Genomic DNA, 72089 nt, shown 5'->3' with positions numbered 1-72089 from the left:
GATGATAGCAACGGCTGTCAGACTTTCAGGGTAAACAGGGATTGAATACCAAGAACCGTAGAATTTGCACAGACTGGATATAATACAAAAGAACCACGTCATTTACCGATGACAAACTGCATGACAGCTTCAGAAAAGCAAAACCATTTACCGATGGTTGAAGAACTGGAAACTCGATATTTACCGATATCGACTTCAGCACGACCATTTACCGATGGCGGCTGGGGAAAACAAACTTCGGAAAAACAAAACCATTTACCGATGGTTAGAACTTGATATTTACCGATATCAACTTCAGCACGACCATTTACCGATGGCTGCTGGGAACAAAATTTGATGTAGAAAGGAAGCAAGACCATTTACCGATGGTGGCTTCAAAGAAACTTGACATTTACCGATATCAACTTAGCAAGACCATTTACCAATGGCTGCTGCAACTGGGAACTCGATATTTACCGATATCGAAGAGAACGGGGCCATTTACCGATGGCGTCTCCACGTGGGGAGGAACAAAATCTTTGTGGTGATACCAGACAAGACGTTTACCGACGACTTCTGGGGATCTTGATTTTATCAACAAGGAAACAAATCAATGACCAGACATTTACAGATGACTGGGATGAGACTCGACGTTTACCGACATCGAAAGATGATGTTTACCGACATCCAAAGAAATGACCAGACATTTACCGATGACTGGAAATGAGAAATTAATTGGGGAGATATAAACAAATATTCGCAACTGGAAACCAGATAGGACATTTACAGATGACTCTACTGGGGATTGCTAGCTGGGAATTATCAGACATTTACCGATGACTGAGGAAAAGACTCGATGTTTACCGACATCGAAAGATGATGTTTACCGACATCAAAAATGACCAGACATTTACCGATGACTGGAGTGAGACTCGATGTTTACAGACATCGAAAGATGATGTTTACTGACATCAAAAATGACCAGACATTTACCGATGACTGGAGTGAGACTCGATGTTTACAGACACCGAAACAATGGTGTTTACCGACACCAAGAATGATGACCAGACATTTACTGATGACTGGAGAGAATACTCGATGTTTACAGACACCGAAACAATGGTGTTTACCGACACCAAGAATGATGACCAGACATTTACTGATGACTGGAGAAAATACTCGATGTTTACAGACACCGAAACAATGGTGTTTACCGACACCAACAAAGATGGCCAGACATTTACTGATGACTGGAGAGAATACTCGATGTTTACAGACACCGAAACAATGGTGTTTACCGACGCCAAAAGATGATGTTTACTGACATCAAAGAAATACACGTGGGTGCTGACATGACACTTACTGGTATCACAAGGACGACATCTTAGATATGTCAAGGCAAGGTTGATCACTTGCTGGGTATCTCGCTGGGGAGAAACAAACTTTCAGTCACCATCGGGTGAGGAAATAAACCTCTGTCACCATCGGGTGAGGAAATAAACCTCTGTGGGGATAATCAATTCTGAATGCTGTCGAAGCAACTGTAGCAGACTTGGTGCTGACGTTGAACAAAAATGATCCGCCTCTGTCGGGGATACAGTCTGATGAGGTTAACAAATGAATGCATATGTTTGAATTTTTCCATGGCGTAATGCTCCATTTATGAATGGAAATGCTACGCAATTTTGAGGATGCAATGATTACTACATGCAAAATGCAAATGAACCCTGGCTAGGGAGCCGAAATGATCAGATACTCTGACTCTGTGGGGAGACTCCTCTTGGGGAAATATTCTGCGGGAACTCTGCTTGAGGAATGGCGAAACGACTTCACACTCATGTTGAAGAATAGCACTGCTGCTGGGAAAAGGTAAACTCCGTTGGGGATATCCTTCAGTCCACAGGTAGGATAAATGCTGGAGATAACTTTAATGAACCTGCCTCACTCGGGGAGGAAATCGGCAAATACAGGCCTGCTGGGGATAGGCAATCCTTAGATCTGTTGGGAATAGAAGGCACTATCCACAGACGTCTCCGCAGGGGAACATAGCTCTGATAGCTTCCAAACTTGCTTGGGGAAAATATCTGCTGAGGAAACGTCCTCACAGATGCCAACCTGAAAAACAGCACAACAAAATGCCCCCAGGGGATACATGGACAAGATACGCTCAAGTGTCCTCAACATTCAAAATGATTTTCAAATGTTTTGTCTTTTTGCACGTTATTGTGTAGCCTCCATATTCTTATATGCAATGCTTATCAAAAATTCGGACATTTTGCAAACAAAACAGTAAAAATAAAAACAAAAGAGCCATTTATCTGAATAATGACTTTTATTGATTGAAAATGCGCCTGAAGAGGCAAATACATTGGGAAGCAATTCCTAGAAAGAGGTAATTGCGCACAAAAGGAAAAATCTATCCTAATGGCAACGTGAACACGGCATCCACTATTTCCCAATTCTGTTATAACTCACAGATCATCAGTTTTCCTCCCAACTCCTTGCTTTCTGAAAAGAATGACTGGACGGATCACATCTTTCGAGATGGCAGACGACAAAGCTTGATGAAGTACAGACAACTCAGACTGTAGTCTTCGCTTTAATCCCTAACTTTTGCCTGGATCGCCCTTTCGGGTTTTCAATCCACCGGGATACCCATTTTTGCCTAAGTCGCCCTTGCGGGTTTTCGACTTACCGGGTGTACACATTCTTTTTATTTTTATCCCTAACTTTTGCCCGAACCTTTTCTTTCTGTTTTTTGGTTCGACGGGATGCCCATTTTTTGCCTGGACTCTCTTTTTTTTTTGTCCAGCGGGTCAATTTATGCGAAGTATTTTTTGACTACATCTGAGTTGACAGGAGACGGAAAATCTTCACCATCCATAGTTGTAAGCATCAAGGCTCCACCGGAGAAGACCTTCTTCACAACATACGGACCTTCATAATTAGGAGTCCACTTGCCCCTGTTATCTGTACCGGGAGGGAGGATCCTCTTCAACACTAAATCACCGATCTGATAGCTTCGAGGACGCACCTTCTGATCAAAGGCTCGCTTCATTCTTTTCTGATACAACTGTCCATGACATACAGCTGCTAGCCGTCTCTCCTCGATAAGGCTCATCTCGTTAAACCTTGTTCGAATCCACTCGGCTTCGTCCAACTTGACATCCAATAAAACTCTCAGAGAAGGAATCTCCACTTCAACAGGTAGGACCGCTTCCATACCATACACAAGGGAGTAAGGGGTTGCCCCGGTCGACGTACGTACTGAGGTACGGTACCCATGCAAAGCGAAAGGCAGCATCTCATGCCAATCCTTGTACGTAACGACCATCTTCTGCACAATCTTCTTGATATTCTTGTTTGCCGCTTCTACAGCACCATTCATCTTCGGTCTGTAGGGAGAAGAATTGTGATGTTCAATCTTGAAATCTTTACAAAGCTCTTTCATCATCTTGTTGTTGAGATTCGAACCATTGTCAGTGATGATTCTCTCAGGAACTCCATAACGGCATATGATTTCTTTCTTGATGAACCGGGTAACCACTTGTTTGGTAACGTTAGCATAGGAAGCTGCTTCCACCCATTTGGTGAAATAGTCAATCGCTACCAAAATGAAGCGATGTCCGTTCGAAGCAGTAGGCTCAATCTTCCCAATCATATCAATGCCCCACATGGCAAACGGCCAAGGCGAATTCATGATATTCAGAGGGTTTGGTGGTACATGCACCTTATCAGCATAGATTTGACACTTATGGCACTTCCGAGCATACTTGAAACAATCGGATTCCATAGTCATCCAGTAATAACCCGCTCTCAACAATTTCTTAGCCATTGCATGTCCGCCGGCATGAGTACCGAAGGAACCTTCATGAACTTCCTGCATTAACATGTCTGCTTCGGGTCTGTCCACGCATCTGAGCAAGACCATGTCAAAGTTTCTTTTATACAACACATCATCCTGATTCAAATAAAAGCTTCCAGCTAGCCTCCTCAGAGTTTTCTTGTCATTCTTCGACGCACCTTCAGGATACTCCTGAGTCTTGAGGAAATTCTTGATGTCGTAATACCATGGCTTCTCATCAATCACAACAGACTCGGCTGCAAACACATATGCAGGTCTCTCAAGTCGATTCACCGCAACATGTGGCACATGATTCCACCAATGAACTTTGATCATAGACGACAAAGTAGCCAAGGCATCAGCCATTTGATTCTCATCCCGGGGGACATGATATAACTTCACTTTCTTGAAGAACGTCAGTATTCTTCTGGTGTAATCTCTATACGGAATCAGATGTGGCTGATTCGTATTCCAATCTCCATTGACTTGATTGACCACTAGAGCGGAATCTCCATAAATGTCAAGTGTTTTGATCCTCAGATCAATGGCTTCTTCTATCCCCATGATACAAGCCTCATACTCAGCTTCGTTGTTGGTGACGTCAAACGTCAATCTGGCAGAAAAAGGTATATGAGCACCTTTAGGATTGATCAACACTGCCCCAACACCGTTACCATTCATATTCACAGCCCCATCAAACATCAGTGTCCATTTGTCATCCGGGTCCGGTCCTTCCTCGACGAGAGGCTCTTCGCAATCTTTCATCTTGAGATACATGATGTCTTCATCAGGGAATTCAAACATCATAGGCTGATAATCTTCAATCGGTTGTTCAGCGAGATAGTCTGACAGGATACTACCCTTGATGGCCTTCTGTGACGTGTACTGAATGTCATACTCTGTTAAGATCATCTGCCAACGGGCAACACGTCCGGTGAGAGCTGGCTTCTCAAAGATGTACTTCACTGGATCCATCTTAGAAATCAATAAGGTAGTATGGTTCAACATATACTGCCTCAGTCGGCGAGCAGCCCAGGCCAAAGCACAGCAAGTTTTCTCGAGCAGTGAATATCTTGTTTCACAGTCGGTAAACTTTTTGCTAAGGTAGTATATGGCATGCTCTTTTCGACCAGACTCGTCATGCTGTCCCAGTACACACCCCATTGAGTTCTCAGTCACTGACAGGTACATTATCAGAGGTCTCCCTGGAACTGGAGGTATAAGGATTGGAGGTTTCTGTAAATACTCTTTAATCTTGTCAAAAGCTTTCTGACAATCATCATTCCACTTGATCGCTTGATTCTTTCTAAGCAGTTTGAAGATTGGTTCACATGTGGCAGTTAGATGAGATATGAACCTTGCAATGTAGTTTAACCTCCCTAAAAACCCACGGACTTGCTTCTCCGTTTTTGGTTCAGGCATCTCTTGAATAGCTTTGACTTTTGCTGGATCAACCTCAATCCCTTTCTCACTGACAATGAAGCCTAAAAGCTTCCCTGATCTCACCCCAAACGTACACTTGTTCGGATTCAACCTCAGCTTGAACTTTCTCAACCGGTCAAACAGCTTCTGCAAATTAACCAGGTGCTCCTCTTCTGTCTGCGACTTCGCAATCATATCATCTACGTACACTTCGATTTCTTTGTGCATCATGTCGTGAAAGAGAGTCGTCATTGCCCTCTGATAGGTAGCACCAGCATTCTTCAGCCCAAATGGCATCACCTTATAGCAGAACGTGCCCCAAGGTGTAATGAATGTCGTCTTTTCCATGTCCTCTGGCGCCATCTTGATCTGATTATATCCAGAGAAACCATCCATGAAAGAGAATACCGAGGATTGAGCCGTATTATCAACCAATACATCAATGTGAGGTAATGGGAAATCATCTTTCGGACTCGCTCTATTCAAATCCCGGTAGTCGACACACATTCTGACTTTACCATCCTTCTTCGGCACAGGAACGATGTTGGCCACCCACGGTGGATAACTGGTGACAGCCAGAAAACCCGCATCCCACTGCTTCTGAACCTCTTCCTTGATCTTAGTTGCCATGTCAGGACTCGTTCTACGAAGCTTCTGCTTGACCGAAGGACATCCTTCCCTAAGAGGTAATCGATGCATCACAATATCTGTATCTAGCCCAGGCATATCTTGATACGACCAGGCGAACACCTCCACATATTCTCTCAGCATCTCAATCAGCCTCCTCTTGACAGAGTCCTCTAAAGCAGCCCCAATCTTGATCTCTCTTTTGGCGTCCTCAGTACCCAAATTAATAGTTTCCAGCTCCTCCTGATGAGGTTGGATGACCCTTTCCTCTTGCTTCAGCAATCTGACCAATTCTGCAGGGAGTTCACAGTCTTCCTCACTCTCCTCTTCAGCTTGGTAGATGGGATTATCGAAATCATACTGAGCCATAACAGAACTGTTCATAGTGAATGCCATAAGATCGCTTCTGCATGTTTGATGCTTTGTTTTAGAAAAAAGAGTTCAATAAAGTCACAAAAACAAAAAACATTGCCATTTTTATTGTTTTTTGAAAAAGAAAAATGAAAACAAAAAATAGAAAGACAGGGATCACAAAGTTTGATTTCAAAAAATGTCCTTCATTAATGATAATCATTAAAACATGATGAGGCCCTACAAAATGAATCACTACGCCTTGGGCAGAACGTAGGATTTTCATGCAAAAAATGACAAAACAACAGAAAATTACTCTGTCAGAAGAGTAACTTGAACCACTTCTTCAGCCGTCCAGTTGTCGATAGACCCCCCTGGTGCACACGGGCGAACCCAGTTGTCCAAATCACAATCGCTGTCACAGTCTTCACTACCGGTTGCAGAGACGTCACCATGATTCATCAGCCCAGCGCTGGTAAAGGTACTCGGACCCGCTTGACCATTCTGCTCTGCTCGGAGAGGCTCATAACCAACACCAAATTTGTCTTCTTTAACAGGCAAGTCCACCATCTTGCCCCAGCCTTCAGCTTTGCCAGAATCAACAACCTCCTTAGCCTGCTTGTAAGAAGTAATTGAAGCACCTGGCTTCCTCTGCTCAGCGTACGCCACTTTCTCAAGAGCCACAGTCTCAAACGCCTGGCATAAGGTTTCGTGGATCTCGCCATCCACCTCAACATACTTGAACGAGGATAGATGACTTACCAGAATCTCTTCTTCACCGCACACAGTCACAATCTGACCGTTCCAGACATACTTGAGCTTTTGATGGAGAGTCGACGAGACTGCCCCTGCTGCATGAATCCATGGACGCCCCAATAAACAACTATAGGCGGGCTGGATGTCCATAACATAGAAGATGATATCAAAAACCTCAGGACCTATCTTCACAGGCAAGGTAACTTCCCCACACACAGAACGTTTGGAACCGTCGAAAGCACGAACGATCAGGTCACTGGGAGTAAGCACAGACCCTTCCGCATCAATCTTCTTCAGAATCTGCTTAGGCAACACATTCAGCGACGACCCGGTGTCTACCAATACGTGAGACAACACTGCCCCCTTGCACTCCATGGTGATGTGCAAGGCTTTGTTATGGTTTCGCCCTTCAGGTGGTAAGTCCAGGTTGGTGAAACCTACACCATGTCTGGTGCTCACATTGGCCATCACACCTTCCAATTGATTGACAGAAATCTCCTGAGGCACGTAAGCCAGATTCAACATCTTCAGCAAGGCATTACGGTGCGCCTCAGAGCACATCAGCAATGAAAGTATAGAAATCTTGGACGGAGTTTGATTCAACTGATCCACAATCTTGTAGTCACTCTTCTTGATTATCTTCATAAACTCCTCCACGTCTTTCTCAAACGACCCCTCAGGCGCTTCCTTCTGGACAGGCTCTTCCTCAACCACAGCTTGCTTACCCTTTGCTTTGGCGAGAGCTTCAGCATTATTGTCCCTCAAAGGCTGCGGTGCAAACAGACGACCGCTTCTGGTAAAACCTCCTGGACCCCCTACATTATCCACAGCCGGACCAACAGTTGCAGGAACTCTATTCGGTAAACCAATTGTCACTGGAGTTTGATTCACTGGTCTCGTCTGACTTTCAGCCCTTCTGTAATTACGGTGAGCATTATCATACTTCCACGGCACGACTTTACTATTCTCAACAACCCTTCTTCCAGATGCAGCGGTAGTAGTTGGAACACTGATGGTTACAGGCACGGGAATGGTAACTGGGGTACCATTCGTTGCAGGCGCACTGACGACCCTTGGTCCACGTTCTTCAGACGGTTTAAAGTAAATGGTGATAGTTGATATTGTCCCACGATCTTTTACAGCCCTACTGAATTGCAAACAACCCCCATCCATCATACCCTGGATACCGGCCCTTAACTGGTCGCAACCGTTCTCAGATTCTGCACAGCCCAAGCAATCTTCATCACAGCCCGGGTAGACACCCCCATTCAGCAGACGACCCTTCACGACTAGCAGAGAAGTCTGAACATCATCAATATTAACAACCAGATCTTCAGCTTCTTTCCCTTCAATATTGTTCACTCTATGCCCACCATGCTGAGGCATAGGGTTGTTTACGACATTAGGCACTGGAGCGAAGTTGATTGCCTTGGCATCGATTAAATCTTGAACCTTGTGCTGGAGAGCTCGACACTTCTCAGTATGATGCCCTGGTGCCCCAGAATGAAAGTCACATCTAACATTAGCATCATAGCCGGGCGGCAGCACTGTCGGAGTAGCCATCGTACGCAACTCTACAAACCCTAACCGGAGTAGCTCGGGTAATAACTCTGCGTAAGACATGGGCAGAGGATCAAATCTTCTATCAGCCTGTAATTTCTGCCTAGGCTGGAAAGGACGTTGCTGTTGTTGTTGTTGGTGCGGTTGTTGAACTCTTTGTTGTTGTTGTTGACGAGGTTGAGGTGTCGGAATGGTCACTGCAGCAGCTTGACGGTATTCAATTCTGTTCTGATCTCTGCGGTGTTGAACAACATTAGTTTCACCCTCTCTTCGACGAGGTGCCCCAACAAACGGCTTCCTAGAAGAAGAGGAACCAGCATCTTGAATCTTCCCAGTTTTGATCAAACTCTCAGTCCTCTCTCCACAAATGACAACATCAGAAAAACTACCGAATGGGCAGCTCCCCATCCGGTCCATAAACACACCCTGAAGAGTACCGATAAACATGTCTGTCAACTCCCTCTCCAGCATAGGGGGTTGAACTCTAGCAGCCAGTTCACGCCACCTTTGAGCATACTCCTTGAAGCTCTCTCCAGATTTCTGACATAGACTCTGCAGCTGAGTCCGGCTAGGTGCCATGTCCATGTTATGTTTGTACTGCCTCAAGAAGGCCTCACCCAGATCTCTCCAGCATCGGATCGAATCTCTCTTCAATTCCATGTACCAGTCCAAAGAAGCCCCAGATAGACTATCTTGGAAAAAATACATCCACATCTTTTCATCATCGGTATATGCAGAGATCTTTCGATAATAAGCCTGCACATGGGTGCGAGGGCAAGAAGTACCGTTGTATTTGTCAAAGGACGGTGCTTTGAACTTGTGAGGGATTCTCAAACCTTCAACCAATCCCATATTAGTAACATCAAAACCAAGAGAATTTTGACTTTCCATAGCACAGATCTTCTCAGCAAGAGCCTCAACTTTGCGGTCTCTCTCATTAACCCTTCCCAGAATGTCTTCGTCTTCACTGAGCAGAGAGAACATATCCTCTTGTCTGTCAACAATCGGAACAGGATTACGGGCCGGAGCACGGACTACTCTGGCATTAGCGACATCTGGAACAATAGGTTGACCGTTGATTCGAATACCCCCCAACTCATCACCTACAGCATAGTTGTTGACGGGTACAGCAGCAGCGACATTGTTATCATTGACTGGGCCTCCCTCTGGCGGAGCATGATTGATCGGTGGATTTGCAGCCTCTTGTCTCTGAACCATAGCTCGAAGTTCTTCTTGACCTTGCGCGACCCCTTGCATCATATTCATAAATTGGGCCATGCTAGCCTTCATCTCAGCCAACTCAGCTTGAAATTGATCCATACTTCTCTGTTGATTCAGTCTTGTTGAGTAGCGGTGCGGACGTTGATCAGCTATCCTGCCTAAAACAGGAACCAGAGTGAGAAGCCACGACCAAGAACACCTGTTATGCAAAATGATATGAGTATGATGCTAATGATGCGTATGATGCACATGATATGCTCATTTCTCAGGCATTCAAAGAGCCTGACCCATCCTGAAAAGATGGCAACCTGCAGCAACAAAAGAACAAATAGATACAAGGGAATGCTGACATCCTTATACATACATAAGGGTGAAAAGGCATACAACCAATGTCAACAGAATATCTGAATAAACAACGTACAAAGAAAAAGAATCCCATCCAACAAGCCTGGAGGTGATTCTTAACAAAAAGATCCAAGAGATGGCTTATACGCAAATGAATCCCATCCAACAAACCTGGAGGTGATTCTCAACAAAATACAATCAGAGATACAAACTAAGACAGACGGTCTTCCGGAATGAGGGTCTTCAGGTAATGGCACTGGTCGATCAACAGTGAGCATTCTGAACAATCTGGTAAAGGAGTGATCTTCTCTTTCAATTGTCTTCTCAGCTCCAAGACTTCTCCTCCAAGGTAGTCCTCTGATTTTTGTCTCAACTCCATCTCCTTCTTCAACTGAGCGTCTTTGTCTCTGAGTTGCTTCTCCAAGTCTCTGATCTTCTTCTGATAACTGGCCTCAACCCTCTGCAGCCTCAAGCGCTCCCGATGTTCTGCGTCTAACATACTCTCCATCTCCTCGTAGGATCTCTTCTTGCTTCTCAGTCTGCTAGCATCTTCTCCTTGCACTTCCCTGAGTTGATGGGCCATGTGCAACCTATCAGCTTTGGCTTTGTACAACTCCATATGGGTGTCTTGCTCCTTCTCCCTCAACCGACGACTCTCCATCAGGGCTTGCTTGTAGTGCTCCGCAGGCACACTCTCAGCAAGGATCAAAGGTGGTTGCTCCTGCAACGGCTCCATCCTATCGTAGGGTAACAACAAAGTTTCCACTCTCTCCTTGACCCAATCAGTGTAATCGGGCATCGCAACGGCAAACTTCTTCCCTAAGACAGATCCATCCTTCACACCAATAGACTTCCAAGCTCTCCCTATCTGCTCCAATCTAGTCGGGTCACTCTGCTTCTCAAAAAACACACTTTCAACTACCTCAGCCTCAAGTGGTCTTCCTTTCATCACAAACCCCAACTGGCGAAGAGAAAGAACCGGGTTGTAATTGATGCAACCCTTAGTCCCTACGAGTGGCACATTACGGAATCCTCCACAGCTCATAATGACGTTACGCACATCCATCCGGTAAGATTGCCACCTGATATCATAGGAGGTAAGAGACATAACCCTCTGAGTCCACTTATGCGTGCTCTGAGCATCCACAAATGGTCCATTGGCTGGCAGAAGAGACGTGAACCATTTGAACAGAAGAGGAAGGCAGCACCTGATGGCTCCTCCCTTACCATGCCTGCTGTGAATGGCATAGTAAGTATCTGCTAGAAGAGTAGGGATTGGATTCCCTCTGATGAAAATGCTGATAGCAGTGAAGTCAATGAAATTTGGCATACTGGGAAATAGGATGATCCCATAGATCATGGCAGCTAGCTGAGCGTGAAACACTTCCCAATTCCCCTTATCTGCTTCAACTCTGGCAATTCTCAACAGAAACTTCAACGGTAGACCTACAACCTCCCCACAGGGCTTCCAATTCTCACCAACTTCCTCAACACTCAACCGGAGAGCTCTGGCAATCAATCTGAAGTCGACCTCCTTTGGGACGTTCAAGAAGGGAGTCTGATGCTGAATAGGGATACCTAACAGGATAGAATACTCCTCGAGAGTAGGTGCTAACTGGTAATCTTGGAAAGTGAAGCATCTGAGCTCTGGATCGTAGAACTGAAGAAGCGTCTGCAGAGGCACTGGATCCACTACCGTCTTCAATACTGTCAAAATATCCCCATACTGGTTCACGAACCCCCCTAGACGATCATTGGTCACAAGACTGCCCAACTCAATCAGAGACGTCAAAGGTTCACGGTGAAAGCTGTAGGAACAAGTCTTCCGCTTCAACTCTGGGACTGTTGCCATCTCTATCAGTGAACAAGCTCTGGAATGTACCTGAGAAATGATATGCATGCAGGGATTAGTTTTTTTCTTTTCTTTTTTTTTTCTTTTTTTTTTTTTTTTTTTTTTTTTGTATCTTTTTTATTGCGTTTCTTTTGAAAAATAAATATGCTATGATGCAAATGATGCAGACACGACTGGCTGGTTGTGCAAACTCTGATACTAGGTCGAAGCTTCAGTCAAAATCGGAACATAAATCCCACTTAAAGTCAACCGAAAACTGTTGTCTGAACTAGAGTCACCAACAGAACCAAGTCACCAACAGAACCGAGTCACCAACGGTACCTGTAATGAATAACCCTTCCCCACTCACGGGTGTAGTCTAGGCCAGGGTAAAGCTGAGAGAAACGCAGCATAAATAACCTTTCGCAGAATACTGTCATATACACACCCGAAGTATGTAACGACAGCATCCCACCAGGGTCTGAACTGCTCGTGATATCAATGTTCCGCTAAGTGGCGCCATACCACTCGCTTCCCATGAATCACTCTATTCCTAGGTATCCTAGATTGCACTCATGGTCTGGGTATTGGACCTTTTACCTCAACTGACTCTTCCCCCCCACACAGAGAGAAACGAACAACCAGCCAGGTGAACAGATGAATAAATGCAAACATTAATGCAAACATAAATGCAAACAATAGACAATGAATGCAAACAATAAATAATGAATGCAATAAATAAACACAGCACAAAGCAACCAAAACCCTAACCTAGAGAGCGCTAGGAGAGACTCGCTCAGGGAAGATGGACCAGCATAGGTCAACTTCTCTATAGTCCCCAGCAGAGTCGCCAGCTGTCGCATCGCGCGAAAAACCGGCGGGAAAAGAAAGAACAACAGAGCCGCCACCGTGCGTTATTTATCCCAAAAGAGGGAAAGGAAACGCTCAGAGTAAACCTGGGAAAAGACATGGTCTCACGACCAAAGAGTATGGGTTCGGGAGTCGGTTATGCGAAGGGAAGGTATTAGCACCCCTACGCATCCGTAGTACTCTACGGGATCCACGCACAAAAGGAAGGATAAATTGGTTGCTAAACACTGCTCAAGTACTCACACACACTGGCTGAAAGAGACAAAAGAAAACTGACTGAAACCGACTCGGCAGGACATCGTATCCTGGGCCTACTTAGTCTATCAGGCATAGACATCAGAGTCGAAGTAGTTCGGACTGGGGAAACGACACATGCTCGCTAGGATATCGCATCCTATGCATACGTATCTTCTCGGACGAGAGAAGAATCAGAGCATTCGTAGCTCGGCTGACACGCACACAAACAAACACAAAGGCAAACGTGGAGCCCGACTGCCAATCACTGGACTTATGTCAGCATCCGAACCTAAACACACGCACACTGGAACCCAAATGTCACTCGATGGACTTACATCAGCTTCCAAGCACACAACAACGCAACAAGTTGATAGGGAGTCAGGGACTCGAGCCTATAACTGTCAAACACACACAAACAAGACAGACAGCAAATGCTAAGGAGTCAGGGACTCGAGCCTAGCAAAGGTCAGACAACACACACAAAAAGAAAAAGGGCGCCCGGAGAGATCAGCTCAATCTCCTGCCTACATACTTCATCTGGTATGAAGATCAGGGCGATGTAGTTCCCCTACGCAGGGATAAAGGACTAGCCTAACCAGATAACAGAGGGAGACACAACTAGGGAGACTACGACTCGAGCCTAGATGTTATCATGCAAATCATCCCTAAGTTAAGGTTTCTAGCTAAATGGCACAAGGGCCAACCTATCCTAAGCATGGCTCACACAGGAAGCAAGCCACACACACTTAACTTGCACAGGAAGCAAGCCAAGCAAAACCTAACTTGCACAGGAAGCAAGTCTAAACTATCCTAACTTGCACAGGAAGCAAGTCAAACAATCCTACAAGCACAGATAGCACACGCTATACACAAACAAGTGGCTCAAACAAGGGTTAGGTTTTAGTCAAGGGGTCATATCAACCTCAACAAACAAACCTCTGGAACGGGGTGAATGTGCTCTTAACCTTTCCATTGAGGGGCTAAGGTGAAGCAGATGAAAGGTGAGTGAAGGTAAGACTTCACGGCTCTTATCCCTGGCCAGGGAGAGCTCAAGACAAGAATGTGTGGGTTCAGAAAGTGGGAACCCTTCTACACATTTAAAACTGACTCAACTGTACAATGGTACAAGATCTTGGGTTTGTATCTGAAATGCATCAACACAGTGGTGTGAGCAAAGCAGATGACACACTGAATAGTGGGGGATAGATTGCGTATCCCTACCTTCCACCAATTGCCTCTTCACTTAGGAGGACTTTGACTCTATGCAAGGACAAAAGTAAACAATCACAAACATTGCCTCTTAAGGAGGACTTCAGACAGTTGCCTGGCCAAGTAACAGGCCAGGTCTTCCAGACTACATGAAGTGGAAGAGACATACCTCAATGCAAATTGCTTATACAAGCAAAGCAAAGCAAAAAGTTCACAAGGAACTAAGCAACTAAAGCACCTGAAACAGTCAAGCAGATGTTAGCATGCAACTTCAAACAAAACAAACAGAAACAGACACCAACAGTTAATTGGAGGCACATGGATGTGCAAGGCACGAGGCTTAAGGCATGTGAGCCAAGCCACCTACAAAACAAACAAGTTAGACAATGATTTTTAAGCAAGCTCAATCAAAAGAATTGGTCTCAATGGCCATTTGATGGTCAACCTGAAAACACAAGCTCAAAAGTGAGTAGCAGGACCACTAGGACAAGCCTAGGGTCAAAAATGAATGGAAAAGTCAAAACAGCAAAGGATGAGTATCCAAAATCATGTTCCAACAATCAAGAAACAAAAACAATTGGGTTCACATTCATATCAATCATCATCATCATTTTATGAACAAAAGAAGTCACAACATGGCATTTAGAAGCTCATAGAAGTCAACAGCAAAACTTAACTCAAAAGCAATCTAAAACACTTCCAAAAATCACCAAATAAATCATGGTCAAACCTAACACATAGCATGGTAAGCATGTCAAATTTCATCCCATTTGGACAAGTGGAAGGCAGTCAATGAAATTCAGAAAGTCAAAGCAATTTTGAACATGCTCAATGAAGTCAACCAAACATGCATCAAATTAGAAAAATCATAAGTCAAGAATGGTGTATGATAAATGAATGGGATCAAAACCATCGCAAAGATGAGGATGTCTAGTTATCTCATGCAAAATTTCATGTCCATCTAGTAAAGTATGAGAATTTCACAAATGAAATGGGAACATGTGTCACACAAGGTCAACATTTGTCTAGGCAGGGAAGAAAAATCTCAAACAAATGGAAAATAGTTCAAATAAATCCAGAAAAATTCACATGTAAACTAGACATACAAGAGTAGGTTCATGCAAAAAATTGGATCAATTGGAGGTCAAGAATCATGGCAATGAAAATCATGAAGTTGGTCATCAATGGTGTGACACAAATTGTCACACCCTAATTCAAAAAATCATATCTCACAAACCAAAAATGATAAATTCACAAACTTTATACCAAAATCACCATGAATGTGTCTAGTTTAAGCACAAAAAATTTGGGAGCCATTGGATACATTCTTATCATTTCACAATTGATTTGGCAAAGTGCACAAAATTTGGTCACATGTCACAAACCCTAAGGCCATTTAAAAACCACTCATCCAAAAATTCTGGAAAAATAATGATAAAAAAGTAGAGATCATGATGAACACAACACAAAAAATCCCATTGAATTTGGATCAAGAATGAGCAAGTTATGATTTTTACAAGATGGGCATCAAAAATGAAATAATTATTGAAATTAACATTGAAAGAATGGCATTTGGGTAATATTGGAATCCACTAATCAAAACACAGTCGTTTTGGGCAAGGATTGGAATGTTTCTATTGGTTGTTGGGGGAAAAAACCATGCACGTGAGAAATGGGACAGAAAATTCTGGAAAAATACAATTGGGGATTAGGGTTCATGTCCAAAAATCATGATTTCACAATCTTGCCCAGAAATCAAAATTGTATACATGGAAATGATCAGCAAGCAGTGGCAAACAAGAATCTACCATTGATTTTCATTAAAACACTACACAAGTCAAGAATCGAGCAAAAACAACTTTCAAAACCAAACTTGCTTTCCAAATAACTTCATGCACACACAACCATTTTCAAAAATAGGGACATCATGATGCTCAGCATAGAAGGACCTTTTAAAATCATATATCAATTTGACAAAAGGGGAGGGTCGAAATCCATACCTATTTTGAAGGGCAATTGTGTTCTTGGAGTTGTTTGATGTTACTGAAGTGAGACAGTTGCTCAATGGCCCTCCTGATGATGAATGGATGAAAAATCCTTTGACTTGTGGAGGCTTTCAATGTTCAACTTTGATGTTTTGGACTGGTTTGGTAAAATGCCAAAAGCAAAGTGGATAGGTGATTTGCATCAGTGAAGTTTTCTTGGTTTTTTGTTTGGATGTGGTGACAGGATTTTTGAAATGCAAAGCAAAATGGCCAGGTGAGGTTTTGGAGTGAGTGTGCATCCATGAAGTTCTACTGGTTTGGTTGGTTTAACATGATGAAAATGATGGTGACATAACAGTGCCAGGTCTAAGTTTGGTTCATGGTGAGTTTGGACTGAGAGATTTGGAATGCCAAAGCAGCAAGGTGATTTGAGAGAGTGTATGAAGTTGGTTTTGGTTTTGGTAAATGCAAGTGGGAGGGGCTTTTGTTGGTCTGCTACTGCAGGGTTTGACAGGAAATGTAGTTGTTTGATGTTCCTTGTTTAAAGCCAGGCCAGAGTTAGGTTACCTTGGAAGCCTGGGCAGAAAAGTGGAAAATGCAAAGCAAGGCCAAAAAAGCAGTTCTTTGGATCAGTGCTTTTTTCTGCAATATGTTTGATTGTGTTTGATGCTGCTAGTTTGGGGGCAGAAAATGGTGAGGAAATGTTGGGTTGAGCAGGGCCAGGCTAGGTTATTTCACTTGGTGTTTTTTTGAATAGGTCTTGAAGAAGTGCAAGAAGAATTTTGAGAATACAAGGTTTTGTTGGTTAGCAGGTTTTATGTCATGTTAGCAAGGCAAGGTAAGGTTGGCTCTGCTACTGGTTTTTCATGGCAGGGTTAGTGAGCAAAATCAATTTCCATATGCCAATCCCTTTTCTGATGGATGCTGTTGTCTACCAATGGTAGGAAAATGATACAGGATCTTTTTTTAAGCCAGCCTTAGTTTGTTATGTTTTTTTGACAGCAAAGTGGGGGCAAGGTTTATCCTTTTGACAGAAATTGCAAACAAAATGCCAACCCTGTCTCAATGAATGTGTTCTGTTATGTAGTTGTGGTCAGGCCATTGCCATTCCAAAAAAGGACAGCAGGAACATGTACAAGGTATGGTTGGTTTTGGTCCTAGGCATGGTTTTGTTCTGAGAGCATCAATCAAAAATGAAGTGCTGTTGGTTTTTTGAGAGGAATAGCCAAGGGTTGTGTTCTTTTTGTTGTAACAGATTTTGGCAAGGCCAGTCTTTGAATGAGTGTGGTTTGCTGTTGGTTTCTGTTGCAAGGCAGGATGGATGCTTGTTCTACTGTTTTGATGACAGGAAAAATGCAAATGGCCAGGTGAGTTCCTTGAAATCAGGATGCCTCCTCCAATTGCCTTGGCCAAAGAATGGTTTTGTCCTGCTGCCCTTGCTACTACTGTCTTCAAAAAGGACAGAAAATACATTACCAAAAAAAACTGCTATTGAGTGTCCCTTTTGGTGGCAGGGCAATTTTTTACTGTGGTATTTGACAGAAAATTTCTAAATGCCAAAGCAAGGTGGATGGATTTTGAGTGAAAGAAAATGGTTCCCACAGTGCTGCTACTGCAGAAAAAGAAAAATCATCAAAGCTGTTATGGTCATGGTACAAGTATGGTTGTGGAAGCATGGTGAACACATGTACTTTTGCCCAATTTTTAGCAACTAAGCATGGCCTTCTATTGTTGTTGGTTTAGGCTGCAAGATGAGGTCTCAAATGACAGAAAAAATGCTGCATAATTGCTGTTCTTTTGAGGTACAAGGCAAGGCATGGTGGATGGTATGGACAAGTATGGTGAGATTGTACTTTTCTTACAATTCAAGCAACCAAGCAATGGCCTTATGTACTGCATGAAATGAGCTTGCAAACACATTCTAAATGATATTTCTGAGCTGTTCCAATTGGCCAAATGTTAAAAAAATGTTTATATCAAAAAGTCAACTCTTGGTCAAACTTACATTTAAATGAGAAAAGTCAAAATATGCCATTTTGATTGGTGAAGTTTTGGCTCATGAAATTTATATTTTTGGAAAGAGGGGATCAAATGTGACTTGTAGGAAAAACCCCACCAAAATTGGCCAAACGGTTTGAGAGATATGCCCCTTTGAAGTTCAAGATTTTCTGAAATCGATTCGATCATAACTTGCCAACCACACATGGGAATTAAGAGTTCTAGGACTTTTTGGAAATGGGAGAACAAGATCTTCAACTTTCATGTTGGGCAAAAATTCATTTGAGGCTTGTATCATGATGTAAGTTTGAGGATCAAAACTTTCCATTTTTGGTAAGTTTCAGTTACAGGCCCAGTTTCCATTTTGGGAAATTTCTGATCTGGCTTCAAATTCTTCCATGATGGTGTTTGACATGATATATGAGGACTATTTGGACATGAATGAACTCTCACAAACCAATTCCAATCATCAAATCACTGATTAAATGGACAGTTGACCAACAGTTGACTTTTAGGGTTTCTGACTGATTATGCATTGACTGATGACTTCCAAACCCTAATTCCTTGAGGACTTGACTTCAAATGATGTCCCAAGTTGTATGAACTCTTGATTATTGATCATGGTGCCCAAATTCCACAAGAATGACCACCATCCACTGCTTTGACTGACAGTTGACTTTTTTAGGTTTTTTGACTGTCTGTGTATGAACTGCTGACCCCTGAGCCCTCAACCCTTGACCAAAATACTTCAAATAGACCTCCAAGCCATGTGAACTTGTTGGACAAACCCCAAGGCCTTGGTTCAATGAGAAATTCCTTTGCTTGCTTGGTTGACTGATCAGGAGATTAGTTTGACCTGATTCTTGATTGCTTGCTCTTGAGGCAACTGAGGGACAATGCAAATGCTATGCAATGGATCATGATATGCTATGACCTAATATGAAAATGTATGCATAATGATAGGTGCAAATTTGAGGTGCTACACTACCCAGTACATATTATCATATAATACCCTTTAACCGATGATAAACCCCCCTTACCTGAGTTAATCCGGCAGTCTCTGAGCTCCAAGCTTTCCCTTCCTTCAACCTTCGTTCTTTTGCTTTTTGCCCTTTCTGCCTCTTTTCCCTTTTCACGTGAAATTAACCTTTTTTTACCAAAAATGGGATTTTTCTAAATTCCAACTTATATATTATTCCAATAAATAATTATCCCAATAATTATTATTCCAAAATAATAATAAAATAATAATAATCCAAACTTCCAATTATTCAATTAAATTAATAAATAAAATATTAATTTAAATTAAATAATTAGCTTAGTTTAATTGGGGTGTTACAACTCTCCCCCACTAAAAGAGTTTTCGTCCTCGAAAACATACCTCAAGCGAACAGCTCCGGGTAAGACTCCTTCATCTGACTCTCAAGTTCCCAAGTCACATTGCCACCTGCTGGTCCTCCCCAAGCTACCTTCACCAAGGCGATCTCTTTACCCCGCAATTGCTTCAATTCTCGATCCTCGATCCTCATAGGTGATGTTTCAACAGTCAGGTTATCTCGCACCTGTACATCATCTATTTGGACTACATGTGACGGATCATGAATGTACCTCCTCAACTGAGACACATGAAAAACCTCATGCAAATTCGCAAGCGACGGCGGTAAAGCGATACGATAGGCTACCTCTCCTATCCTCTCCAAAATCTGATAAGGACCAATAAATCGAGGTGTCAACTTCTTCGACTTCAAAGCCCGACCAACACCCGTTATCGGAGTAACACGAAGAAACACATGATCTCCCTCTTGGAACTCAAGTGACTTCCTCCTCTTATCATGATAACTCTTCTGACGACTTTGAGCAATTCTCATCTTCTCCTGAATCATCTTAATCTTTTCTGTAGTTTATTGAACAATCTCCGGTCCAACTACAGCACTCTCACCGGACTCATACCAACATAAAGGTGTCCGACATCTCCTACCATACAAAGCTTCAAACGGTGCCATACCAATGCTCGAATGAAAACTATTGTTGTAGGTAAACTCAATCAAAGGCAAATAACAATCCCAAGCACCTCCCTTTTCCAAAACACAAGCTCTCAAAAGATCCTCTAATGACTGAATCGTCCTCTCAGTCTGACCATCAGTCTGCGGATGATATGCAGAACTCAATCTCAGCTTAGTTCCCAAAGCCCTCTGCAAACCTTCCCAGAACTTCGATGTAAATCTAGGATCTCTGTCCGAAACAATACTCGACGGAATACCATGCAAACTTACAATCTTCTCAATATACAACTCGGCTAGCCTCTCTAACGGATAATCCATTCTGATCGGAATGAAATGAGCCGACTTCGTCAATCTATCAACAATCACCCAAATAGCCTCACAATTCTTACTCGTTCTCGGTAAACCCGAAACAAAATCCATACTAATACTGTCCCACTTCCACTCTGGAATAGCCAACGGTTGCATTAGCCCAGACGGCTTCTGATGCTCAATCTTTGACTTCTGACAAGTCAAACAGGAATAAACAAAACTCGCAATTTCTCTCTTCATTCCCGGCCACCAAAACAACTTCTTCAAATCATGGTACATCTTCGTAGCTCCAGGATGAATACTCAGGCCACTACGGTGTCCTTCTTCAAGAATACTCTTCTTAAGCTCAGTAACATCCGGAATACACACCCGACTACCAAATTTCAAAACACCATTCTCATCAACTCTGAATTCACCACCTTGACCTTGATTCACTAAAGTCAACTTATCAACCAAAAGCATATCGGATTTCTGACCCTCTCTGATCTCATTCAGAATATTACTCGTCAACTTCAACATTCCCAATTTAACACTATTGTGGGTACTCTCACACACCAAACTCAAATCTCTAAACTGCTCAATTAAATCCAACTCTTTAACCATTAACATAGACATATGTAAGGATTTCCGACTCAACGCATCAGCCACTACATTTGCTTTACCCGGATGGTAATTCAAACCAAAATCATAATCCTTCAGAAACTCTAACCATCTCCTCTGTCTCATATTCAGCTCTTTCTGATCAAATAAATACTTTAAACTTTTATGGTCACTGAAAACCTCAAATCTTGATCCATACAAGTAATGCCTCCATAACTTCAGAACGAATACCACAGCTGCCAACTCTAAATCATGCGTCGGATAGTTCTTCTCATGAACCCTTAGCTGTCTCGAAGCATAAGCTATAACCTGCTTATTCTGCATCAACACACCACCTAAACCCAACAATGAAGCATCACAATAAACCTCGAATAGTTCCGACGAACTCGGTAATATCAGGATAGGAGCAGTAGTCAACCTTTTCTTTAACTCTTGGAAACCTTCTTCACATTTTGAATCCCAAACAAACGCTTGCCCCTTTCTAGTCAACATTGTCAACGGTAACGCCAACTTGGAAAATCCCTCAATGAATTTTCTATAATAACCTGCAAGTCCAAGAAAACTCCTTATCTCAGAAACTGACTTCGGAGCTTCCCACCTAGATACCGCTTCTATCTTAGAAGGATCAACAGCCACACCGCCTCTTGAAATCACATGACCAAGAAAACTAACTTCTTCTAACCAAAATTCACATTTAGAGAGTTTAGCAAATAACTTCCTTTCTCGTAGAACTCCCAGAACCACCCTCAAATGCTCAGCATGCTTTTCTTCAGATTTCGAATACACCAAAATGTCATCAATAAACACTACTACAAACTTGTCCAGGTATGGATGGAAAATCCTATTCATATACTCCATAAATACTCCAGGCGCATTAGTCACACCAAAAGGCATTACAGAATACTCATAATGTCCATACCTTGTTCTGAAAGCAGTCTTCTGAATATCTTCAGTTTTCACACGTATCTGATGATACCCAGATCTCAAATCTATCTTGCTGAACACACTTGCACCAACCAACTGATCCATCAAATCATCAATCCTCGGTAAAGGATACCGATTCTTGATCGTCACTTTATTCAGTTGCCTGTAGTCCACACACAACCTCATAGTACCTTCTTTCTTCTTAACCAACAACACTGGTGCACCCCACGGTGACACACTCGGACGAATGAATTTCTTATCCAACAGATCTTCCAACTGACTCTTCAATTCAGCTAGCTCAACAACAGACATACGATAAGGAGCCATCGATATTGGTCTAGTACCAGGTACCAAATCAATCGAGAACTCAACTTCACGCTCTGGCGGTAATTCATTCACTTCTTCCGGAAACACATCAGGAAAATCACACACCACAGCGAGATCGCCAATCACCAGTTTATCTTTAGCTTCCAAAGTCGCTAACAGCATAAACAACTCCGCTCCATCTGCTACTTCCTCATTCACCTGCCTGGCTGAAAGAAACAAACTCTTTCCTTCCTCAATCTCAGGGAATATCACTGTCTTATAAAAACAGTTGATAGAAACTCGGTTAAACACCAACCAGTTCATGCCCAGAATAACATCAATCTGCACTAGTGGAAGACACACCAGGTCTATCCCAAAGTCTCTACCAAAAATACTCAAGGGACAACTTAGACAAACTGAAGTAGTAGTTACTGAACCCTTCGCAGGAGTATCAATCACCATACTTCCAAGCATCTTAGATATCTCTAACTTAAGTTTCACAGCGCAATCCAAAGATATAAAAGAATGAGTAGCACCGGTGTCAATAATAGCTACAAGAGGAAAGCCATTAATATAACACGTACCTCGGATCAAACGATCATCTGCAGAAGTCTCGGAACCTGATAAAGCAAAGACCTTGCCTCCTGACTGATTCTCTTTCTTCGGCTTAGGACATTGTGGACTGATATGACCCAACTCTCCACAGTTGAAATAAGTCACAGTCTTCAACCGGCAATCTGCAGCCAAATGACCACCTTTTCCACATTTGAAACACTTCTTCTCGTTACTGGTACACTCATGGATACGATGTCCAGCCTGACCACATCTGTAACACTTAGCAGGAGCACTAGAGTCTCCCCCACTAGGCCTCTTCATCCCACTCTGTCTCTGAAAACCCTTGCCAGCTGCATACGGTTTTCCACGGTCATTCTGACTCTTGCCTTTCCTATCAACCCTTTGCTGATAGCTCTCTGCTCTGGCTTTGGAATCCTGTTCAAAAATCCTGCAACAGTCAACCAAGTCAGAAAACACCCTGATCCGCTGATATCCAATCGCCTGCTTGATCTCGGGGCGCAACCCGTTCTCAAACTTCACACACTTAGAAAATTCTCCAGCAGCCTCACTATAGGGAGTATAATACTTCGACAGCTCTGTGAACTTAGCAGCATACTCAGTAACAGACTTGTTACCCTGCTTCAATTCCAAGAATTCTATCTCTTTCTTCCCTCTAACATCCTCTGGAAAATACTTCCTCAGGAATCTCTCTCTGAACACAGCCCAAGTGATCTCAGCATTCCCAGTAGATTCCAACTCAGTGCGGGTAGCAACCCACCAATCATCAGCTTCTTCAGACAGCATATGCGTACCGAACCTGACCTTCTGGTTATCGGCACACTCAGTTACTCGGAAGATCCTCTCGATCTCCTTCAACCACTTCTGAGCACCATCTGGATCGTATGCTCCCTTGAACATTGGAGGGTTGTTCTTCTGGAACTCACTCAGTTGACGAGCAGCTCCCATTCCCACAACATTCGGATTTCCTCCAAGTACTCCAGCTAGCATACCCAGAGCCTCAGCAATCGCAGCATCATCTCTACCTCTTCCAGCCATCTCTATTCTGAAACCCAAACAAGCTAAACAAGTAAGTACTGATAGGGTTAAACAACACCTATCCCGTACAGGGGAAACAGAATAATTACGACTCGACACGACCGACTATGCTCTGATACCACTAATGTAACACCCTTCTAAATACCCCAAATTATTATAATTAAAATAACAATATATTCATCAGAGTAATTATGCCCCGAAGGGTGTCACACAATCATTTCATAAAAATCATTAAAATATCCTGTCATGCTCATTTATTTAATCCAAATAAGGTTCTTTGCATAATTCGCAGCGGAATAAAATCCAACATCAATGTAAAACATGTAACACAATACATGTAAATCATCCAACCACCAATATCAAATTAATTAAAACATTCCCTCCCGATGTTACATCTATCAGAGCATGACCCATAAGAACTACTCTAGACTCCAAGCATTAGCTTCTATTCAACTCATTTCTCGTTACCTGAAAAATAGGTGTAAGGGTGAGTTCCTCAATCAATATAACAAGCATTATAGAACAACATGTAATGCTAAGTAATTAACACATTAATTCACCCTAACCAGACTACACACTCAGCAACGGCAGTATCCGTTCAAACATCATATTCAACAATAACATATAGCATATATATAATCTCAACCATACTCAACATCAACAACACAACACACAACACACATATAATACTGGAATACATCCATTCATATTATATGCCATACATTTATTATGCAATGAGACTCTATGCATGCGGTACCGACTATTTGTGAACATATAGTTCAACCTCACCGTCCAAATCCAGGCACGGCTACCAAGCTCACTAGTCCCACTCATTTGAGACATAGTGACTCACTCACTAATTCCTCACCATGGGAATTAGCTACCACCCCAAATGGGCCATGAAATGCACGTTACTCACCTAGCATGCAAACAATCAACAACAGTCCAATAATTACTAAACTCACTAATTCCTCACCATGGGAATTAGCTACCACCCCAAATGGGCCACAATGTGCAAGCTAATCACCTAGCAATTGCAACATCACAACGAATTCAGAATAGACACATGCTCACACTCTAGCCACAAAACAGTCTATTCACAAATGCATACACAACTGATACAATCACAGCATCATGCATATCAACACACATCATTAACACGTTTTATCACAAAAACATATCATATCATGCCACATGATCAAACACAGTATTAGCTCACTCTACTAATACCTATACTACTCAAAACAACGGGAAATGATCCCTATCACATCATGCCTCAGCTAAGTCGCATCACTCAGCCTAAACAACCAAAAACTGCACAACAGTAGCACAGAAAAATCACAATTCTGCCCATACGCGTATTGCCTCTGCCATACGCGTATTGCCCAAACCTGGCCAAACCCATACGCGTAATGCCCACTCTCATACGCGTATTGCGCATTTCCTCGCCCAACTCATACGCGTATCACCTGTCCCATACGCGTATGCTACGCGTAACAATCTCCCCTTACGCGTACCAACAGAGACCAATTTACGTTCAAAATGTCATCTTTTTCTCCCATACGCGTAAGGCCTCCTCCATACGCGTATCAGCCAGCTCATACGCGTATTGTCCAGTGCCATACGCGTATGACCAGAAACCAGAACTCTCAGATCTGCTATGGCTTTCTCTGTTACGAAACCTATCCGATCCAACCTTCCACAGTCCAAATTACACAAAATAATCGTCCATATCATCTACATGAATCATATCCTATTCATCTTCACCAATCCTAACATTATCTCTTCTAATTCCTACGAATTCTTTTCAATTATCATCCAATTTCATTCATCCAATTTCATTCATCCAATATTTCACAAATTCATCATGCATCAATCAAATCAGAGATACAACCAATGGTTATCACTACCCAGTACATATTATCATATAATACCCTTTAACCGATGATAAACCCCCCTTACCTGAGTTAATCCGGCAGTCTCTGAGCTCCAAGCTTTCCCTTCCTTCAACCTTCGTTCTTTTGCTTTTTGCCCTTTCTGCCTCTTTTCCCTTTTCACGTGAAATTAACCTTTTTACCAAAAATGGGATTTTTCTAAATTCCAACTTATATATTATTCCAATAAATAATTATCCCAATAATTATTATTCCAAAATAATAATAAAATAATAATAATCCAAACTTCCAATTATTCAATTAAATTAATAAATAAAATATTAATTTAAATTAAATAATTAGCTTAGTTTAATTGGGGTGTTACACGGCGCATGTGACACGGTTTGAATAATTAAAGGATCAAAATGGTCGTTTTTAAAATTAAGGGTCCAAAATGAACCCCAACCAAAAGATACGGGACAAAAAAGATATTAAACATATATAATATAAAAATACATTCTACTATGTTGCATGCAAACTACTCATCTTCCTACTCAATCTCTTATACCGCAAGGATTCCTCATTCTCATATGAAACCTGCTAGACAACATCGTGAACTTAAGTGTCATCCTCTAAATCTTAACTATATAGTAACCTGAATATGAAGTCTTAGATACATGGACATGTAAGGATAATATTATATGCATTTTCGTCATTCTCTAGAAGTACTTCTTCCTCATATGGTATCGAAGACTCTCTTTCAGGTGTGTGAATCTAAATAAGGATGTGATATTTGAAGATATCATTTGATGTATCTTGCTGAAGTATTCCAAATGTGCATGATACAGGTGCCTCGGTCATCTTCAAATAATATATGGTCTAGGTACCCAACATTTACTAACATAGTCTAGAGTAACTAGAGGCCTGGAAGATATATCCATCACCTTATGCATTTGTCAACTCAATGTCATTCACCTTAACCCCACCAACTTCAGCCTCATTCACCTCAACCCCACCAACTTCAGTCATATTCACCTCAATCCACTAACTTTAGCCTCATTCACTTCACCCTTATTCACCTTAGTCCCACCATTGAATTCACCCCCCATTAACCTCACCATCATCCATCTCAATACCCTTACCTCCAACTACTTCTCAGTACCTTATTCGCATTAACAACATCTCCATACAGTTTTAGAATCTCATCTTCTATCACATCTTCTTCATCAAGATTAACAACGTCCTCTAGGTTTGTGGTTTCTTCCTATAAAGGACCATCATAATAGTCAGTTGAGAAAGAGGATGTTGTACATACATATGAACACTCAAACGTTCCTTACACAAATCAGCTACATCTTGGGCACCTTTGTCATCACCCAAAATAAACATACCAAATGTTGTCTCCTTATATAATATTGTTCCATTTTCTTTATAACCGAATCTTTAATTACCCCTACCACCTCAAAATAGTTCCATTTATCTACATCACATCTCACCTCAGAAACCAATCCTTCATAACTAGAATGCTTAGCATCTACAAATTCACCTCCATGGTGGATAAAAATATGAGCAAAGTCATCTATTTTTTACCTAAAAGAAAACTACTTATTCAGAATCAACAAATAATATCTTTTAGAAACAACACCAACATAAATTCGTAAAATCCACATAAATTCATACACTAAAAATCATACAATCACATAGCTACAACATAAATTCCTAAAATTAACAGAGAAGCATACAACACTAATTAATATTTCGAATAAGAACAAAAAAAACCTAATACGAAGAATGTAACCTAAAATGATTTTTATACGTCAAATCAATCAAATTACACCCAATAAATTAAAAACCAAGTAAACCCTATATTAAAAAGGGGCGAAAATTGAAAATCCACAAAACCCTAAATTTGAAAGAGGAGAACTTTGGATTTACTCGTAAATTTGTCTTCCTGTTTTTTATTCAACCTTGGTTTCTTTGTTCTCAGCCATCGTTCGTACCTTCATTCTTTGCCTTCGTTCCCAACTCTTCTTTTGCATCCTTGGTACTCAGCGTTCGTTCTTCAGAAAGAATGAAACATTTCCCTTAGAAAAATTCTAACAAATAAGGTAAATGAAGCCCTACTACCCTTAAGTATTCCAACTAAGCAACTACTAATCCACATAAGCACATACAAATCCACATAAGCGACATCTGACATCCTCCATTGACTTTGACTAACACCTTTGATGTCAAAGACACATGTGACACTATTTGGATAATTAAGGGATCAAAATGGTCATTTTTAAAATTAAAGGATACCCCCAATTTTTAAAATTCAGTCATTCAGCATTTGATTTCATCGTGCAGATCGGAGATATGTGATTTAGCATGATACCCCCAACCATGTGTGTGCTTGCGTGAGTGCATACGGCAAAGCAAATAAAGCTTAAAGATTAATCATCGACTGAAAAATACCATCACATAGCAAAATGTGCACAAACAGTGCCATAGTCATACATCAAACCAGATAAAATTCAAATACAATCCTCCAGAATCAGGAAAGAAATACACGCAAGTGAATTTCGTCAACAAGCCTGACGGTAATCCAATACAAATGAAAGCTAGCCTGATGAGGGTCCCACAGATGGCCCTATCTCGTCTTCCATCTTTGCGAACTCTGCGGCGAACCTGAGCTCGGTGTTCTCCTGCTGCAATCTCCCCACTTCTTTCTGATGAATCTTCATCTGCCTGAAGTAGTGATCTCTCTCGGCCATATAATGATCCCTCTCGGCAATGATCTTCATATTCTCCGCTTCCTTGACCTTCAGCTTGGTCTCCCACTCAGCAATAAGAACCCGGACTCTGTCATCCCTCTGATCTCTGACGAGGATTTGCCTTCTCTTCTCATCTTCAATAACCCTTGACGCTCTGGCTAGCTTCTCCTTAGTGATGTCATGCTCCCTGTTGGACGATGCTAAGGCTTGGCTGATCTTCCCATAGTAGGCTGTATCCATCTCAAAGCGCTTGACTTCCAAGGCATGCCGCTTGTCTTGATCTTCCATCTTCACTTTGATCTCCTGATTAGCTGTCTGAAGCCGAGCAACACTCCTCTCCAATTCAGCTTTCTCTGCAAGTAGCTGATCTCTGGCTCTCTTCATCTCGAGGAATTCTTCCATACTGACAGAAGAACTTGGACCCTCAATCATAGGACACCCAAGATCACCTCCCGGAAATGGTAGATGTGTAATCTCGATTCTCTTCCGCAACCAATCCTCAAATAATGGAAAATACCGACAGTTGACCTTACCATAAGGAATCCTGCCCTTCCTCTGAATATCACACCACTCATCCAACACTTGCCTCAGCTTGGTCTGATTACCATCAATCGGGAAATAGAAGGACTCCTGGATCTCTCGCCCGAGAGAAGGACCCTCTACAGCAAACCCCATCTGTCTCCTGAGAAGCGTCGGGTTGTAATTAACGCAACCCTGAACTCCCACCAGAGGCACATTAGGTAAACTCCCACAACTGTATATGAAATCCCGGCCTGCCAAACCATTATGAGTCCATGCAATATCATCAGCCCGCAAACCCATCAACCTGAAGGACCACTTGACCGAAGGATCAAGATGAGCAAAAGCACCTCTGGAAGGCAAATACCCCATAAACCACCTGAAGAGTAACTGAGCACAGCACCGGATCAAACCCCCACGCCGCTTCTCATTCCTGTTGTGAACCGAGTAGTACACATCTCCGATCAGAGTAGGAATAGGGTTTCTCAGCATGAACAATCTGACAGCATTATGGTCCACAAAATTCTTCTGATTAGGAAACAGAACTATCCCATAAATGCTCACAGCAATCAGAGCACAAACCGTCCTCCATTTACCCACTGCAGCATGTTCCTTGGCATTAGCCTCCAAGAAACTCAAATGAAAACCAGGTAACTTCCCCTTTTCCTTCAAACCTTCCTTGACCATTTCCGGACTCAAATAAAGAGCACGGGAAATTCCAAGGACATCAGGCTCCGTCCTAGTGACATAAAAAGGAATCTGATCACGGATCTGCATACCCAGAATGCTAGCATAGTCCTCCATCAGAGGTCCCAACAGATAATCGGGAAATACGAAACATCTCAGCCCCGGATCGTAGAACTGGAGAAGGGTATGAATGGCACTTCTGTCACTATCACTGAGTCTGAAAACCATCTTCAGGATACTATCGTATGACTCTCTGAACATCCCCACATGATCGGGTGTAATCAATGCTATCATCTCCTTCAGCACACCAATCTCAGGATCGAAGAAACTGTAGGCAATGTTGTCTTTCAGACCGGTCCTCATATCTGAACAGGAAGTCTCTCAACCAGGATCTCGATCAAAAATGTCCCTGCATATGGGTAAACATGTGTTAGATGCAATTAATGCAATATGTAATGATGCTGATGAATGAATGCAATGCGTTGCCATCCCCCAAGCCATCTGATCCTCTGCACTGAAACCTGGTTTCTGAACTGATCATCACCATCTGAGGAATATACCATCACCAATCTGACCCAAGGGTTCCGAAATAAACGGAAGAAAGATACATCATCATCATCATCAGTCTCTGAGCAGACACCCACAACCATCTGAATCGGCCCGGGGAATCCTGAAATAAACGGATCCCCACTGATAAATAACTTGGCCCGGGGAATCCTGAAATAAACGGATCCCCACTGATAAATCACGGACAGCACTCCGGCGTCACGGCAATAAATGACCATAAATCCGACTTATAAATATGACTCTGATCCTCGGAACAAAAAGTCACCATCTAAGTCACCATCTGAACAGGCATCTGAAAGAATATCACCCTCCCCTCACAGGTAAATTCTAAACATGTCATCCTAAGGCGGATAATAGTCTCGACAATCGGGCGGAGATACTCAATGGGTTTGCCCTTTCGGGTGTGCCATTGTAGCTCCCTTAAGATCGTCTAAACCAAAGATCCGGGAAATGATCGGTCACCAGAGTCAACAGTTTAGATGAAGTGACTCAACCAAAGTGGAATGCCCACAGAGGCAAGCACTATCAAATGAACCTCGTCCGGCTTGTGGTACATCATGCTACCAGGCACATGTTGACTTAACATGAAAGAGGCAACATGAGACCACACTAGTCCTAGGTGTATACTCGGGCCTGGGTTTTAGCCCCACTCAGAACACCCACCCCAATCAGAGGAACCACCTGCACAGAGGACGGCAACAACATGATAGTATGATGCATGCAAATATTTATGCACATATATACACTGGTTAGAATAATAAATGCCATAAATAACACAACAAGCAACCTAAACTATCCTAGAACGCTAGGAGAGACTCGCTTAGGGACGATGGACCAGCATAGGTCAACATCAGTATTCCCCAGCAGAGTCGCCAACTGTCGCATCCTGCGAAAAATCAACCGGCGAGCTAAAACAAAAAAACACACAGAGCCGCCACTGCGCGTTATTTATCCCAAGATAGGGAAAGGAAACGCTCAGAGAAACCTGGAAAAGACATGGTCTCGCGACCAAAGAGAAAGGGTTCGGGAGTCGGTTACGCGAGGGGAAGGTATTAGCACCCCTCACGTCCGTCGTACTCGACGGGATCCACGTTCTAAAATAAAGAATAGGTTGCTAAAACATCACACACACACACGGGGAACGCAGGTGGGGTTAAGAGGAAAGAGCTCGATAAGGTATCGCACCTTATGCCTACATATCTCGTCTGGAACGAGAATCAGAGCCACTGTAGTTCGGCTTACGCACGCCAAACAACACAAAACACACAAACAAATGGCAAACATGGAGCCCGACAGCCAATCACTGGACTTACGTCGGCATCCGAACCACAACAAACAATCAGGATACGTACAGCCAATCACTGGGCTTACGTTCATATCTTGACACACAACAAGATAACAAGTTAACACACACACAAAAAAAGAAAAAAGGCGCCCGGAGAGGTCTCGCACGACCTCCTGCCTACATACCTCGTCTGGAACAAGGATCAGGGCGATGTAGTTCCCCTGAAAGGGACTGAAACTCTAGCCAGAAACAACGGGAAGACACACTACTAGGGAGCTGGACTCGAGCCTAGTGTTATCATGCATCATTGCCCTATGTTCAGGTTTCTACCTACTTGCATCAGTGCAAGCTAATCCTATCCAGGAAAGAAGCAAGCATACAAGCATCAATCAATTCAGACAAATCATGCAAACATGTCAGACAAATATTCACAAAGCGCCCACTATAACCAAACAAGGGGGCTCAATCAATGGGTTTGACTGCCGAAGCGAGTCGTCTGTACATGGGTATTATTCGCTCTTAACCTTGCCATTACGAGGCTAAGGTGAAGCAGATGAAAAGGTGAAGTGAGGATGAGACCTCACAGCTCTTATCCCTGACCAGGGAGAGCTTCAGACAAAGGAGCGTGGGCCCAGAATGGAGGGACCCTTCTACGCTCAAAGACTCTGACTCGATTGTGCAACAGCACGAGATCTTGGGTTTGTGCCCCAATGCATCAACACACAGCCGTGTGAGCAGAGGGACGACTCAACAGAATAGTGGGGGATAGGCTACATATCCCTTTGATCCACCAATTGCCTCATAGAGGTCTTTCACCTGCTTGGCACAAATGTAAACAACCACAAACATTGCCTCTTAAGGAGGGCTTCAGACAATTGCCCGGCCAAATAACAGGCCGGGTCTCCCAGACTACATGAAGTCAAGAGATTCTACCTCAAGTGGTTTATACAACCAAGCACAACAAGCACAAGTTCTCAAGGAACTGTAAGCGACTAAATGTACCTGAAAACAATCAAGTATCATCAGTACTCAGACAGACAACAATAAACAGCAAATGTTAATCAGTCAGACTATACAAAACAACACAGGTTAATGCACACAAGTGCAAGCTATGAACTCAAGCTCAAGCTTCACAACCTACAAAACAAATCCCATTAGTCCTCAACATCAAACACATCCAATTCAATCAACTTGGCTCAATCCCTTTAGGCATTATGCATTTCATCCTGAAAAATCAAGCAAATGTGAGAAACTGGACCTCTAGGCCAAGCCTAGGGTCCAAAGGGAGAAAAAATTCTAAACAGCAAGCAATTCTCAACCAAAATCAAATTAAAACAAATAGAGAGCAAATGCAATTGATCCCATATCCATATCATTCATCATTTTCATTCTATGCACAATTTGGTACAAACTAAGTCAAATGCAACATCCAATGTCCCAACAGAATGAATTCCATCAAAAGCATATCAAAACAATTCCAAAAATCCTCAAATAATTCACACCTAAACAGGACATATTCAAGGTATAGCATGTCAATTTTTAGCTCAATTGGACAAATGGAACTAGGGCAATGAAAAATCAAGAAACCCAGACACAATTATTCACACCAAACCATAGCATCAACACATGTATTCACTTCAAAAATTCATAACAGAATGAAAACAATTAAGAAATGAATGGGACCAAAACAGGGATGTCCTACAATGTGTCTACAACCAGCATACCAAATTTCATCTCCATCCAAAACCATATGAGCATTTCACATAAGAATTACAAACATGTGTCACATGAACTTGCATAATTGGCATACAGAGATGAAAAATACCAATCAAATTGAAAACACTATGGAAAAATCCAGAAACATTCACACAACATCTCAACGTGTCAACAACAATCCATGCAAAATTTCACTCCATTTCAACAAGCATAGGCCAGGCAAAAATATTCATGAAGATGACCTAGCTAGGTGTGACACAAATTGTCACACCTAAGTTCAAAAAATCATATCTCACTCCACAGGTATCCAAAATTCACAAACTTTATATGTAAATCACCATCAACATGTCTACAATCACCACAAAAAATTTCAAACATTTATTTTAAGGCATGAGTATTTCACATCAAAAATGGTAAAATGTGCACAAAAATGACATAGGTCAAACATTCCTAAGCAAAGTCAACATTCCATCATGCACAATTTTGGAAATTATGCTCATAAAATTCTAGAGGAAATTTGGAAGCTATGAAAAAAATCCTCATATTTTTCTGATCAAAAATGAACTTTTTATGATTTTTTAAAGTTTGTTAAATTATTGAATGATTATTAAAATGTAATACGAATTAACTAATTAAATTAATGGCAGTTTCGTAAATAACATGTCCAAGGCCAAATTCATTAATTCGGTGGCAGCGCGTGATTGGACGAAAGTGGAGGGAAACACACGTTTGAAAATGGCTAGGAAATTCCAGGATCAAACGAAGCTTTTTTTCAGAAATTATTTCATCTTCCTCGCGCGGCATACACGAGCTTGGAACGGTAAATTCGGTTTCGCTCATTTCTCAACCAAATCTCACAAATGGATAACCGTTGGAAAGGTCTAAGCATGTAGATTAAGGATATGCTAACGCTTTTGCCTAATTCCTACTGTAGCAACGAGATCGAGCAAAAGAATAAATGAACATCAAACTTCAAATTCAGATTTCTCATTCAATTCTCAACCAAATGGAAAACCACGAGCAGCATGATAATCTACACTGAAAGATCTACAAAAGCCACCTAACAATGTGATCAATGGAGGAAATCGAAAATTCACCTTATGAATGAAGCAGATGAGAATCAGCTTGTTTCCACGTGTAAGAAGGTGAAACAGATCAAGATTAATGATGAGGAAGATGATTGAAGTGATTAGGCTAGCTCGAAACAGCACCAATTGCAAGAATCTTCAAAACTCCATTGATGAGCAAGCTTCCAACAGTTGCGATTCTTGAAGATTTGGTCACGAATTTTGCAAAACAGCTACTCACAATTACATGTAGAGCATGGATCCAGCAAGAATGAACAAGTTTGATGAAGATTTCTTGGAGAAATGGTGAAAAAAGTGAGATGAAGTTTGGAGAATTTTAGAGGTTTTGGAGGGAAAGTTTGTTAGATCTGAAATTGTGAAATGTCATTAGCAATTTCTGTTACAGTTAAGGTTATATATCACATCCTAATCCACTCCTTAATCACAATTAGCAAAATGAAGTGAAATTAGTGAAAAATGAGTTGTGTGAACAGAATTTGGAAAATAACTAACTTAACCACCAAAAAACAGCTTCACACAGTGGAAAATATCCAGAAAACTGAGTTTTCGCGCGAGCGGTCGACTCATAGCCTGCTATGCGTCGACCCGAGGTCTATGCGCTGACCCTTATGATCGACCATAGGTCGGCTCAAACATGCTATGCGCTGACCCGAGGTCTATGGGCTGACCCTTATGGTCGACTCATAGCCTGCAAATTTTTTTTTTTTTTTTTTTTTTTTAAAGAAGAGGAGGGCAAATTTGAGGTGTTACAGTATGCTAGCTATGGAGGCTCAGAAGGCGCCCGGTCTGGATTTCGAAAGCTTGGGTCTGGTCTCTGATGTGGTCATTCCCCGCAAATTCAAGGCCCCCGCTTTCACTAAGTATGATGGGGCATCTTGTCCTCAGATGCATCTGAGAGCTTATGTGAGAAAGATTCAGCCACATACCGCTGATAGGAAGCTATGGATCCATTTCTTCCAAGAAAGTCTGGCTGACACACAGTTAGAATGGTACTATCAGCTCGAGAGCTTTAACATCCACACATGGACTGAGTTAGCGACAGCTTTCTACAAGCACTACCAGCATAATTCTGAATTGGCACCTACTCGAATACAGTTGCAGAGTATGACTATGGGATCTAAAGAAAGCTTCAAAGAATATGCTCAAAAATGGAGAGATTTGGCTGGCAGAGTCAAACCCCCTATGACTGATCGAGAATTAGTGGACATATTCATGAGCACACTGACTGGCCCATTCTACAGCCATCTATTGAGGAGTTCCTCATTGGGTTTCACTGAACTTATACTAACAGGTGAACATGTTGAAAGCGGCATTCGAAGTGGAAAGATACAGGCAGCTACCTCTGATCCTCCGGAGACTCCTAATGTCATCCCTGCTCCTCTGCCTAATCATGACGAGACTGTTAATGCTGTAGAAGATGCTGATAACGATTATGACTTGGATAGCTGGATTTTCCCAACAATTGGTGACGGACTCAATAATTGGAAGGCTGAAGACACTATCCTGATTTCCTTTAGTCAGGAGTAATTGTTATTGCTATTTTAGTGTTTCAAAGCATTGTGTCTATGCCCGGGGCACAATAGCTAGTTTTTCAAGGGTTTTGGTCATTTTCATAAGCATATTCATATTCAATAAATCAATGGACCTTTTTGCATTCAAATATTGCGCTCTTTATCTTTTCCTGTAATCTTTCAAATAAAGCTCTTCAATACTCCTTAGTCGTGGTGTCCTCTCACTTGAGCTTGTTTCATCCAACCTTGGTGTCGGTGAGACCGGTGGTGTAATATTTTCTTCTATCATTGGTTGTTCCATTTCGTCTTCTTCTTCAAAGTAAGGAAGAAAATCGTACATGTCTTCTTGAAGACTCCAATCCCAACAATCTTCTTCTTCGAACTCCACGTCACGACTTATGACAATCTTTCCACTATTTGGATTATAGAGCTTGTATCCTTTGGAGCTTGAGTCGTAACCGACGAATACATACTTCTCACTTTTGTCATCGAGCTTTGTTCTCCTTTCATCAGGAACGTGAGTATAGGCAATGCTTCCAAACACTTTGAGGTGAGAGATCCCAGGGTTTCTTCCACTCCATGCTTCTTGTGGTGTCTTCTCATGCACGCTTCTTGTTGGGGAACGATTTGTCAGATAAACCGCACATGCCACTACTTCGGCCCAAAACTCTCTCGGCATCTTCTTGCTCTTAAGCATGCTCCGCACCATGTTAAGTATGGTTCGATTCTTTCTCTCTGCTACTCCATTTTGTTGTGGTGATCTTGGCACTGTTAGTGGGCGGCGGATTCCATGGTCTTCATAATATTTTTGGAACTCATTTGAATGAACTCTCCTCCTCGGTCAGATCTCATGGCCTTAATGAAAAGACCACTTTCTTTCTCCACAAGGGCTTTGAACTTCTTGAAGTTTTCAAATACTTCTGACTTCTCCTTCAAGAAATAAATCCATATTTTTCTAGAATAATCATCAATAAAGAGGAGAAAGTATTTACTCTTACCAAAAGAGTTTGGATTGATTGGTCCACGAACATCAGTGTGTATGAGCTCTAGCGGTTTTGTCGCTCTTGACGTTGATTCCTTTGGAAAGCTTTTCCGGAATTGCTTCCCAACTAGACATCCTTCACATAGTTGGTTTGGGTGGTTTATACTAGGCAAGCCTCCCACCATTTCCTTCTTTGACAAACATTTTAGACTATCGAAGTTGAGATGTCTGAATCGTAGATGCCATAGCCACGAAGAGTCGGTATAGCAAGTCTTGAGACACTTTGCAACATCATTTTGAATGTTCAAGAGGAACATTCTATTATTTGACATAGGCACCTTAGCAATCAAGTTATGTCTACAATCTCTTAAGAAAAGACTATGTTCTTTCAAGTGGATGTCATAGCCTTTCTCTAATAATTGTCCCAAGCTCAAAATATTATTCTTCATGTTAGGAACATAATAGACATTGGATATGAATTGATGACTCCCATTCTTTAAGCGTATAAGAATTTTACCTTTGCCTTTGATCGGTATCTTTGAGTCATCTCCAAATGAGACATTGCCAGTTGTCGCTTCATTGATCTCTACGAACATGCTTCGATCGCCACACATGTGATTGCTTGCGCCGGTGTCGAGGTACCATTTGTTTCTTTTCTCTTCAACTTGGTTTTGGCACGCGAGCAACAAAGTTTCTTCTTCTCTTCCTTTTTCTTCTACAAAGTTAGCTTTCTCCACAACTTTCTTCGAGAATCTACACTCAGATGCATAGTGACCGATCTTGTTGCAGTTGAAGCACTTGATTTGTGATTTGTCACACCTCGACCATGAATTTCCTCTTCCACGACCTCTTGTTGCTTGTGGATTCCAACTTCTTTCTCCATTGTTAGAGTAGTTGTTGTAACTGCCTCTTCCTTCTCCTCCATGTCCTCGTCCACGCCCACGATCTTGGCCACGACCTCGTCCTCTTTGGCTCTTGTAATTCGCATAATTTGCTTCCTTTATGTTGAGTTGTAGTAGTTGCTCCACAGCCTCTTTTTGTTTAATTTTTCTCTTTTGTTTTTCTTTGTATGCTTGTAAGGAACCCATGAGTTGCTCAATAGTCATGGTCTTTAAATTCTTGTTTTCTTCAATGTTGGTAACAATGAAGTCAAAACTTGGATTTACAGTGCGAAGTATTTTCTCCATGACTTTTACCTCATCAACATCTTCACCATTTCTTTTAAGTTGATTGACTACGGCCAATACTCGAGAAAAATAATCAGAAATTGACTCGGACTCTTCCATAAATAAACGTTCAAAATCATCTCTAAGAGTTTGAAGACGAATCTTTTTTCACCTGTTCCACTCCTTTGTTGCAAGTTTGAAGTTTGTCCCATGCTTTTTTGGCCGTCGTTGCGTTGGAGATATTCTCAAATGTATCTTCATCCACCGATTGATAAATGAGGAAGAGAGCTTTCGTGTCTCTCTTTCTTGACTCCCTCAATGTCCCCTTTACACCTTGGCTTAGCGAGGCTTCATCTTGCTCATTGAAGCCTTTCTCAACGATATCCCACACATCTTGAGCTCCTAGTAGCGCCTTCATCTTGATACTCCAATTGTCATAGTTGTTCTTTGTGAGCATCGACATTTGAAAAGGGAAACCTCCATTTGCCATTTTTAGGACCTTGAAGCTCTGATGCCACTTTGTTGGAAATAGGCCCTTTTGTGTTTAGGAAAAGTGTGTGGGAATATTAGAGGCTTGAATAAAAACTTGGTAGGTAGGAGAATTACTTATGGAAGAGAGAACTTTGTATTTTTTTGCTTGATACAAAAGTGTTGGATTACATCTCTATTTATAGTACTCTAAGGAGAACTCTAGACACACTAATTCTAGAGAGTTCTCAACTCTAGATATTCAAAGAGTATTCTAGAAAATATTACAATCTTAAGAAATATCTAGATACTCTAAATACTACAAGACTTTTCTAGAAACATTACCCAATATAAACTAAGTCCAAATAACTAAGTCCAAAATCAAATAATAAAATTAGACCCAAATCAAGTTTAATATTTCAACAATAAATAGGTCTTTCCAAAGACGATTATACCTTCTTTACTTAACCAGGGAATTCCTATAATGCATTTTGCTCTATTGAGTGGATTAGTGGCTATAGACATGATTCTCACTATATTAAGTCTTTACTTGACCTAATGTGTTACAGAGGACTGTTGGGAAATGATGAAAACATCATTGGTTGTAAAATGACTATTTTACCCCTAGGTATTAAAATTCCATTATTAGACGCATAAATGGGTTTTCAAATTAATATTTTGGGTCGGGATATTACATTGTGTATGTAATTTGAAAAAAAATCCATCATAAAATTTACTTAATTTTATTATATTAAAATTCCCACATGTAATTTTTATGTTACATGATTTATTTTATGGTTCTTACATTAGTAATACATACTATTTAGATAATATGTATGCCTTAAATTTTGACATAAGTTTTTGGTTTTCAACTTCTCAACCTGCTAATTTTTCTGATATTCGATGTGACATTCTCAATATTAGAGGAGATAACTATAAGGTGTGGAAAGAAAGGATTCTCATCCATTTAGGGTGGATGGACATAGACTATGATATTCGGAAAGAGGAACCATTTGCAATCATTGAAGAAAGTAATATAGTTGTTGTTGCACTATATGAGCAGTGGGAGAGATCTAACCAAACTAGTATGATGTTAATTAAGATTAAGGTCATAACTAGTATACATGGTTTTGTCGATCAACATAAGAATGTGTGTTAGGATGAAAGCCATTGGCGATTAGTTCGTCATTTCTGAAAAGGTTTTGGCAAGCATTTTAATTATTAAATTTTCTTCCTAACGACTCACAAGTGTGAAAATGTGTGACATTTCAGTTCAACTTAAGAAACCAAAGTTTAATATGTCTGAGTCCTTCCTGGGACACTACATTATGAACTTTCTTTCATTTGAGTACGGGCCTTTCAAGATTTCATACAATACACAAAAGGATAAATGGTGAATCAATTAATTGATGACTAGGGTGAGAGTGGATAACTGACAACTACTTGCGGGAGGAATAAACTATCAAGACTGACAAGTCTCCAGAAAATCAGAAGGGTAAATTTAAAATACCACCTCAAAGTGATATCAAGGAGATAAAGTGGTTTTCTGTTAAAAGGGATGGCACATGAAAAAGCAATTCCCATGATTCAAAAAATGGATTAGGAATGAATGTTAATATTAACACTTAGTGGATTAATTCGTTTTTGCATTCATCATCTGTGTCATTTTTGTTTTGATGATTTATCAATTTGAGTGTATGTGAATCATTTGATTTGTCACATGTTTGTAATTTATCAATTTATAGTATGTGCATTAAAAAAAATTGACACATTAAAATAATATACACGAAATAAAATCATGTAAAACAAAAATCAGAAGAAAAACAAATAGAAGTTTGATGCATGAAAGATTAAAATATCCGAATGAAATTGAATATGACAATCAATCTAGTAAATCAAATATCAATTAATGTATTCAGGGTGGAGATATCCCTTATTGATTTTTCAGAAATCAAGAAAATTGAATTCAATTAATTACTATTTAATATGAACATATAATATTTTGAATTGAAAAATGTTATTAATTACCAAAAAAATAGTTTGTCAAATTTAATTTCCTAGGTTGAAAGGTTTAATGATAAATAAAAGTTAAAATAAAATTATATAATTTCAAATATACCATCTTTCACCCTTGCACAAGTCCATAAATTTATTTACTTATTGATTGGATTACAATTATTTAAGCTCTATAATGTGATTGGAATAATACATTAAAGTGGCATATATATTAAATTTCTATGGCAATGGATACATCAAACTTAACTTTTATTCTACCAATAGTCTACCAAAAAATTTGCTTCCTTTCTATGAAATCAAACCATACCTTCTTCCTCTTTGCTCCAATTATATGCCCTTATATCTTTTGGCACATATAATATACAATATCAAGTCAATGAAAATAAAAAGTGATGACAAGAAGAAATACATATCTAAATGACCATCATTTAGATTAGGTGAAACCCATCCATGTTGTCCTTGACCACTTGATGTAATTCTATTTACCACAGTCAAAATAATGTTACCAACATAACAACCAAGTGCAGATGAAAACATATACAACCCCATTCCCAAGCTTTCCAATCCATCAGGTGATTGTGATGTAAAGAAGTTCATTTGTGCTACATACACAAAAGCTTCTGCTACTCCTAGAAGCATATATTGTGGTATCAACCAAAAAATACTCAAAGAACTTGTCTCTTCGCCGTTTTCGCTAGCAAAATTTAGTCGTTCCTTCTCTATAAAACCAGCAACAATCAATGTTACTGTTGCTATGGCAAATCCAATACCGATATTTTGTAGCTCACTAGGTAGTTTTGGAGATTTTTTCATCAGTTTCTTGTATAACGGAATGATAAGAACGTCGAATAGTATGATAAATGTTGATGTGTTAATAATATCAAATGTTGTCATGCTTGCAGGAGGGATTTGAAACTTGAAAAAAGTTCTGTCCATTGTTGAACCTTGTTCAACAAATAGAGATCGCATTTGTATGAAGACGCTAGAGGAGAATATTGTGCAAAACCATATTGGTAACACTCTTAAAATATATTTCACCCCTTCATTTTGTGTTACACTGGAAAAGTTCCATGTGTATGATTTTTGGCCTTTACCTAGCAACATCTCAGTCGCATCATCAGAAACCATAGAAGCTCTATCAAAAAACCTGTAAATAAAAAAAAAACTTCAATCACAATGTATAGCTCATTTAATATACAATGAATCAGTTACCTCACTCTTAGAAGTAATTCTTTATTGTATTCAAACAATGGTATAACTAAGCAACTTTATACTTTTCGAACTTTCATATGCACAATGATAATAAAAAGTACTTCAAAATGTTAGAAAGTTACCTGAGGCCATTTGTGTGGTGTATTCTTCTAACACGAGTATCATCATCTCTTTGAATACCATAGAAGCCTTCTCCAATTGAGTGTATTTGAGATTTCACTTTCCTCAAAAAGGACACAATTACTCGTGTAAACTTAGAGAAAGGGTTTCCAAAACTCTTATAGTGTCTATATCTAAGAGTTCCACTCAGCAAAACAACAAAGGAAACACATGCACAACCAGTACATATCCAAAATCCCATCACCCAATGTCCTGTAATCGCTATGTAAGCCAACACAGTCTCAGCAATCAGTGATCCCAAATTCAATGCCACGTAAAAGTAGCCATAAATTAAGGTCTTTGATCTTTGTTCATCAGGTTCTTCTTCATCAAATTGATCAGCACCAAGAGTTGGTAACGCAGGGTCAGAAACTCCACTTCCTAGGGCTATTAGGTATATTGATATGTAAAATAATGGAAACTGATTTTGAATATCTGATTCACATGGCACTCCGTTTTGTTCACAACCATGAGGTTTCAGGAAAAAGAAGTGAGCTGACAGAGATAACATCACCAAGCCCTGCATAAAAGTAAAGGAAAATAGAACTTCAGGATTATTGTTTTACATCAAGCTTGCAACAACAAGAAGAAAAACAATACACCATATAAAACCGGCTTGTAGGGTGAGGATTGCCCTAATTTATAAACACATGTTGAGACTATATCCTTTTCAATGTGAGACTCTTCAACACATCCCCACATTCCCCGGACTCAACATCTGTGTGGATATAAATGGTAGGTGGATCGATAGCAAAAACTTGATAGAATGTGGCTCAACGGACCTTGGATAGGCTATGATAACATACAGAATTTCGTGGTATATATTTTTATATTAGAACTAATACAAATGTGGTATATATGGAATACAAGGAACTGTACCTATACACGAATCAAACCTAAATATCATGAAAATAATTTTCCACTAGTGCTGCTACCTAAATGACATTAATTGAGAGCAATTCTATCTACACTACTATTTCTAACTAATGCACAATTAGAATTCTGCAACAGCTGAGTCATAATCATCACATGATTCAGATACTTTCCAACAAGAGTTGTAACAAAGAATAATGCTAATTTAGAGCCTTTGAAGAGATATGACTTGAAAATGTGTTTATAAGTGGTAGACATTTTTAGAAATTTAGGCTTGAATATCTCAGTTACTCCCTCGTCTCTCTCGTTTAGAATATACTCAATTTCTTTCGCTGATAAAAAGAAAATCTTAATGTTGATTACTTACTATGATGAAAACAAGCTGGAATATGATGCAAGTGAGATATCTTCCCAAGTATGAGTCACTAAGAAAAGCTCCAATTAAAGAGAAGAAATAAGTGGTTCCCATCCATATGCTAAATGTGCTTGCTGCCTCAACATTAGTTTGTTTCAATACTAATTTTGAGAAGAGAACCAAATTTGCTTCAACTCCAGAGAAAGCCAATGCAATCAGTCCTTGATTCACTGTCACAATTTCACAAATCTATATATAATTAGTAAAGTTTTAAAAAGAATATATGAAATAGATTATACATTACTACTTATTTGATAAGTGCTTAACAATTTAAATTTACTTATAACATACGCTCTTATAATGTAAGTGCTTATGTATATAATCTATTTCTATAACAAAAGATAAAGAAACATCAATTTGTTTTCACATGATTTTTTTTCGTAAGCTGATTTATTATGCAATTAAGCCGAAAAATAATATGGCATAGGTTGCTTTCATAAGCTCACAAATTTTTTACAACACATAAATTTAAATAAGTAGATCCAAACAGAGTCACACTTCAAAATAAAAGGTGTTATACAACAATCTCTACACACCATCACCTCTGAAAAAGTGTGTCCGTGTTTCAGTGTCCGTGTTTCAGTGTCCGTGTTTCAGTGTCCGTGTTTCAGTGTCCGTGTTTCAGTGTCCGTGTTTCAGTGTCCGTGTTTCAGTGTCCGTGTTTCAGTGTCCGTGTTTCAGTGTCCGTGTTTCAGTGTCCGTGTTTCAGTGTCCGTGTTTCAGTGTCCGTGTTTCAGTGTCCGTGTTTCAGTGTCCGTGTTTCAGTGTCCGTGTTTCAGTGTCCGTGTTTCAGTGTCCGTGTTTCAGTGTCCGTGTTTCAGTGTCCGTGTTTCAGTGTCCGTGTTTCAGTGTCTGTGTTTCATACATAATGTCCTTGTTTCAGTGTCTGTGTTTCATACATAGTGTCTGTGTTTCAGTGTCTAAAAACATCTATAAAACTCTATGTAGCACCGACATCTCTAAAAAAAGCGTTTCTGTGTAGGAGGTGACCGTACTTCATAGGATACGTAAAGAATGTGTGTGAATTATCTACCTAACAACAACGATGCACTCTTCCATACAAGTGTGATTATGTTTAATTTATTCATTTTTTCAAATTATTACTTGTCTAGTTGGCATGTGTCAGTGTGTTCAAGGTATCCATACTTCATAGGATAAGGATAAGGTAAAGGATGTGTGTGGATTATCTACCTAACAACAACGATGCACTCTTCCATCCACCAGTCCTAGCTTTCAAAGCAGGTTTTCCATAAAAATCAACGGATCCATCTCCTGTGCAAGAATTGATACACTTCTCCTCATGCTCGTAAACTTCAATAACCTATTCAAATTACAAAACATGAGAAGTGATAAGATTATGGCGAATCGAATTCGAGATGCATTACAATTATCAATGAAATAATAGCAACAAAAAAAATCTTCGTTTTTAGACTCACCTGAGAGCTAGAATCTTCTTCGTTTCCGTCCATTGTTCGTCAAAGACTGCACTAGATAGGGTGAGGACCATTACAGTGTTGTTCGGCTTTCTTATAAGCGAAATGCGGAGATTTTACGTGATAATGCTATGAAATATTTAATTTATACTCAGCGATTAGACCTAAAACCTTGAAATAACTTCAATTTACGAAACTACCCTTCAATGGTTTTCAAGTTTTTGAAGTTTTAGAAGAAAAAGAGATTTTTTATTAGTAATTCTCTCCGTGCACGAATCTTATGTGACCTTTTGGAACAAAGGGACGTACTAGTACATAGATATTTTAGGGAAACAAATTATTTTACTATTAATTATCTTGAATGGAATCATATAAATATTTTTTTCATTAGTTTTGTTTTGGAGTTTATTATAAACTAAAAAATCAAACCATTTACTTTTAACTAACTTTTTTTATTCCACTTTAGTAAAAAAAATATATTTGTTTCTTATTTCTTTATATTTACTAATAGTAAATAATGATCACGTGTTTTTTATTTGTTTTTTTTTCATATTTATTATGAAAAATATTTGTTACTTGTTAGTGATCAATATTTATTTTGGGTTTTTTTATTATATTTATTAATAATAAATATTTAAATCATATTGGTGTGTTATATAATTCAGAGACAAATATTTTTATGGATAAATAAAAATATTTTAAAAAATTATTTTAATATATTTGATTTATTGTTTTATATTTATTTTATATTAGGTGTAATTCTTATAGATTTAAATTTATTTTTTATAATGCTCATAAACATAAAACAAATATTAACTTCATATCAAACTTCTTCTAAAGTCTGCCTAAGTGTGTGTTTTTTAATACAAGGATAGTTCTCAAAACAACAAACACAACAAAATATATGGGCTTTAGGCACGTTTTTTTGAATTCGGGATTATTCTCTTATGTTTTGTTCGTAAGACCCTTCGTTACTCTAACCCTAGCAAGGAAGTGTGATGTTGTGTTCTTCTCACGTCTGATGTGCTCGATTTGCATTTCTTCGAACTTAGTTTTCATCTTCCACATCTCTCTACAATGCATGCTCGTTGTGTTTTTTGGAATGTTGTCTTCACTACCCTTCATGATGTTGACAAGGTCCTTGTTGTCCATTTGGAACTCGACATTAGTCATCTTCTCTTGCACAACACGATCCATGGTGAGTTTCATAGTCATGGCCTCATCCCCAAGCGGATCATTATCACCTTGGACTCTAGTAGAGTATTTGCCTACGATTTGGTCTTTTTCGTTACGGATGATTTCACCCGCCCCAGAACCCCTCTTCAACGAGACAAGCATTTGTGTTGATTTTCATCAATCCATTCTTCGAATTCTTCCAAGTATTATGACTATCAGCTTTGCCCTTGTTCTTGTTGTCGTTATCCTTTTTCTATTTCGGATTATTAATGACATTTTGTTGGTTGTGGCTCTCTAGGTCAGTACACAGGTTATCCTTGTTATCCTCATTGTTGTTCTGATCCATCTTCCCCATATTTAGTTAATTGTTGATTTTGTGCAGTTTACTCGTCTTTTCCTTCTGTATATGATTGATGTCTTGATTTTTTCGTTTTCTGATTGTTGTTTTTGTTAATATGTCTTTGCATATTGACATCTTCCGTACCACTTTGATTGTCATTTCTTTGATTGTTGGTACTTATGGGTTCGTTCTGTTTCCTTTCTTTAGTGATTGGATTGCAAGTCATTATCTGTTTAGGGCATAACAATTTTGGCTCCTCGTGTCCTTGTTCTTGGTATTCTAGTTTATAGTGATGATGCTCCCTTTATCAACCTTGCCTCTCAGATGAGTTTCAATATCCCTTCTCTTTGTCTTCTGACTATTGTCCATGTTAATCTCCTTCTGGTTTTTAATGTTGTTGTTATTCCCAAGTTTATCTCCATGTTTTCCATCTTGAATGTTGGTGATGATATTGCCATTCAGGTTGTTGTGAGCGAATTCCTTTGATTCCTTCCTCTTATTTCCTGGGTAGTGTTGTTTCCATAAGTATTGTTAGTATTGGCATTAATCCTATCATTGTTCTGATGCTCGTATCTATTTTTCTTATGTCAGCTTTTATCTTGAGCGTAAGAGTTATCCTTAATGGGGTTAGTTATGTTATTGTGATACTTTGTCTGGCTTCTCCTGGGGCTTATAATTGCTTCAATGGCATGTACGTCTTTGCTTTCGTATATAGCTTTGTTTCTAGCAAAGCATATATTATATATTATGTGTATAAACATTGCTAGTTGCACTTGTGTCATCTTGCCAATATTATTTTGCACCAATCCACAAATTATGTCTGGATGATGTTGTTAAAGTTTATGTTTAGGGGGGAACCAAACCACACATACTTCACCCATCAGTCGTTCATAAAAAAATGATTCAATGTTTCAATCCTCTCATAGCACCTAGGGCATAGATAATCATTAGGGATGTTCCTTTAACTGAGATTATCCTTAGTCGGTAACATGTTTGATAATAGTCTCCATAGAAGATATTATTTCATAGGTGGGACTTTATTGTCCCAAACCTTCTTTCATAACTCCTTCTCAATATCTCTATTAGAACATCCCTCCTCAAGAGTGTTATGTCACTCCATAATATTGCAGTATCCTAATTTGATAGTGTAGTGCCCATCTTTTATGGCCTTCTAACTAAGACAAGCATCCCCATCTAGGTTATTTAAGGGTATCTTATTTATGCTTATTTTGTCAATGTTTATGAAGGTATTGTTTATCACATTTTTGGTTCCAACATTTATTTTCCCAATCAATGAGATCCATAACTCCAAGGGTCCTTGTTTTTAAGGGCTTTTGTGTTAGGATTTTAAACCTACATTTGGTGGGAATCCATTTCTCCTCCCAAATGCTCACCTTGTTGTCATTACCAATATTCCAACAACCACCCTTCCTAATAATCCATATGTTGTGGGCCAGACTTCTCCAAAGATAGCTTGGATTTTTGCCCATCGAAGCGTTAATAATATTCTTTTAGGGTGGTATTTTGCTTTGATCACCTTAGCCACCAGAGATTGAGGTTCAGAATGGAGCCTCCATATTTGTTTTGGTAGCATTGCTTCATTAAAACCTCTCAAGTTTCTAAACCATGGGTCTCCTTCAGCTTTGTTTTTGCAAAGACGGGTCAATTTTTTTTCTAATGAATTATATTCTCCCCATCAGAACCTAGTAGTCAAGTTTTCCATCTTTTTGTAAAGACTTTTAGGAAGGAGGAAATAACTTATCACATAATATGGGATAACATGAGCCACAACCTTGATCATAGTCGCTCTGCCCGCATAAGATAGAGTATTTTCCTTCCAAGTGTTCAGCTTATACCTAAGCCTATCCAAAAGAAAACTGAAGCACCTGAATTTTGATTTCCCCACAGCTGTGGGAAGACCCAAATAGGTGTTGATTATGTCGATGGTAGGAATGTTAAAAGCTATAGTGAAGGCTTCTATTTTCTCATTAGGAGTGTTACTACTAAACATCATATGGGACTTTGGAAGATTAATTTTTTGTCCTGAGCTATTTTGGTACATTCTGATAAGTTCCTTCAATTTATTTGCTTCCTACTCTTCTGCCTGACAGAAAATCAAACTGTTGTCTGTAAAAAAGAGATGAGTAATGTTAAGAGCCCTTCTGGCTATGGATATCCCTCTATAATAGGGTCATACATAGTACCCATAAGCGCATAAGTTTAAAGTGCCTACAATATTAACTATGGGTTTCGTCCTATGGTAAGAGGGGAAGAAATCCTTGATGTTGGTAAGATCTACAACAGGGTCATACATAGGACCCATAAGCTCATAATTTTTCTCAAAAATAGAGTATGGAATTATTACCTGAGATTTATAGATGCACAAATTTTCCTCAAAGTTGGGAGGTTCATGAATGTACTTTTGGTTCCTGTTCTGGACTGGGCCATGACACTAGGCACGGCACGGCCCAATGCTCGCCAAGCCCACGTCCAAACGACCGTGTCCAAACGACCACGAGGACACGTCAGGTGAACGACCGTCCGCCCGAAGAACGTCTCCCCGGCCCCTTAAATACGTGTCGGACAACGAGCGGGTCCTCCTCATATGATCTCCATCCACTCATCGTCAACCCACGTTGCGGACACCTAAGTTGTGTCGGGCAGAGCCATAACGGCATCTCACTCACCACGTCACCCAACTCCCCTATATTGTCTCCTTAGGGATAGGGGCAGTTGGACCAGGGGGCAGACCTTGGTCTAGGTCTTAACGCTTCTTACGCGTCCCCTGGCAGCTCCTCCTTGGGCCTAGCTAATCCAGCCCATTAGGAGCCTTGGCCCAGCGCTGGGGGCTCAATATAAATACCCCTTTCATGGCAAAGGGGCAGGTATTCTAACTCACACTCTGATAACCTCATTCTGTACCTTTTCTGACTTAAGCATTGGAGCACCTTGCAGGTACACCCCCTCTCATTTCATTCTCCGGCCCATTCACCAAGACCTTGGAAGGCCCTCCTGATCGGGCAGATCAGTGGCGCCGTCTGTGGGAAGTAGCTATCCCCATCTTCATCAAACGAGGATCAAAAGCTCATTTATTTCTGTCCTTCCAACATGGCCGGAGAACAACATAGCGATCACAGCCGTCCCCTCGTCAACTACAATATGGACGACGGCCCGCCGTCCCATGAAACGGACGCTCGGGACGGTCATCCATCCACCCCGTCTCCAGAGCCCCAAAACAACGGGGATGCCTCTCACGCCCACAATTTAGGGGCAGAGACATTTCATCCCATTCCCGTTCCCGTTGAAGGAGACGCCGTAATGATTGCCATGGTGAATGCCCTCAATCAGGCCGGTTCTATGCTCCACCAGCAGCACGAACGAATCATGGCCCTCGAAGCCGAACGACAAGAGGCCCGGCCCCAGCCGGTGAGTAGGATACAACAACGTTCGGAGCCAACGAAGAAGCGAGGACGTCGCTCTCCAGAACCCCACGTCAGCAGGGCACGCGCCCGTCGTGACGGTGGTCGAGCGGGAACATCACCAAGGCGCGGACACAGCCCCGACAACAACGAACTGTCTCCCTTAAGGAGCGACGAGGAAGATTTGCATTGCCCCCTATCTCGGGCAATAATGGAAGCCCCGCTCCCCAAAGGCATGGAGAAACCACCAAATCTAGCTGTGTACGACGGGACTACAGATCCCGACGATCACGTCGACAACGTCAACGCGATGCTCGACTACCGCAATGATATAACCGGGCACCTCAAATGCCGACTGTTCTCAACGACCCTCAGGAAAGGGGCCATGGCTTGGTACAAAAGCTTGGCCCCTGAGTCCATTACGTCATGGAGAGTCATGAGGTCCATGTTCACCAGGCACTTTACAGCTTCCCGTCGTCACCCCAAGACTGAGGCGACCCTTGAAGCCATAGTGCAGAAGAAGAATGAAACACTGCGCTCATACATCGAGCGATTCAACCAGGAGGCTGTCGAGGTAGATACCACCGAGCACATGAAGAAGTATCTCCTCGAGAGAGGTCTCTTGCCCGGCAGTGAACTTAGCAGAGCCGTAGGGATCGAGCCTCCCCGCACCTTAAACGAGCTCCTGCATAAAGCCCAGGCCTACATCAGATACGAGGAAAAGCAGGTGGCACACAATGCCCGCAGCGGACGTAACGCTGGGGAGACCGAGCACTCAAAACGCGAGGACACGAGCATTTCCCGTCGCAACGGAGACAAACGAAGAGAAGAAAGACCTCGCGAGCTCCGAGAAGGAAGAGGCCCCGCGGGCAGATATAGCGAGTACACCTTACTGACAGCTCCTCGAGAGCGCATCCTCGCAGAATGTATCAACTCTGAATTTAAGCAGGGCAGGGTCAGGTTCCCGAAACCGTCTGCACCAAAGCCCCACACCGACAAATCAAAGTACTGCCGGTTCCACAGAAGTCACGGGCACGTGACCGAAGACTGCGTCCACCTGAAGGATGCGATAGAAATTTTAATCCAAGAGGGGCACCTGAAGCAGTATACGAGGAAGAACGAAGCTCCCAGACACGACGAGCCAGAGAAGAAGAGACCCCGGGAAGACACACCCCCTGACAACTCTCCCTATCAAGTGGCCCTCTGCGTGTCACGACCGGAAGATTTCTTCCTCCCCGAACCATTGCCCGAGGGCAAGATCACTGCACTCAGCCCCTGGGAAAACTTCCCTACCACACTGGTGATATCAGGAGGAGGAACTAACGGGGAATCCGCGGCCATCTCCGTCAAACGTAAGTTCGACGAACTCCTACTGACTGCCCCCGAGCAGAAAGCGACATTGACAAAATACCGGGGAAAATCCAACCCAATATCCTTCTTCCTGGAGGAACTCCCGGGCGGATCCCCGAACTCGGGCATCCCACTATTGGTAAGGGCAAAGATGGCCCAATTCGACGTACGACGCATCCTGGTCGACCAAGGCAGCTCAGTGGATATCATGTACGTCCACCTCTTCAAGACTCTGAAGCTAGACAAGACCAACTTAGCCCCCTACGTCGGATCAGATCTCCAAGGATTCAACGGAGCAACAACCAGACCGTGGGGATATGTTGAGCTCCTCGTCACCTTCGGCGAACAAGAAACGGCCAGGGAAGTCAAAATCCAATTCCTGGTCGTAGACTGTCCGTCTCTCTACAATTGCATCTTTGGACGCCCGACACTGGCCGAACTCACCGCGGTCCCATCCACCGTCCACCTGAAGATGAAATACTACACCAAATTGGGACGTGTGGTCACCATCCATGGTGACATCGAAGCAGCCCGGCGATGCTACGACGCCGCAGTAAAAGGACAGGCCGTAATCAGCACGAAGAGCAACTGCAACAACAAAAAACTCAAGACCGAGGATCCTGCCCGAGGAGTCAACGCCATCGACCTCGACTGTCGCATCGGGCTGGACGAGACCGAAGAGGGGAGGTTCCCCAAGGAACGCTCTCTCGAACACCCGGTCCGACCAATCCCCGACGGGGAGTTCGAACTCATTCCTCTTGGGGACGATCCGGAAAGGACGGTGAAGATAGGTAAGGGACTACCCGAGGAAACAAGAGAAGAGCTAGTAGCATGCCTCAAAGAGAACTCCGACCTCTTCGCGTGGAATGCCACAGAAATGCCCGGGCTGGACCCCGAGATCGCGTGTCATAAGCTAGCTTTAGACCGGGCAGCCAAGCCCATAGCACAGCGTAGACGCAAGCAATCGCCCGAAAAGGCAGAGGCTGCCGAGCGAGCTGTAAAAGACCTCTTAGAGGCAAATTTTATTTCTGAAGCCCAGTACACAACCTGGCTCTCTAATGTAGTCCTCGTTAAGAAAAATAATGGAAAATGGCGTATGTGTGTTGATTATACTGATCTTAATAGGGCTTGCCCGAAAGATGCTTTCCCCCTCCCTAATATAGACTTGCTCGTTGACAACTCTGCAGGTTTTAAACTCTTGTCCTTCATGGACGCATATAGTGGATACAACCAGATCCCTATGTCGCCCGCAGACAAGAAACACACAGCGTTCATGACCCCAACGGGCAATTACTATTACAACGTGATGCCGTTCGGGCTCAAGAACGCTGGCGCTACATACCAACGCATGATGAACAAAGTCTTCAAGGACGAAATAGGGGACATGCTCGAAGTGTACATGGACGACATGATCGTCAAATCACACGAGGAGATAACCCATGCTCGACACCTTGCGAAGGTATTCGAGCAGGCGAGACAGTGTAAAATGAGGTTCAACCCCGAAAAATGCACGTTCGGAGTCCGGGCAGGCAAGTTCCTCGGTTTCTATCTCACCGAAAGAGGGATCGAGGCCAACCCCGACAAATGCCGGGCATTCTCGGAGTTTCCGACCCCGAAAAACCAAAAATCGATCCAGTCACTCAATGGAGTGCTCGCCTCACTCTCCCGTTTCATCGCCAAGTCCGCCCAGCACGCATTGCCATTCTTCAGACTCCTTCGCAAAGAGGCTACCTTCGACTGGACCGATGAATGCGAGCAAGCGCTACTCCATCTAAAGAAGGTTCTGTCCCAACCCCCGGTCTTATCACGGCCATCAGAAAAGGAAACCCTATACTTATACCTATCCGTGGCAACCGAGGCCGTCAGCGCCGTTCTAATAAGAGAAACCGACGAAGGACAAAAGCCCATCTATTTTACGAGTAAAGCACTCCAAGGTCCCGAGCTCCGATATCAGCAAATCGAAAAGGTCGCCCTGGCCCTCATCAACACAGCGAGGAGACTACGATATTACTTCCTCGCACACACGATAAAGGTGAGGACCGACCAGCCAATCAAACAGCTGCTCGGGCGCCCGGATATGGCCGGGAGGATGCTCAAGTGGTCACTAGAACTCTCCGAATTCGACATACAATACGAAAGTAGGAAAGCCTTGAAAGCTCAGGCACTGGCCGACTTCGTCGCGGAGATGACCCACTGCCCGACTCCAGCAGAAAGCGCCCACAAATGGACGATCTTCGTCGATGGCGCCTCTAGCACATCAGGCAGCGGGGCCGGGATCATCCTCGAAAATGAAGAAGGGATCCTGATAGAGGTATCATTAGCGCTAGCGTTCCCAACATCAAACAACCAAGCCGAATACGAAGCCTTCCTCGCAGGCCTGAGGTTAGCCGAGGACCTGGGAGCAAAAGAGGTAAAAATATCCACCGACTCCCAGCTCGTGGCCTCACAAGTGCGAGGAGAATACCAAACCAAGAACGACAACCTCCTCGAGTACTTGTCCCTCGTCAAAGAAAAACTTGATAGATTTGAAAAATGGGAAGTTCAACACATACCCCGCGAGCACAACACACGGGCAGACGTTCTCTCGAAACTAGCCAGCACGAGGAAAAAGGGTGGGAATAAATCAGTAATCCAAGAAATTCTCCCTCGGCCCAGCATCGACAAACTACCGCCTCCACTCGAGGTCAACGCTATTGGAGATGCCCACTGTTGGATGACACCCATCTACAATTACCTCACACGAGACGAACTCCCGGCTGACCCGAAAGAGGCGACCACTGTCAAACGACGCGCATGCTCGTACGTACTCCTCGAAGGCAAACTCTACCGGAGAGGATTCTCCATCCCACTACTCAAATGCGTCGAGGAAGAGAAAGTCCCCGACATACTTGGAGAGATACACGGGGAATTAACGCTCAACACCTCGGCGGACGATCGCTCGCACGAAAAGCCCTTCGAGCAGGCTACTACTGGCCGACCATGCAAAACGATTCGAAAGAGCACGTCAAAAGATGTGACAAATGCCAACGACATGCCGACATGCACCTCGCACCCCCGAACGACCTCAAATCACTGTCTTCCCCATGGCCCTTCGCGTGGTGGGGCATGGACATCCTCGGACCCTTCGTCACCGGATCATATCAGAATAAATACCTCATCGTCGGGGTGGATTACTTCACCAAATGGATCGAGGCGGAGGCACTGGCTAAAATAACCGCGCAGAACATTCTCCGGTTCTTCAAACGCAATATCCTCGCTCGGTTCGGTATACCCCAGGCACTTGTCACAGACAACGGGACACAATTCACGGACGGAGGATTCCAGGACTTCGTCGCCAGCCTGGGCACCACACAGCATTTCACGTCTGTCGAGCATCCGCAGACGAACGGGCAAGCAGAGGCGGCCAACAGGGTAATCTTACGTGGCCTCAAACGCAGACTCGGTGAGGCAAAGAGGGCATGGGTCGAGGAGCTACATAGCGTCCTATGGGCCTACCGCACGACACCACATTCTACCACCGGGGAAACCCCGTTCCGACTAACTTACGGCACCGAGGCAGTCATCCCGGTGGAGATACGGACGCCAACGAGGAGGACAGAGGAGCCCCTAGACGAGGAAATGAACGATGAAACCCTTAGAGCCGAGCTCGACCTAGTCGAGGAGATACGTTCCGAAGCAGCTCTCAGGGAAACAACCCTCAAACAAAAAATAGCACTACGCCATGACGCGAAAGTCATAAAAAGAGAGTTCCGGGTCGGCACCCTGGTCCTCAGAAGAAACCAGAAAAACCCGAGAGAGGGCAAACTGGCGGCCAACTGGGAAGGCCCTTACCGCGTCCGCGACAAAACGAGCAACGGGGCCTATTACCTAGAAAACCTACAAGGAGAACAACTCGCTCGACCATGGAACGCAGAAAAACTTAGACAATATTACAGCTAAATACACCACGGGGAGACGTGGCAGGTACGACCACGCTCTTCGTCCCCAAAACCCAGGGAGGAACCACGAGACCCGGGAACGATCCGGGGTCACATAACAAACACAACCCTCCCCGACGGTTGGGATCTTGACCAAGACTCAACGTCGAAGTACCAGGACTGGCAGGGCACCCAGCTCGCGATGGGAGGGCCCAAGCCTCGGGACCAGGGTTCGAACAACGGACCCGGGCTTCGATACCCACGGGCACAAAGCCCGACACTTCGTCGGTTCCCTAAACCGAGGAGATTAACAAAGTCGAGCAGAGTACGAATTCATACAAACAAGTATCAAACACAAACGAGCACAATGAATGATAACGAAAATATTCATACATTAGAAACGATAAGAGCGGCCGAAGCCAAGTACGCCCGAAGGCCATATTACAACGCCCGAAGGCCAAAATACATAAGGCACGCAGGCCATGATAACTAAAATCAAAGAAAAACAAATAAACTAAGACTCCGCTCGGAGCACCTCTTCATCCTCTTCTTCTTCTTCTCCCCCCAGCTCCTCCTCCACTTCAAACGGGCAGATAATCTCACCATCCCGGACGCAGCAGTTATAGGCCGACCCTGCTGTCACCAACTCAGGGTTCAGAAGCCCGAGCTGCTCGACAGCATTGTCGAAACCCTCTTTGAAGCAGGCCACGAGATCTTGGTTGAGAGTCCGAATATGCCCTAGCAGCTCACCGCGCGAACCAAGGGCGCGTTCCTCCTCGGTCTCATCTGCCAGAGGACGGACCTTTCCCTCGAGAGACTCAACCTGAGCCCGTAGGCCAGCGTTGTCCTCGGTCAGCTTCTGATGGTCGACCACCTGCTCTTCCAAGCTCGCCTTAGCAGCCTTCAACTGGTCCCTCTCCTTTTCCACCTCCTCCAGCTTCTGGCTCAGCCCTTCCTGCAGCTGATGCTCTTCTTTGTAGTCCGACAGATCTTTAGATAGTCTTTCCTTCTCCGTCCGAACCTGCGAAAGGGCATCCTCCAGCGAGGCGGTGGAGACCGAAGTGTCGGTCATAACCATGGCCGTCTCCATCACCCGGATGACAGCAGCAATATCCCTGGCCAGATCTTTTCTCCGGGCAGCAGCGTCCTGGTCCAGAATAGCCTTGGCCTCAGGCGCAGGCACAACAATCGACTCCTCGGCCTTGAAGAACGACCGTTCCACATAGCAGGGAGGTAGAAGATAGCTGCCCGGTCCATTCGGACTTCCTGGAGACGACCTGGTGAGAGGCCCAGCCGGACGCTTCCGTTTATGGAGGGGAGAAGCCGCTGGCGACGGACTGCTATCAGGAATGTTGATCGGGTTAGATCGAGGAGGAGAGGAAGGAATCACGCTCGCCGCCTGCGAGGGACCGGCCCCGGCATCGCCAGCAGTCTCCGAGACACGGGCCACAGTTTTCTTCTTCTTCTTGGGCACCCGGTCAGGAGCGCCGACCTGATTCGCTAGCTTCAGCACCCGATCACGAGCATTGGGCATGGCACCTGCAAATAAATTACACACAAACATTAGCGACCGAAGTGATAAACAGAAATAAAAAGCTAAACAAAGTCTGCCTACTCAATAACGCCAGAGCTTCCTCCTCGGTATCACACTCGAGCAGAGCCTTCGTATTGATATAACGCGTCTCGGTGATTAGCTCCCCGGCCTCATCCAGGTAGGGCACGCCCTGTCGATTCGCCCAGAACCCCAAGCTGAAGCTCTGCACGTAATCGACCAGCTTCTTGTACGCGAGCCTATCCTCCTCGCCGAGCATCGCATACTTGACCCGGTAATGCGCCGTGGAGAGATCGAAATGATCACGCTGCCACCTCAGCGGTATCTTCGACATCAGCGTCTCCTCCCCGTTGGGTTTCCGTTGATAGTAGTATAGAGAGTGAAGGGCAGCCCGGGTAATCGGCATCACCACGTACCACCGGTTTTTGAAATGGCGAACAGAATCCTCGTACGTCTTGAACAGACGCACGGGCTGCTTGAAAGAAACCCAACTGTGGCGACCACGGGAACCGGACCTCTGGAGATGGAAAACGTGGAAGAAGAGAGCCCGGGTGCAACCAATGCCGAGGAACTGGCAAACTAACTCGAATGCCCGCATAAATGCGAGAGCATTAGGATGTAGTTGGGACGGCGCCAGCCGGAGCCACTTGAAGACCGACATCTGGAAGGAGTTGAAGGGCAGTCTAATCCCCGCCTCACGGAAAGCAAATTCATACATGGTGAACTGCTTCCCCGGGAAATGATGACAAATGCGGTCTTCTTCCTTGGGGGCGCAGCAATACCAGTTTGGTGGATCCTCCCGGCTTATGGTCTCGACCATAGCGTAAGCAATGATGGCCTCGTCACAGAAGTCTGATTCCTCCTCCAAGGGCTCGTCCGCAACCCATGAGAAGTCGACCTGCCCGGAAGAGGAGGCGTGTTCGGTACCATCTCGGACACTCCCATCCCCGACAGGGAGACGAGCGATTGTCGCGTCTTCGGTGGAGGACCCAGAATCTTCCTTCCTCGGTCGTAAGCGCCCGGTAGCACCTGAAACGCAGACAGAAAGAGTGAATTCGACGTCATATCAAATCCACCCTTCCACCGCAGGTCAAGTGAAAGGGCGTAGCGGCGACGGACACTAACCGTGCTCAACTCGGTGGCGCGCGCATTCTATGGAGACCGGGCATAAACTTCATACAGCCTATGCGAGTATTGCCCGGCATATGAAGTTTATGCCCGGTACAGTATGATCCCAACCCTATTTTCTACCATCTAATATACACCTACAGTCCACTACACTGTTCCTAAGTTAAACCTAACCACATTTCTACAAAAATAGCATGCGTTTGACAGAAAACAACAAGGAAAAACAGTGGGTCACAGTGGAAAATCATACCTGACATAGTTGAGTTGAAAGGGGTACGGTGGTGCCCGAGCAGAAGACGGTGGTTCAGATAGGAGGACGGGCGGAGACGGCGGTCCAGACGGTTGAGCGAGCAAACGAGAGAGAATGTGGAGAACTCCGGTGAACGTGTGAGCGAAAAAAAGTGGAAATGAAGTTACTCAACCCCTTTTTATAGGGCTTGGCACGTAGACCAACACGCTAGGTCATCATTGCCTAGCCTGCCTACGCCGTCTTTGCGCACGAAACGAAGCGACGCCACTAACTCTGAGACACGTCTATCAAAGATAAGAAACTGAAACGACCCGGGCACCTATCCGTCTCCTCGACTCACCAAGACGCCACCTCCCCGCGTCATACCCACGTTTACTACAAGGAAGGTGCAGACCAACCGATCACCTCCATCCCCGACATTCCCGGAGAAAATGTCAGTCATGAATAGGTCTGTTACAACCTCACCTGTCTAACGATCAAGCTTCCCCATCGTCTCGGGGAACCCTTAGTTGAAACATAAGTCATCTCTCTGGCTCAGAGACTCGACTTGGGGGGCTCCTGTTCTGGACTGGGCCATGACACTAGGCACGGCACGGCCCAATGCTCGCCAAGCCCACGTCCAAACGACCGTGTCCAAACGACCACGAGGACACGTCAGGTGAACGACCGTCCGCCCGAAGAACGTCTCCCCGGCCCTTAAATACGTGTCGGACAACGAGCGGGTCCTCCTCATATGATCTCCATCCACTCATCGTCAACCCACGTCGCGGACACCTAAGTTGTGTCGGGCAGAGCCATAACGGCATCTCACTCACCACGTCACCCAACTCCCCTATATTGTCTCCTTAGGGATAGGGGCAGTTGGACCAGGGGGCAGACCTTGGTCTAGGTCTTAACGCTTCTTACGCGTCCCCTGGCAGCTCCTCCTTGGGCCTAGCTAATCCAGCCCATTAGGAGCCTTGGCCCAGCGCTGGGGGCTCAATATAAATACCCCTTTCATGGCAAAGGGGCAGGTATTCTAACTCACACTCTGATAACCTCATTCTGTACCTTTTCTGACTTAAGCATTGGAGCACCTTGCAGGTACACCCCCCTCTCATTTCATTCTCCGGCCCATTCACCAAGACCTTGGAAGGCCCTCCTGATCGGGCAGATCAGTTCCCAACCACAGTAGTGCATTGAAGCATGTTGGCCATAGGGAGAGAGTTTTTGGTACCTTTAGTGTTCTTGGATCTGGTTGCCATTGTTCTAAGCTTGGGATTTTTTTAAGTTTATTGAAGAAAAAGCTTTGGACTAGAAGTATTCTGAAGACAAATGAAGAAAAAGAGAAGAATAACGAATGAAATAATATTTATAGTGAAGAAGGAAAAGACTCTTCAGTCTTTACACTTGACAAATTGCGCAAAACACGTGGCGCATGGCATTTTCTGAAAGGAGGGACTGAAACGATTTGATACATGCAGACACACCACCCTATGAAATTGGAGTCATGATAATGGGAGTCATGGGATAGTGGAAGACACACATTTTCAAGGTGAGAGTTAATGGAAAGGTCGTGATGACTATGACGTCAGCTCACTAGCTGAATAATGTCAAAAAGGTAAAAAAAAAAACCTTATCTCCTAGCCCGTCGAAAGAGGCCTTTTCGGGGACAATTTGTTAGTTGGGATTTTCGACAAGGGAAAATACCTTAGAAAACATGTTAAGGGTAGGAACTTGTTGATCGTTTGATGACGTGTAAAGGGTTCTTAGGTCTCAAGCGAAAAGAAATTGGGACTTAGCATCTGTTGGGAATGTTTTGGAAACATCTCGACATAAATGATTCTCGACGACACCAAATTGTGTCGAAGAGGCGGTTATTTTGGTGCGCAAATGTCACGTTCAAATATAAGTAACTACTTTGAAGTTGTATTATGAAGGACACATGGAAGAAACGCGGGGCGAAGGGACGTGTAGGCTTCTACGTGGTGAAAGCTGAGAATTTAAATGTTAAAGGCAGTTATTTCTCACTAGTATATATATAATTTTCATTTGTAGAATTAGGGTGTTCATTTTACTACAGGATCTCACTTACACTCGAAGTATCAACATTAAGAGAAAATAGTCTTCATTGAGAGAATATATGAACCATGAAACACCAATCTTTACTTTAATGCAAAAGTCTTTTCAATTCAGCTTACTTTTCTATTACTTTCATCCATACACCAGTTTAGTACTTTCATTTTACTCTTGTTATACTACATCATTTCCATTGTCTTTGTCGAGATTGCACATTTACATTTTAATACGAGTATTTCGACCTAGTCGAAATCGTGTCATGTTCCCAACGAAAATCACAAATTAAGAACTTTAGCATTGTGTCCTAGGACTCACTAGTTGATCCTGCTTGTAACCTTTAATTAAGAGATAACGATTGTTTACATAATTTGAGCATAAACAATATCATGACATGAACAAATGCATGATGTATGATTAGTAAAATAAGGTTTAAATTTAGTTAAAAAGAGAAACTTGATGTTAAACAAAGATGTGATATATTTTTGTGGTTTTCTTTTAAAATAATAATAATAATAAATGCATGTGATAAGAATATGACATTTTAACTAAAATTAATTAAAATACAAAACATGGAATGATAAGTGATAATTATTTTTAAGCTAAAAATGAAAAAAAAAATGAATGATTTAAACCGACACATAAATGTAAATATGCAACCATCATCAGATGAATTAAAAAAATCAAGGAACAAAAGTGTGGTATGACACAATCTTAGTGAATCATTTAATGTCATTATCTTGCTACATAGGGACAAACCTATTATTACTATATTTGAGTGAACGGGGAATTACCTTATGGGTTGGTTTGCCACACTTAGGGAAAAGTTAGAAAAGTACAAGCGGGAGATAATGTCTAAGCTACTTAGAAGATTAGATATGGAGATAAAAAAAAGTGCAACTTAGTCTACAACATATGCATAGAGATTAACATTTCAAGTAACACATGTTTTGTCCATTGATAGCTTTGTTGTAGACTTGGAAAAACACACTTTTTCATGTAACTTTTGGGACTTGGTTGGGATTCAATGTAGACATGGTGTTGCTGCAATCATAAGAAGGTTGATGATCCAATCAAGTATGTACATAAGTGTTATCATAGGTCTACTTACATGAATGCTATAATGAAGTTGTCATTCACATAAATGGGAAAAATAAATGGCCCAAGACCAATGATTCTATAATATTGCCACCAATATTCAAACATAGACCAAGAAGGCCAAAGAAACTCCATAGAAGTGAACCAGATGAGACAAACCAAACCAAATGGCAAAGAACAAATACAAGCCACATGTGCAATACGTGCTTAGAATATGAGCACAACAGTAGAACATGCAAGAAGGATAAACAACTTATTTATTTCAGGGGAAATGCAACATTTTTTTCTGAGCCTGTTGCACCAACTACACAACTCCAACTATAAAAGAGAACCAAAGAAAATGGTTAGTGATCTTGTTGAAGCCGTCTTTTATTCCTAGAATTTATTTACTAAAAATTGCATGTGTTTGTTAACTTTCTTGTATTTGCAATATGGGAGGTCCAAAGGTACTAGTGACAATGAAGGCCCAAAGAAAAAGAGCCTGAAATTTATAACTCATGTATCTGCAACTCAAGCATGAGTAACTCAGGCCCCTAACTCACTTGCAATTAAAGACCATGAACCTCATGTTACTGGACCTAAAAGCCATGTATATGAACCTACAATTCATGGCCCTAGACCTCATGTAACTGATCCTGAAATTTATGTACCTGAACCACATACACATGTACCTGAACCTGAAACTTAGGTATTTGAACCTGAAACTTAGGCATCTATTAAACAAAATATTGGCTTGAGAATTTTTTTTGGGATGGACCATGAAACCTTAGCTCATTGTTGAATAATAAAGATTTTGGAGAGAATGTGATACTAGACATTCAACCACTTTGAATGGACACAAGTCCTGCCAAACAACCTACTCTTGTCAAGCCAATATCAAGTGGTGTTAGAACATTCATTGATATAAGACCCAAAATATCTAAGTTTGATAAGTTTATTGTATTCAAACAACCAGAAGTTGTCAAGGAATCTACTTACAAGTCAAGTAGTAGTGATCTTGTAAGTTATGTTATGGTAATTGTTATGGTAATTATTATGTTAAACTTAGTTTCATTCATTTCCCCATTATGCTAAAACTATGATATCTTTATAGGTAAAAAAAATATGATATCAAAAAGGAAAAGGTCAACCATGTTCCACTTCAAGAAAGAAAAAGGGATAGACTTATGATGCTCAAAACACGAGACATTGTTGGTCTTGGAAAGAATGCTCAAGATCTACTTGTGATTCCTAAAGAAGAAAAAGAACTCGTTGGTGGTAGTGCTAAGAGAATGAAGAGTTGAGATGGAATTCGAAATGGTGTGTCTCAATGATTTAAAAAGAGGTGATTCATAAGGAGATGAAGTTCTTTCATGACTTATATTTTATTTATTTTTTGGTTTTTTGACATTTGTTTGTACTCTAAGTATCATGTATCATCATTAAGTATTTTGTGTACTCTAAGTATTTTGTGTACCGTAAGCATTCTATTGCTGGTTTTATTTTGCGTTGTATCTATTTTTGTACTATAAGTATTTTGTGTCCTATGAGAATTCTACTACTATAAGAATTTTTGTATCTGGATCGTTAATCTAAGAATTTTTGTATGAAATTAAACCATCAATGTTATATTCAATTCTTACAAAAATTCTGTTATAAAGTGTTTGTATATCTGTTTTGTAATAATATAATAGGTTTGAAATTATTAAACCAAGTTAAGGCTAGAGAATACCTTAAATTAAACTATTGCCATGCTAGAATTTCAGGCTAACGTTAGGGTGTTACTATGCCAATTTCAGTCTAACATTTAAGTATTACTATGCCAAAATTGTGTAAATCATAACAATTTTTTTAAAACCAAATTCAACATTCCATTATCAAACATTGTAAATACAAAGTTAAATGATGTGCATTTTCAGCAATACAACAATATCTGTCGATCATTAACACACTCCTTCAACATTTATATTTAAAAACAAAGTACACATTAAACATAAAAGAGATTATAATACATACCATTTTAATTTTTTCTGAATTTAGTTTGTTCTTCAAATTATTGTTTTTCTTCTTCTTTGAATCTTCATATAACTCCTTCAAATAACCCTCAACTTCCAATTCATTCATATTGCTTTCATCCTCATTTGCAATTTTTGCTCCCATATGAACAAATTACATGTATCATAACCCCTCCAAAATGGACATCTTAAAAAAAAAAACTTCTTTTCCTAGGTCCCTTCTTATATTGATATGAAATCATACGACCATGACAACCATACAATTGATTTTTTTGCCATTCATGATAGCTCGAATTTTGATTAAAATATAATTAGTTTATATTTGAAATTAAGCTTTCTTTCATAATTGTATTTTGAGAGATATCCAAATAATAAACAATTATGTTTTAATCAAATTACCATGACAAATATTAAAATTGCCAACATAACAAAATAAAATAGTCACTTAGTCATACTCGTCAAATTCTAATAGACAAATTTAGACAATAAATATTAAAAAAATAATTAAAAGTAATATGTAAAGGGATTAGAATCATATTTACCTCCTAAAAACAGTAGGTTATACATGCCAAGTTACTAATTGCCAGGTAATCAATTTCCGGGCGAGAGCCTGAAGGTTCTAGTCGCATCCATAAAACAGAAAAATAAAATCCACGTGTCATTCTCTCTTATAACCGTTTTAACCATATAAATAGCTTCCTCTTCTATTTCTAAACCAAACTAATCCCATTCTTTAGGTTTCGTTTTTGTTATTCTTCTTCAACCTTCTTCTCTCTCATTTGGATTTTCATCTCAGGTAATTAATTTTGTTTAATCCACCACCTTCATAATCAGCTTCTTTCACTTGAACCTTTCCTGTTAGTTTTTCTAGGATATAGTTATTGAAATGTGTTAATTTTACATTTCCATTGTGATCCTTGATATTGAAGATAATAGGTTAAATATATAGTTTATGATTTTAATCATTGTTATTTGAGGGAGGAAAAGAAACCATCATATCGAGTCGTGAAATTATTTATTTATCCTAATTACATGTTTATACGAAATCTTAATTATAAGTTTGATATTGGTTAAAAACCTAAATTTTTATTGTGTATTCTCTTCATTAACCCTAATTGGTTTTAGGGTTATGATAACAACATCAATACACACAAAAAAAAAAAATACAAGTTTTGAACTCGGTATGAAACTTGCCCTTACACTAGGGGTGGCAAACGGGCATGCCCGCCCCGTTTAGGCCCGCCCCGCAAAAGCCCGTAAAAAACGGGGCGGGGCGGGGCGGTCATAGTTGAGGATGTGGGCCTAAAACTTAGACCCGCCCCGCAAAAAAGTGAGGGCGGGGCGGGGAAAGCCCGCGGGCACTGCACTCTTTAAGCTTAAAAATACAAAAATTTATGTAAATACACATGCCCGCAAAAGCCCGCGAAAAAAACTGGGCGGGGCGGGGCGGACACATTTGAGGGTGAGGGCCTAAATCCTTGGTCCGCCCCGCCAAAAATGACGGGTAAAACGGGCATGGCCCGCGGGCCGGGCCCGTTTTGCCACCCCTACCTTACACCGGAGTAACACCAACCCGGAGGTTGGCTGGTTGGTGAAAGTTTGTGTCCGAGAATATGCTCCTCTAACAATTTTTGTGTTGAGTCAAACAAGGTAAATCAACCACCACGAGAGATTTTAAGTAGGATCAGACCGTAAAAGATCATACAATTATGATTGTAGCACGGTACTTAGGATTTTACATACACACAAAAATTTGAAAATTATAATATATAGAATAACTTATAAATCACAAAATCCAACCAAATTAATTAATAATTCATAATCATCCTTTCAGAATTTAACAAGTTCAAAAGACTTTGTTCAACGCTCGTTCTTGGCTACACTAGAGCAAAGTCTAAAACACTATCTTTAAATTAAATGGGTCCAGCAAGTGAAAGTGGATGATAAATTAGTGAAATACCAAACTTAAAAAAAACATATATTAGAAAAGATAAGAACATAAACATTTGTGAATTTGAATTTCACACCAAGGAGTGTAGATCAAATAGAAGGATCTCAAATTCTTAGAGGTAGAAGAAGAATTATAAACTCTATATGAGAAATTATTAAAAAAGATTTTTATACTAATGAGTTGGATAGAAATATGATATTTGATATAACTTTATTGTATCAATTGATTGATCTAGTTGACACCACTTAGGGAAATAATCTTTAGTTCAAGATACAAAATAGTGATTTACTCTTATTTGAGTTTTTGGTAGCATCAAAAATCATTGTGTCACCTATTAGATTGTGGTTTTAAACCTTTATTGAAAACCCTTGATGCGATTATCGGGTTTTTTTTATTTAAGAAGCTTGTGATCAAGTTTTACTTAATGCTCAATAGCATAGTATATTGAATGAGTAAAGATATCATGTTATTTGAAGCTTTGTTTTGTTTTGAGGATTAGATAAAGAATATGCATAAGGGTAGAGAAGTTCAAGATAATGTTTTTAAACCAAGAGGGTTTAGAAATTTTGGTGGTTCTGGTTTCCACAGAATTATGACGATGCCTAGTCTTTTTGGAGGAAGGGATCCATTTGATGATCCTTTTTTCACTGATTCATTTGATAATATGTGGAGTCCAAGTTCTGCTTCGTCAGGATCAATGCAGAAGACAAACAGAGAAAAAGGAGTTGTTATAAAAGAATTAGACCCTGATGATGAGGGCGTTGATAATTTTAATGAGAAAATTTATCGGTCACCAATGGAGCCATTTGTTGAGCATCCAGATGATGATATTGATGGTAATGTTATTTATTGGTCTGTTATTTTGTGTATGTTCGAATTGGTTTATTTCAGTTTATCTACGCATTTTGAATACTAACGTATTATTTTTAAACTCGTTTTTCATATTTGCTTTGTAAAATTATGTTCTTATTGGGGTGAATACTTGTAGAGAAGCAAACCAATGGTATTACATACGAGAATGGTCATCGCAACTCAGAAGGACCCTCTAAGGGTCACACTTGCAATATGTCTTTTAAGACTAGTAAAGTAACATATGGCGGTATAGACGGTGCTTATTATACTTCTACCCGAACCAGAAAGACGGGGTCTGATGGGGTATGTGTTGTGACTTTTCACTTTCACTTTGAAGGTTACTTTTTTATGCTAATATCATTTGTATGATATGATTGAATCAGATGGTGATAGAGGAATGCAAAGAAGCTGACACCTCAAGAGGTGAAGCAACACATAGAATCACAAGAGGAGTCCATGATAAGGTATGTAATGTAACTATATATAATATCTCTAAGAATGCACTTCTGCAGTAGTTAAAAGTAAATGTTAGTGTTAGTAGTTGACTTGTCAGGAAGAGGGAACTCCGGGGATTGGTATTTTGGTGAAGGTTTGGGTCCTGAGAGTGTGTTCCTCTCAAGGTTTTATGTTCGAATTCCGCAGGTAACAATCTGTGTCGGGTTAGTCCATACAGAACTTTGCTATGTCTTTAGATGGACCCCTGTTAGTGGATATTGGGATTGGTCTCTTGGATTAGTCGGTCAATAAAATTGTTAGGAAGAGGGAGAGTTTGAAGGAGAATTTATTAGTATCAGGGTTCGAACCTGAAGCTATGTAGCATTGCAATAGATTTTCCCTAATATCTTGTACTATGTATGTAGGGCCATTCAGTTTTGAGAAAGTTTGATTCAGATGGGAAGGTTGATATGACACAGATGTTGCACAATCTTAATGAAGGTTTGTTGCTACTGTCTTTATTGAAAACATTTCGAGTAGTAAAGACAAATTCTATTGAATAGTGATGAACTTATTTGTTAGATGAGCTTTCACGCTTTGAGGAAACATGGAAAGAAAATAATCGAGCGCGCTTACCTGATTATGATGTGCATAGGCAGAAAGGCAAGTTGATTGAATCTGTTGCTGTTGTTTGGAAGTTTCAAAGACATTGCTGCTTCTTCATGCTGTTTTTTAAAATTCTTCCATGCAATTTCATTATAATAAATCTGTTTCCATGCCATGTATGTTTACATTTTCTGTTTCATATTTATAATCATTGTTTTCAAAGCTGAATTTTCACATTTAATTTAATTAAATACTGTAGATTTTAGAGTTGGTGAGGTAAACAAAAACAAGGTGTGGCCACTTTCATTTTTGGAGCAGCATAGTAGAGCAAGAGGATTTGCATCAAATTTTGAAACAGGAAACAGTTCTGAGGGAAGAGCAAAGAAAATTGTTAGAATCAATATTGAGTGAAAAATAGGACATGAGAGAGTCCATTTACTTTTGTCTGTAAAATGTAGAATGAAGTGTGCTGTAGCCTGTAGTATGATTTAGAATTACCATGAATAGATTAGCATGAGTACAGGCTTTTGATAATACCTTAGAGCAAATTTTGTTTCTGAATTCGAATCTTAAAGTCGAGCGGAGAGCAAGCATGAATGTCATGGATGGTTGTCTGGAATAAGCCTCAAGTCAAGACGGGTGTCTGTGCCTGGAATTCTCGTGGTGTATACCCGATCCTTGTAAATTTTGCATGTTTTTTTGTTTGTCTCAACACTTTCTTTCTTATTTGTGTATTTCTTGAATGACTGTCACTTACTTAAGGGTGTTTTTAGATGTTCCTTTGTTTGAGACAGCGATCTGAGGAATGACGAATTTTATGAGTATATTTCTTTTGAAGAAACACAATGTTGTTCTCGGATGTCGATACCATGTCTATATGGCATCATTCCTATAAAATTTATGTTTAGCTCTTGTCATTTCACCCTATTTCTTGCCTCCAAAGGAAATGCTTTTTTGTCTTCATCATTGCTTATGGAGCAGAGCTCTAGACGAGCATCAAACTCGGTTAGGTTTGCATTTATGGTCTCCTTGGGCGTTACTATTTCAAAACTAATGAGTCAATGTTGATTAGCACTACTTTGTATTTGTTAGTTTCGACGACAGTGGCTCTTAATTTCGCAAATGTTACATACCTCTCAATCATGTAATTGTACACAGATTCACAATCAATTACCAAGAAATGAGCCTTCACAGTCTTTCTCGTTTCATGCTTCTCAAATGTGACCAATAGTTCTATGTAGTCCTAAGGCTTATGGTAGAATCCTTGAACGCCTAGATATCTCTGTCAGAATTTTGGACTACAAATATAATAATTAAGGTGTTAGGGTAGATATTTAATTAGTCTAGCCTTAAAGAGATTTAATTAATATTGAGTAAGTCTGATTAAAAATATAAATATTATGAAAGATAAAATTATTGTGTAGGTATCATAAGTCAATAAATCGATATATAATTTGCCGATGAGATAAATTAAAATATTAGAAATTAAAAAATAGAATTCTAAAGACAATAGAATGAAAATATGAACCCTTGTTACATAAACGAAATCTACTTATATATTATGTACACCAATAAATGTTGACTCTTTGTTAAAGAGTTCTCTTGTTGAATCTTATGGTTTGTGCAAAAAATGCTTCTAAATCATCCAACCCTTGGTTTTAAGAATACGTTGTTCTAAATACCATAGGCAAATTGAGCCTTGACAGGTGATTCGAATTCATCACCTATGTTAAAATGACTAGTACGTCGAAAAATATAGTTTGATCATCTTATACTTAGCATTTTCATATATTGTTATGGTCGAACTGCGAAGCTCAAGTTTTTAGACTAATAAATGTTTCCGGATTTTTTTTTTATAATATCTAAGAAAAATGATGTTTTTATTCAAAAATCACAACACTATTCCAATCATCATGCATACGTCATCGACTTTATGACTTCCGCCGTTTAAAATGAAACCACATGTTTTCACTCAATCGTCACGTCTGGAACGTGCAAGCCCCTACGATCATGGTTTCGATTTTCAAGACCATCGTGGGCCACAAAAATTAAATAAAAAGATAAAATTATTTAATTACTAATGATTTTTATCAAAAAAGTAAACTAAAACGTTAGTGGGTTTTAACTTCAGAAGTAGAAATTTGAAAGGTCTCACTTTTCAAACTCTATAAATAATCTCTCTTTTGCTTCTTTCTTTTTCTTTGTCACATTATAAACTTTAACAACTCTTAATACCTGCAACTTCTATTTTTATCTTCTACTCAAATTCTAAAAATAAAATGACTTCTTCTTCTATTCTACACAAGCAACCCTAAATTCATTTTGTTGTGTGATGTTACCACTTTAATTTACTCTAGCAACCATACTTATATCTTTGAATTATTGGTGAAAAAAAAACATTACATCGGCTTCCTAGGTACTACTTCCCTTTTCTATCTTAGGTAATGATCATGTATTTTTGGGTCCTTTACCTAGATCTTTTGTAAAATCTGCTATGTTTAATCAAATTTTTTTCTTGTTTTTCTATTGTAAATCTCGTGCCTTTGAGTATAAAATCTTTGAGTTAGGGTTTATGGATTTCCTTCATTGTGTATTCCTGTATTCTGTTCCTCTCCATCTATCAACAATAAAGTTTATTTTAATTGGTTGAACTATGTGGGAAAAAAGAAGGGTCAAATCTAAAAAATCTAAGACATTTTTGATTTGATTTATTTGTCAAGGACTGGTCTCAAGTATAACTCTAACATGCTCATCTCAGTCATTACTTTTGGGAGGGTTCAACAAACACATTTCACCTTCGTTGCAACATGATAATCCCCACTCTTTTCGATGTGACTTTCATTGCTGGCCTTTGATCAATCGAGGATACCTTTGATTACTTTAAAAAAATATATTAAATCCATTTTTTCTTTCACCCATGCGAGCTTTAATTCTTATATTCAATACCATAATGACCAGACTGGGGAGGTCTCTAAATATGAGCACATTGCTTTTCTCACTCTTTGGTTATCCCATTTCATCTTTTCTTTCAGATCCATGCAAATAGATAAAAAAAATCTAAATTTAGAGACCTATGTTCATGAAGGGTGCAAAATCTGCCTTAACAAACTGATTCTAGGTTCTCTTTATGAATCCTTAAGGTTTGCTTCTCTTGAACTAAAATCCATAATCAATTCTAAATAAAACCTCTTGATCTTTGGCCTTATATGGCTTTTACAACCCCGACTTAATTCCACTTTTGAGTCCTTTTTTAAGGTTACCATCTCATCCGATTTAGCAAGACAAGTCGAAGATAGACAAGTCGAAGGTACCCAACTCCTCTATTGACCTCAGAAGATGTTGGTTTATCAATGAAAGGGGCCTTCACCAAATATTTATTTATGTATGTGAGTTGTGCCACATTCGTCTCCACTATGGCACCGTTCGTCAATCAAAGTTATGGACCATATTGGTTTAGAAGAGAATTCCCGACTTCTATGCCTGAGCACCATTATGAAACCATCATCGTTTTGGTAGCTTTCCTCAAATCGATTGTTATGTTAACCAGAATTTCTACAGGGAAAGTTAGCATATGACTTGTTAGTTTTAGCCAAACTTGATAGCTAGATAATTCAACTTTATTCAATTCTTATCAAAGTCTCTTTTTATCCAGAAAGAGGAAATTTATTTGGCCAACTCCACACTTATGGAAAAGGACTACCAAACATGCTTAGACTTTAATATCCAAGAAGTCATTAATCTAATCCATTTTGAATTTTAAGCTTCTTATTTATTCACAAAAGAATTTGAATAATGGTGAAAATCATATCATAAAGAATTTTATGTGGATCACTCAACTCTGCTACAATGTTTAACCGACGTTTTTTCCTCTCCGCAGAACCAAAAGAAGAAAGGTCGAGGTATGCACATATAGAAGATTCAAGATTTTCAACATTATTTCGAAGTTGTGTATGATCCTTGTGAACTTAGTCGAACTGTGTTTGATGCGGCTCTTTCTTTAAAATTGAAAATTACTGATAAAGTTCCAAAACTCAAATTCCCTCCTTATGTCAAAGATAAACATGAGTTTGCTTTGGAATTTTATCTTCCCAAATTTTCACCATTAACAACTTGTGAACTTGACCTGGATTTTCAGCTGCCACCTCTATTATGGTATTTTTGTGGGTCTTTGTCAGCTTTAGAAAATTAATTTAAAAAACCTTTCCAAAGAGTGACTTTGACTAAGTATCACCTACACAATTATCGACGACCTTTAAGAGTTTACCTCAAACACGTTCAGGTCGATTTCCCCACTAGAAGGTGATATATGGGGATCTCAAAACCTTACTAAATCTTATTTTGTGTACCTATTATTCACTTGTGTCAAAAAAAATTGTAGTTCGACCTCTCATTCTAAAAGGATAAAAAAGGAAGGAGGTTGAAGCAGTTGATGACAGTAAGGAATCCAACCAACCAAAGGAAGGTTTATTTTATTTCTCCTTATTCTTATTTTTAGAGTCTAAAAAGAGGAAGTGGTTCCACTACTAATACTACAAGTCGAAAGAATGCAAGTAAAGAAAAAACATGTGTCGCTCTTGATAGTGAAGGGACACAAGTTTAGAATAAACTCTAATCTTTATTAATATCTTTATTTCTTTAAACAAACTATTCATTGTAATCATAATCATAAACATCCCAGTCTGATCTAAGAATTGAAGCCAAGGACCATGGAGATGATTATAATGATGGGAGTGACAGTTCTTAAGAGGGTAGTGAATTTCCCCATAGACATGTACCCCCAAAATATCTGAGTAAATGGCAAGATGACATTGAGGTCTCAGAACTTCAACAAGCCAAAAAGAAAAAGATCCAAGCCTCTAAGTCTTGTCCACCAAAGAAGTAAAAAAATAAACTTGATGTCATTATCGATGACGAAAAAGAGGAGGAAGAAGAAAGTATCCAGCTAACTAGAAAGAAAACTAAACGCCCAAGGTAACCTTCTCCTGAAGAGAGTTCAGAGAGTGAACATTCAAGCTCTAACTTCAAGATATACAAGGTAATTTAAGTTTTAGTCATATCTTCATTTTGATCTACATCACATAATTTTATAACATCCTCCGACTTCTACCTTCTTAAGAGATTCCTATTTCTGTCATTCCTCCTCAAATAGTCAATGTCTCATATGTTCATGAGGTACTGACATCTAAGCAACCTCCAGTTAATTCACCATCACAACAACCATCAATTGAAAATCTAGTCGGGGAAACAATTA

At 41.0% G+C, this 72089-nt stretch overlaps 3 protein-coding genes across 5 annotated transcripts; 2 read left to right on the top strand and 1 right to left on the bottom strand.

Moving 5' to 3' along the window:
• Positions 1-40738: 40738 nt before the first annotated feature.
• LOC127107556 (protein NRT1/ PTR FAMILY 7.3) lies at positions 40739-44872 on the bottom strand. Its single transcript, XM_051044847.1, has 5 exons — positions 44719-44872; positions 44474-44603; positions 43235-43452; positions 41958-42514; positions 40739-41770 (listed from the first exon to the last, which is right to left on the bottom strand). Exons 1-5 carry the CDS (start codon positions 44749-44751, stop codon positions 40951-40953), a joined length of 1758 nt encoding a protein of 585 aa, XP_050900804.1. The 5' UTR covers positions 44752-44872; the 3' UTR covers positions 40739-40950.
• A 4467-nt stretch (positions 44873-49339) lies between these two features.
• On the top strand, positions 49340-54939 carry LOC127104724 (uncharacterized). Its single transcript, XM_051041889.1, has 2 exons — positions 49340-53311; positions 54277-54939. The coding sequence occupies exons 1-2, from the start codon at positions 49340-49342 to the stop codon at positions 54937-54939; spliced, it is 4635 nt and encodes a 1544-aa protein (XP_050897846.1).
• Positions 54940-63650: 8711 nt separating this feature from the next.
• LOC127107555 (uncharacterized) lies at positions 63651-67612 on the top strand. 3 transcript variants are annotated; one of them, XM_051044844.1, is made up of 7 exons: positions 63651-63790; positions 65445-65781; positions 65934-66100; positions 66181-66261; positions 66658-66733; positions 66815-66895; positions 67098-67612. In XM_051044844.1, exons 2-7 carry the CDS (start codon positions 65454-65456, stop codon positions 67247-67249), a joined length of 885 nt encoding a protein of 294 aa, XP_050900801.1. In that variant the 5' UTR covers positions 63651-63790; positions 65445-65453; the 3' UTR covers positions 67250-67612. The 3 variants fall into 3 exon arrangements, with proteins under 3 accessions (XP_050900801.1, XP_050900802.1, XP_050900803.1); XM_051044846.1 differs by having other exon boundaries at positions 63687-63790; positions 65534-65781; XM_051044845.1 differs by lacking the exon at positions 66815-66895.
• Positions 67613-72089: the final 4477 nt, after the last annotated feature.

Source organism: Lathyrus oleraceus, chromosome 7 (assembly GCF_024323335.1).
Source record: "Lathyrus oleraceus cultivar Zhongwan6 chromosome 7, CAAS_Psat_ZW6_1.0, whole genome shotgun sequence".
Lineage (NCBI taxonomy): Eukaryota > Viridiplantae > Streptophyta > Magnoliopsida > Fabales > Fabaceae > Lathyrus > Lathyrus oleraceus.
This window is presented reverse-complemented; position numbering and strand designations above follow the sequence as displayed.

Excerpts from the sequence above, each read along its gene's own strand:
- LOC127107556 (XM_051044847.1), bottom strand. The coding sequence starts at position 44,751 with ATGGACGGAAACGAAGAAGATTCTAGCTCTCAG. Across the intron at positions 44,604-44,718 it reads AAGAAGATTCTAGCTCTCAG|GTTATTGAAGTTTACGAGCA; the intron begins GTGAGTCTAAAA and ends TAATTTGAATAG. Across the intron at positions 41,771-41,957 it reads CACCACACAAATGGCCTCAG|GTTTTTTGATAGAGCTTCTA; the intron begins GTAACTTTCTAA and ends TTTTATTTACAG.
- LOC127104724 (XM_051041889.1), top strand. The coding sequence starts at position 49,340 with ATGGCCGGAGAACAACATAGCGATCACAGCCGTCCCCTCGTCAACTAC. Across the intron at positions 53,312-54,276 it reads AAGAAGGGATCCTGATAGAG|GCACTTGTCACAGACAACGG; the intron begins GTATCATTAGCG and ends GGTATACCCCAG.
- LOC127107555 (XM_051044844.1), top strand. The coding sequence starts at position 65,454 with ATGCATAAGGGTAGAGAAGTTCAAGATAATGTTTTTAAACCAAGAGGG. Across the intron at positions 65,782-65,933 it reads TCCAGATGATGATATTGATG|AGAAGCAAACCAATGGTATT; the intron begins GTAATGTTATTT and ends GAATACTTGTAG. Across the intron at positions 66,734-66,814 it reads GTTGCACAATCTTAATGAAG|ATGAGCTTTCACGCTTTGAG; the intron begins GTTTGTTGCTAC and ends CTTATTTGTTAG.